Below are 72,089 nucleotides of genomic sequence, written 5' to 3'. Positions count from 1 at the left end.
TTCATGCTTCTTTGTAGCTCTATAGCTCTGTGGATTTGAAGCGCTGCTCTGGTTTCATGCTTCTCTGAGTACTCAGGCTCTCGAGCCTATCTCCACTCAACCTCTCCACGCAACCTTTTGGGCTCTCTGTTACACCGCTCTCGCCCTCTGTTATGCAATCTTTCGCTGCTCTCATCTCTTTGCATCCATGCTCTCGGAACGCTAGCACAGGCTTTCGGGCTCTCGGGCACTCTCTGGCATGCAGGCTCTCTCCCTTCTTCCCCCGGCTCTCTGTCACCCATCATGTTTTATAACACGTTTGGGACAAGGCTGCTTCAAAATCAGAGGTCTGTTGCTTAAGAATAGAAGCCATTTGTATAGCACAATCGGTGGGCACAACAACCTTTAAAAAAATAGCCTTTTTATCGTTTTACAGTGATAATACAAAAACCCGAAAAACACTGAAAAACATTGAAAAATCCAAAAGTTTGGATTTCAAATTTTATAAAATCGGACCTATAAATCGATCGAGTCTACGCTATATCGCAATTGCATCACCCCTTAGTATCGGGATCGTCGATTTAATCTTGGCCGTTGATCGGTTTTCTAATCCAGCGGCTGAGAACATGTCGCATATCGCTATCGCTTCTTCCAATAGCCCTACATATCAAGGGATCTGACGACGCCAATCATCGATATCGACGATCGCTAATCGCAATCTCAATCGGCCCAAGGTTCTAGTCCTCGTCCTTTGGGTTTCGCCGACGTCGATATTCCATCGTTGATTTACAAGTGCCGATATTGTTGATCACTGCCTGAATAGTACCGATATCAACCATCGCTTGCCTCCGATTGCGATTTGCTTTATAAAGGCTTAAAACCCATTTTTATGAGAAAATGCTCCTTCTCCAAAGGAACTAAGGCAAACACTTTTTGCGATAACTTTTTCATCCGGACTCGGATTGACGAACCGTTCATACCTCCACGATCAGGACGACGAGATATACGCTTTGGTCCTATGTCAACATTATTCCAAACACTTTGATTTTCAAGCGTTTCCATGCCATGGTGTCTGAAGATCCACCTGGATCACCACAAAAGTCCCATATTGGGAGAAGAGTGAGGGTAAAGCAAGGAAGCTGCTAAAGATGTCAGTGAAAGACTGCATCATACCACATATCAGAGAATGTAAATCAACAAGTGAAATTTGGGGAATTTTGAAGGATTTGTATGAGATCAGGAATACAAATCATCTTCTGTTTCTGAAGAGCAAGATCTTATCTCTGAAGATGGAGGAGAATGAAACAGTTGTTGCCTTCATAGGAAGGATCAAAGATCTGAAGAACAAATTGGTAGACATTGGTCATACAATTGATGATACAGATCTTGTAACAATTACCATGAATGGTGTGACCAATGACTACCAAATGTTCATCACTGGGATAAATACGAGAGAGAAAATATCGAAGTTTGAAGAGCTGACAGGAATACTAATGCAAGAAGAAGAAATAATATCGACTCTGAAGCACCAGAGTGCTGATCTTGCATTGATGGCGAAGAAGAACTTCTTCAAAGAGAAAGGAAATCCGCAATAACAAAATGGAGGACATTCACAGAAAAGACCAAATCAGACCCAAGGTATGCATCTGAATAGAAACAACTCTGAAATTAAATGTTTTTATTGCAGAAAACTTGGTCATATTTCCAGGGAGTGCAAGAAGAAGAAATATCATGAAGAACAGCAGAAGCATAAATGACATGTAGGTCATCTCGCAAATGAAAGTCGTGCAGAATTTCAGATTGTTTACGGCAGATTTTGATGAAAATGTTGATGCAGACATCTGGTATATAGATTCAGGAGCATCAACACATATGACAGGGAACAAGCATTGGTTCAAAGATTTTAAAGAAATCAACGAAGGAGCACAGATTTACCTAGGTGATCATAGAAGACATCATTTCAAAGGGTGTGAGAAAATTGTTGTCATTCTACCTAATGGTAATGTAAAAAAAAAATCATAATATCATGTATGTGCCCGGTGTAACAAAGAACTTGATTTTTGTATCCATGATCACAGATCAAGATCTTAAAGTTGAATTTTTAAAATATAACTGTTATATTAAAGATCTTCTAGATGGCATGAAGACAATTGCTACAGGAATCTGAACAATAGGTCTGTACAAGTTGGATGTAAGACCTACACCAGCTCAACCCTTGACAGTTACGAGTTTGACTACAGAAGAGCTATGGCATCAGATATTTTTTCATATCAACTACAATGATTTGTTGTTACTACAGAAGAAGGAAATGGTAAGAGATCTTCCTATGCTAAAACAAGTACATAGTGATTATGATGTGTGTACATTAGGAAAAATGCATAGAGAAGAATTCCCTGTTCGAGTAGAAAAGAAACAGAGGGATATACTTGAATTAGTGCATACAGACCCATGTGGACCCATGCAAACAAAATCACTAGGAGGTGCACTATATTTTTTCTGTTTATTGATCACTGCACAAAGTTTTCTTGGGTATATTTCTTAAGTAAGAAGAGTCACACATTTGAATACTTTAAGCAGTTCAAAAACATGATTGAAAGGCAAACAAGGCAACAGATAAAAATTCTCCGGTCCGATCAAGGGGGAGAATACATGAAAGATGAGCTTATCAGGTATTGTAAAGACCATGGAATATTGCAGCAATTCACAGTACCCCATACTCCACAACAGAATGGAGTAACTAAAAGAAAGAACATAACACTAGTGGAATGTGCTAGGAGCATGTTGAAATGTAAGAATCTTTGGAATGGTTTTTGCGTTGAAGCATTGAATACTGCAGTTTATTTGAAAAATAGGAGTCCTACAAAGAGTCTTGAGTTTAAAACTCCTTATGAAGCATTATATGGATTTAAGCCTGCGAGAAAACACTTAAGAGTATTTGGATCTAAAGAATTTGCCCATATTCCAAAGGAAGATAGAAGAAAAATAGATTCGAAAGCCATCAAATATACTTTTATAGGGTATTGTTCCCAACATAAAGCTTACATATTATTTAATCCCTCTACTCACAAGATTTTTGTTAGTAGAGATTTCATATTCCATGAGCAGGATCATGAAGAATCTGATAAGCCTAATGAGGAATGGGATATTCCGTACTTGGTGGAAGAAGAAGCAGAAAACAATTAGGATCAGTAGCAAACAAAGGCAGAAGATGAGCAACAGTAGCAGATACAACAGCAACGGGAAGAAAAAGAGAATGATGATCAGACAAGGTTTGAGGCTACCCCACCTCTCAAGAGTTCAGGTAGGAAAGCTCAATTGCCTGCAAGATATAGGGAAAATGCTTTTATAACTAGTATTATGAATGCGGTTGAACCTTCTAGTTATAAAGAAGCAAATGAATGTAGAAAATGTAAAACAGCCATGGAACAAGAATATGAATCAATAATCAAGAACAACACTTGGGAACTAGTTGAACTTCCTAAAGGAAAACAAACCATAGGTTGTAAATGGTTATACAAACCAAAGATCAATGCAGATGGAACCATAGAAAAATTAAAAGCTTGATTGGTAGCAAAGGGGTATTCACAAAAAGAAGGTATAGACTGTGAAGAAACCTTCTCCCCTGTAGCGAAACTAAACACTATCAGAATGTTAATTGCTTTAGCTACTAAGAAACATTGGATGATACACCAACTAGATGTAAAGTCTGCATTTTTAAATGGAGAACTAAAAGAGGAGGTTTATTTAGAGCAACCTGAACAGTTTGTCCAGAAATGGAAAGAACATTTAGTCTGGAGATTGAAGAAAGCACTTTGTGGACTAAAGCAAGCACCTAGGTCTTGGTATGAAAAGATTGACTCATTTTTTCTGCAAGCTGGCTAAAACAGAAGCAAAAATGACCCTAATCTTTACACCATGCAAGATGAACAGGGCACATAGTGATGATTTATCTGTATGTATATGATTTGATCATTACAGGTGATGCTACATATTTGATCAAATAAATCAAGCAACAGATGTCACAGGTATTCGAAATGAAACACCTTGGTGAATTAAGATACTGTTTGGGTCTTGAGATCTAGAGAGATTCAGGACAAACATTTATGTCCCAAGGAAAGTACGTCAAAGGCTTGTTAGAGAGATTTAGGATGGCTCCGTGTAAGCTTGCAGTAATACCATTACAACAGAACATCAAACTTCAGAGTGAAGATGGCTCAAAGGAGGCAGATGTGACACTTTACAGACAGCTGGTTGGGAGTCTAATCTACCTAACCACCACTAGACCAGATTTGGCTTATGCAGTTAGTGTGCTAAGCCAATATATGTCCAAGCCACTTGAAAGCCATTGGAATGCATCGAAAAGTGTTTTGAGGTATCTACAAGGTACTGTATATTACAGCATTATTTACACTGACTCTTCTAATGTTCCATTGGCAGGATTTGTAGATTTAGATTGGGCTGGAAATGTAGATGATCGCAAATCCATAATAGGTTATGCATTCAGCATTGGATATGGGGTGATCACATGGAGCAACAAGAAGCAGAACATAGTCTCCTTGTACTCAGCGGAAGCAGAGTATCAAGCCATTTATGCAGCAATGTGTGCGGCAGTTTGGTTGCGGAGACTTCTCCAGGATGTCGGGGAAGAACAGATAGACGCAAAACCAACCAGATGTGACAATCAGAGTTCAATCAAACTTGCTAATAAGCTGGTGCTCCACAAAAACACTAAACATATTGATACACAATTCCACTTCGTCAGGGAGAAAGTGCAATCCAAAGAAATCCATTTGGTATATTGTAATACATGTGATAATGTTGCAGACATTTTCACTAAGCCTCTTGGCAGGATTAAGTTTGAAATGTTTAGGGAGATGTTAGGCATATTTGTGAACCCCTTCTCCATTAAGGGGGAGTGTTGAAGATAATGGAGAATATCCTAGAATAGTGTGAGTTGGTTCACGTGACCTCAGGATAGGAATTAGTTTCTATTTCTTAGGTTATTGTTCTAACTTCCCTAAAACCATGATTACTATATAATGTGTGATGTACATGAACAATGTAGAGCATTCTACAGAGCCAGACTCTCCTGGTTCAGACTCTTTTTCGTAGAGCTAACCAGTGGGTTTTATTTCTTTTAATACAACATTTCCATTTTTATCAGAAGCTTTTATTCTTCATAGAAATATGATGTAATTGACAGACATGAGTGTTCAAATAAGATAATTACTTTTGCATGTGGAGTTGGTTAAACATCGAGAGTCATTAACTGAGTGATTGAGTGGTTGAGTCAAGTGATTTAAGTGATAGACAACTTTGAGTGTGTGATTGCATGTAGTTGAATGTCAAGATATTTTATGTGAGTGTCTAGTCTAAAAGGTTTCAATACCTGTCATAGGGTTTATTGTAAGAATCATATTTTGTGTGATCAATAGAAGAGCAACAGCTCGTGTTTTATATGTGAATTATTTATGCTCTGTCTCCTCCACCTTTCCAACAAATTAGTATCAAAGTGAAGACAAACAGATTTGCAGTGGTCCATGTGAAAAGAAAAATCTATTTTTTCCGCATGATTTATGCATCAACGCATATTAAAGTTATACACAGAGCAGAGCAGGTCCCTTCGGTTGTTGTAGCGTTAGTGGACTAAATCAGAAGACAGGCATCGATCGCACATCTAGCCATCATGATATGCATTAATAAACAAACAATCACGCACGTGGTTTATATGATAGGTTTTTAAAAGGTCAACTTTTAAAACATTCGAAGTCTTTGTTATAAGTTACCGTGACTTATTAAGTTTTTGAAAAAGATTTTACATGAAGGGTGTGTTATTCGAAGTCTTTGTTATACTGTGACTTATTAAGTTTTTGAAAAAGAGTTTACGTGAAGGTGTGTTATATAAAGGTTATTGTTTTTATATATAAAGATTTTTTTAAATTGCTTTTATATAAAAAAAATATATACATAATGAGGAGTTTTTGAAAAGGGTATTTTGCAAAAAGATTTTTTAAAGTTTTTTTTTTTTAAATAAAAAATTTAGGGTTTTATTGAAAGGGGTGTTTTTTTTTGAAAAATCCTTTTACAAAGGAGAAATTTAAGGTTTTTTCAAAAAGGTAATTTTGGAGAAAGATGGCTTTCTCAAATTTTCAGCCCCAGTTCCCAGTGTTTACAGGGAAAGATTATGATGTGTGGGCCATTAAGATAATGACCACGTTGCAGGCACATGATGTTTGGGATTATGTACAGTTTGAGTTTTCAGGACCTAAGGATGAAGCAGAAGAACAAGCTCTTAGTAATACAGAGAAGGAACAATGCAAGAAAGACAAGAAGAAGAATTAACTGGGTCATAACTGTCGTAAATCAGTTAAAGATTTATGGTGAAGAAATTAAAGATCAAACAATGGTTGAGAAGATCCTCAGATCTTTATCTACCAAATTTGATGTTGTGGTAGCAGCCATAGAAGAAGCCAAGGATTTGGCATCATTGATAGTTGATGAGCTGATGGGATCACTTCTATCGCATGAGGCAAGGATAGACAGAAATAAGGATTCCACTTTAGAGACCGCTTTCAAAAGTCAGGTTTCTATTTCAAGAGACAGAGGTTGAGGTAGAAGTAGATCGAGAGGCAGAGGATGAAGTGGAAGATATGGTGGTTAGAGAGATGGCCGAGAAGAGCATGAACATGAAAGTGGAAGCAACTACAAAAGCTTCAACAATAATCAAAGAATTGAAAAATCAAAGATGAGATGTTATTATTGCAATAAATTTGGTCACTATGCTCGTGATTGCAGGAAGAAGATAGTTGATCAAGGGAACCAGAGAGCTAATGTCACTATAGAGAATTCTAACTCCATTTTCTTAGCTTGCCATACCATGCATGAACCTTATGCTAGTGTGTGATTGTTAGGCAGTGGTTGCAATAACCACATGACAAGCAATGAGGATTTGGTAGCAAATTTCAATCAATCTGTGAAAACAGAAGTAATGTTGGGGACTAACAAAACTATGGAAGTAGATGGCAAAGGAGTGGTCAACATTCTGACCAAGCAGCGGGAGACGAAGACAATCTCAGAGGAATATTATGTTCCTAGTCTCAATATAATTTGTTAAGTGTTGGTCAATTGACACAGAAAGGATATAGAGTTATCTTTCAAGGTCAAGAACGTGTTATATATGATAAGCTCCCAAGAAAACAAATAATAGCAAAGGTGCAGATGACGAGGAACCGACTCTTTCCTCTAATTTTGAATTACAGTGGTTAAGTGAGTTCTTTTACAGCAGCACGTTCTGATGATTATTGGTTATGGCACTTTCGATTTGGACACTTGCACTTTTCTAGTTCAAGATTGTTGCAGCAGAAATAGATGGTCAGAGGATTACCTCCCATCAAAGAACCTGCTAGTACTTGTGAGTGTTGCATCTTGGGAAAGCAACACTGTGAAAGTTTTCCAAAGGGAGTTGCATACAGAGCAAAGCAACCTCTTGAGCTAGTGCATACAGACTTGTGTGGACCTATGAGGACACAGTCGATTGGTGGAAATTGCTACTTCCTCACTTTCATTGATGACTACAGTAGAAAGGCTTGGGTTTACTTCTTAAAGAATAAGTCTGAAACTTTTGCAAAGTTTAAGGAATTCAAAGCCTTAGAAGAGAAACAAAGTGATTGACAGATCAAGGTATTGAGGTCAGAACATGGTGGAGAATATGACTCAAAGGCATTCCATCAATAATGCAAAAAACATGGGATCAGAAGACAGTTTACAACCAGGCACACACTGCAGTATAATGGTGTAGCAGAGAGAAAGAACAAGAAAATTATGAACATGGTAAGAAGCATGTTGAAAGGAAGAAACTTGTCTAATGAGTATTGGGTAGAAGCAATTGCATGTGCTATTTATGTGATCAACAGATCTCCTACAATGAGTGTGATGAACAGAGTACCAGAACAAGAATGGTCAGATATGTCTTGCAGTGTATCTCATCTCAGAGTATTTGGATGTGTAGCTTATGCACATGTGCCTAAGGAGAAAAGAGGCAAATTGGATGATAAAAGTGAAAAATGCATATTCACTGGTTATAGTGAGCAATCAAAAGCTTACAAATTGTATAATCCTGTCACAAAGAAGAGCATAATTAGCAAAGATGTTGTGTTCAAGGAACAAGAGTCATGGAATAGAATTGTAGACAAAATAGTTGATGCACAAGTGCCACTAATGGAAGAAGATGATGTAGCAGAAAAGGAGCAACAAGAATCACAAGTGAAGACACCAAACAAAGATACACCAACAAGGACTCCAAGACTTTCAGAGCAGCATGGATCCTCAAGTAGATCAACAGATCAAGATTCTCCCAGCAATCAATCAGGTGATGAATCAAGCAATGGTAAGAGAAAGAGGAGAAGTTTGAAAGATAATTATGATGATTTGGATGTAAGCTCAAATTTTGCATTGTTGTCATTCCAACCTTCTTGCTTTGAAGAGGCAATCAAAGATGAAAATTGGGTGCAAGCCATGGATGAAGAAATTGAAGCTATTGAAAAGAATGATACATGGGATTTGGTTGATTTACCAAAGGAAAAAAATCTCATTGATGTGAAGTGGGTGTATAGGACAAAGTTGAATGAGAAAGGTGAAATTGATAGATTTAAAGCTAGACTTGTAGCAAAAGGATTCTCGTAGCAACTAGGAATAGATTTTGGAGAAACGTTTGCTCTAGTAGCCAGATTGGATACTGTAAAAGTAGTTCTAGCCACAGCAACTCAGAACAAGTGCAAAGTATATCAGATGGATGTGAAATCAACCTTCTTGAATGGAATTCTAGAAGAATAAATTTATGTGCAACTGTTAGGGTCCCACCCTAACCCCCTTATTTATGTAATGGGATCACGTCATAGTCAAGAGTCAATAAAGCCCATATTAATAATTGTAAGTGGTTAATCCACAATTAATGATGGAACCACAGTTAGTTGCAAATGGGCCGTAGTATTAGATAGATGGTATTAATAAAACCCACGGTATTGGTCTGTGGTATTGCATGTATGAGTCATATATAAAGGATAGAGACTCCCTGCTAGGAGCATCGTGTCTTATTTTGTAATCGAGCTCTGCTCTATTGGAGGTTTCCCCCTCGAAGAGGCAAGTGAACATTACTCTCTGAATAATAAAATCATTGCTATTCTGTGTTCTGGGTATCTTTTCTTCGCCTATTCTATATTTGGGTATCATTTTGCAGGTTAAGAGCATAACAGCAACAACCTCTAGGAAATGAAGTTGAAAGTAATGGTGACAAAGTGTATAGGTTGAAGAAAGCGCTCTATGGACTGAAGCAAGTGCCTAGAGCTTAGTGTAGTAGAATCGACAACTACATGATTAAGAATGGATTTTGCAGAAGCAACATTGAACCTACCTTATACACAAAGGTAAATGAGCATGGACATATTTTGATTGTTTGCTTATATGTTGATGACATGATTTTTACAGGTGATTTCAAGATAGATGAATTTAAAGCAGCCATGATGAAAGAATTTGAGATGACAGATCTTGGTCTCATGAAATACTTTCCTGGCATAGAAGTTGAGCAATCTGAAAAATGAATTTTTATTTGTCAAAATAGATATTCCAAAGATTTGTTGAAAATATTCAGGATGGAAAATTGCAAACATATCCCTACACCAGTTGCAACAGGTACAAAGTTAAGCAACAATGATGAAGGATCATATGTCAATCCCACTCTATTCAAAAGATAGGTTGGCAGCCTCATGTATCTCACAATTACAAGGGAGGATATCATGCAAGGAGTGAGTTTGATTTCCAGATTTATGGAGACTCCAAAAGACACACATCAGAGTGTAGAAAAAATAATTATGAGATACATAGCAGGAGCTAGAGATTGTGGCATAATGTATGCAAGCACAGAAAAGAAGGATTTGACTGGATATACATATAGTGATTTTGCAGACAGTTCGAATGATAGGAAGAGCACTTCTGGTTTTGTGTGACACCTTGGTTAAGGTGTGATTTCATGGGCATCTAAGAAGCAACCCATTGTGACACTTTCGTCAGCAGAAGCAGAATATGTAGCAATGACATCCACAACATGTCAAGCAGTGTGGTTAAGAAGAGTATTTGATGGACTCAAGAAGAAACAACAAGGATTAATAGTAATATATTGTGATAACACCTCAGCGATTGCACTATCCAAAAATAGTGTGTTTCATCAGAATAGAAAACATATTGATACTAGATATCACTTTATTAGAGAACTTGTGAGCAATGGAGAAGTTCACTTGAAGCCTTGTAAATCTAGCGATCAATTGACTGATATATTTACAAAGTCATTAGTACAAGATGTGTTTGAGTTTCATAAAAAATCTTAGGTGTTGTAAGCCTAGCTGAGACATAGACCAGCAGGCATGTTTGAGTTATCATGAGTCATGTTTTAGTTTAGCATTTGTAACTAAGGGGAAGTGTTAAAATAAGATAATTACTCCTTGTGGTGAAGTAAAATTATAAGTGCGGACACGAACGAATTCCTCTAGCCTAGTAATGGGTCTAGCCACAACAGATACATTTTATGGAAGATTTTCTTAGGTTAGAATCAATCAACAGAGCCTACCTCTTAGTCACTTATCCTACTTGATGATGTCCTCGCTTGCTCACTCCAACAGTCTCTCGCTTCCTTCTTCAAGCTCCTGAAACAAGTAAACAACAACAACACACAAACATAATAATAGACAAATTACAATTCAACCTACTTAAAAATTCAATAAACATTAAGACATGGATATGTAATATTATAAAACATGTAGGAAATCAATCGATAGTTGCATATATTAATATCAAAGAGAGATTACAACCATTCGTCTTGACATTGTAGTCTTTCTCTGACAACACCAGGCTCACACACACTTCTACTAGCATTCCACGATGACTTCAAACAACAATAGTTTAAAAGCTCTTCCCTTTAGGCTTCACTCCAAACCAAAACACACTTCTCCCTCACACAAATAGCTAGGTACAACTAGTAATAGCTTGCTTTTGTACTCCAAAATAGCATCAACACTTTGCAACTATAACACTCACACTCAGCCAAAACTATCAACTATGACTAGTTTTTGGGAAGAAGAGAGGTTTATATAGGAAATATGGATGGGAGATGAATCCTCTTCTCATGGGAGAATGACTTATCTCTTGAGGTAGTTCCATGATTATAGGGGAAAGGAGCCCAAACTGTCATCCTCGACCCAATCCGGCCAAACCATTTACCAGACTTTTGTTATGGAGCTTCTAGAGCTGGAAGCTTCGGCTCTATTTTAAAAAACTTTCCATAATAGGACTAGCACGACTGAGACATAGCCTAGTCGCTCTGGTCAGCGCGAGGAGTAGTACTAATCTCGGCACATCAGCGCGGGGGAGACAAAGGCCATTAGCATTGGTCTTGTAAACTAGGAAAAACAGAAGTTTCAAGGGAAATGGTGAAAAAGGGAATTGATTTGCTCATGAAGAGGGACATAATGGGAGTTTCTTCATGAAGGTAAAGCATGCGAGGTTCACTGCAAAGGTCCTCCGAGATCAAGGAACGGGGAGTATAGGGACAGTGACAAAATTCTATGTAACACTCCTACATGTCGAGTTGGCTAATCATAGAGAGTCAATTAACTCAGTAATTGAGTAGTTGAGTGTTTGAGTGTTTAGTCAAGTCAAGTTAATTGATAGATGACTTTGAGTGTGTGATTGCATGTAGTTTCATGTCAAGATATTTTAGGCAAGTGTCTAGTTTAAAAGGTTTAAATACCCTTCACCAGGTTCATTGTAAACATCATGTTTTATGTGATCAATAGAAGAGCAGCAACTCGTGTTTTATGTGTGAATTATTTATGCTTTGTCTCCTCCTCCTTTCCAATAGTGAGCACTTATTTGAAAACATTTTCTAGTGTTTTCCCAGTGTGTGCTGGTTTGGCAACTCTGCAACAGGGTATGAAGGTTCATGAGAATGTAATTAAGTTTGGGTCAATCTGAGTTCATTGTGGTGAATACTTTGATACACATGTATGCTAACTATGGAAGGATACAAAAATACTTTGAACTAATTAACCGAATGCATCAACTAGAAGTATCATGGATGACATTGATGGCATTGATTGTAGGGTATTTTTTTTCATGAAATGCGATTGGCAAGGTTCAAAGCTAGATTCAAAAACTCGTTTGAGTATTCTCTCTATATGTGTCGAGTTAGTAGATTTATAGAACATGGTTTTCTAAACATAGGAAATTCAAGAGAGATGGATTCAGTTCTGATATGGCTGTGATAAATGTCATGATAGACATGTATGCAAAATGCATGAGAATGGGCAAGGCACATGAATTTTAGGTATTAGGGTTTAGCGTTTAAGGTTTAAGGGTTTTATGGTTTTATGGTTTAGGGTTTTAGGGTGTCAGTTCTAGGGTTTAAGGTTCAATATTAAACGTTCAACGTTTAGGGTTTAGGATTTTAGGGTTTAGGGTTGATACACCATTCAAAATCTTGATTTGTACGTTCTTGGGAAAGAGTCGATGGTGGGAATCTAGATTATAGAACTATGTTGATGATCAACGATCACTATGAGATACATTACAGAGGATAAAGGGAAATTTGAGTGCCTGATTCAAATGCCCAAGAGATTGCAAGATGCATGGATTTAGGGATTCACACATTCCAGTTGAACATATAACTTTCAATTCAATATTGAGTTTTGGATTCTCCATCATTGCATTTACAAACAGACTTCAGAGGATGGTGGTTGATTTCAGTGGCTGATGTCAATCGGCTATGTTTATCTATTTCGCTATTATGCAACATTTAAAAAAATGGTTGGGACTTGAAAACAATTCAAATTCAAATCTAACAATAATGTACAAACTTGTTGCAACAATCACGCAGCAACATTAAATGCTCCATCATTTTCTAAATTTACCGCAAAGATGCCTCGATTCACGAATCTGTAAATTTGCATGGCCAAATTGATGCATTTCAATTTTAGTTTAACATTTAATTTATAATATCAATATAGATTTGAATTTTTGTAGTTGCATTTACACCATTGACTATAGAGTTGTATAGATTTACGAATGGATCAATGCATTAAATTAGGTATATAGCATTTAATGAATGGATTTACGGATGGGTTGATGCATTATAGTTGGTTGTATAACATTTACTCTATAACACCATATCAGTGTCAGACAAATTTCAGAGGATACTGGGGGCTTTGAATGTTTTGTGTCAAATGGTCATTGTGAAAATCTCTATGTTAAGTTATCAAAATGTGAATTTGGCAACACATCTTTAAATTATTTGGGTTCTATTGTAGGGGGTGGTGAATTGAAGATAGATCCCTCTAAGGTTGAAGTCATTGTGAACTGGCATAAACCCAAATCTGCTACAGAAGTTAGGAGTCCCCTAGGACCAGCACAATATTGGAGAAAGTTTATTGCTAACTTTTCCTTAATTGCAGCTCCCTTACATGCTTTAATAGGATTGAACAAGGTGTTTCAGTGGGGAGGCAAACAATAGAAAGCCTTCAACACCTTGAAAGAAAAAATTAGTACAGAACCAGTACTAACATTGCCAGATCTTCAAAGACCATTTGAGATTGAAACAGATGCCAGTGGCTATGCCATGGGAGAAGTGTTGATGTAACATGGTAAACCCATATGCCATCATTCTGATACATTTAATTCTGTAGTAGTTAATTATCCCACAGATGATAAATAATTGTATGCATTAGTACAGAGTGTGAAAAAGTGGAAACATTACCTAATGGGAAAAGAAACAGTTATACATACTGATCATCAACTACTTCAATATTTACACTCACAAACTAAATTGCAGCAATCAAGACACTATAGGTGGAAGGGTTTTCTACAGCAGTTTCATCTTGTCATCAGGTATAAGAAAGGCATACACAATAAGGTTGAAGATATGTTATCAAGACCAATCATAAATGCATCTACTATACTTAAGCGTAACTCAGTATTGCATGAAAGCTACATTGAACAATATGCCCAAGATGTAGATTTTAAAGATGTATATGCAACTTTAATTCATAGCAAACAAGTAGAAGAATTGGATTATCATGTTAAGGGCCAACACTTGTATCATTTGGGAAACTTATGCATTCCTCAAACTAAAAGAGTTAACATAATCCGAGAAGAACATACTTCTCTAATATCAGGTCATTTTGGTGTAAGTAAAACAGTTGCATAGCTGCAAAGGTTCTGTTATTGGCCAAGAATGCATGAAACAGTTTCTAGATATATTAAAGGGTGTACCATGTGTGCTAAAAGCAAGTCCAGCAATAGAAAAATAGGCTTGTACACTCCACTTCCAGTTCCTTCTCATCTTTGGGAAAGTGTTTCCATGGACTTTGTTGGGGGATTGCCAAAATATAGAAAAGTTCATGATTATTCATATGTTATTGTGGACAACGTCAGCAAAATGTGTATTTTAATACCTTGTAAAAAGTAGATTACAGCTGAACAAACAACAAAGTTGTTCTTTCAACATGTATGGGTTCATTTTGGGTTACCCACTTCTGTTGTATCTTATCAAGATTCTTGATTTGTTGGGAAGTTTTGGTCAAGCCTATGGGAGTTGATGGACAACAGATTGAAGAAGAGCACAACATTTCATCCACAAACAGATGGCCAAATAGAGGTGGTCAATAGGACAGTGATCCAGTTGCTCGGGGGATATTGCAGCAAGTATGCCAAGCTTTGGGATGAACATTTATGTTATGTGCAACGTGCTTACAACCGTGCTAAACACTCTTCTACACAGTGATCTCCTTTTGAGACTTGTTTTGGTATTACACCAAGGTCTCCTTTGGATTTTGTCTTTATTAAAGACATAGCAGTTGATGGACACAGTGATGTGGAAAAAGCAACCAAGTTCATTGAACAGATCCAAGAAATTCACCAGGCAGTGCAGGAACAGCTGGAAAAGAGCCAGGCCAAGTACAAGGCAAAGCATGAAAAGCATCGAATTGAGCATAGCTTCCAAGTTGGTGATCAAGTCTAGCTGTACATCAGCAAAGACAGAATGCAAGGTGATGGTAAGAAGCTAAAGCCAATAAGGTATGGGACTTTCAAGATACTTGAGAAAATTGGTGAAAACGCTTTTCGCCTTGATTTGCCAGCTTACATGCATATATATTCAGTAGTTAATGCAAAGAACTTGGGACTATTTGAACCTTCATTGTTTGAAGATCCTGAAGAGAAAAGACAGTTGCCTTCTATTGATTATCTGTTGCCTGAATATCTCAATGAGTTGCAAGAAGATAGAGTTCTGGACAGGAAGGTGAGAAGTACGTGCAGAGGGGATGTTGAGTACCTTAGAATCGGACTCAAAGGTTCAAAACCAAGCAGTGCAAGATGGATAGAAATTGGACAAGTGAGGAAGCTATATCCTCACTTGATTGATGCTTAAAAACCAACTTTTGGTGGTCCAAAAGCTTTTTCAATGGGAAGGTGTGATCCAAAATGGATCCTAGAAAACCCTCTAAGTCTTCAAAGTCTTTTAAACATTAAAAATTACCGCATGAGAAGAACCTTTAAAAAAGGTGGATTACACTATCGAGAAGAAAAAACATGAAGAAAATAGTGAAATAAGGCCTATTTGAGGTCAAAGGAATGATGCATAGGAGCCGTCGAATCTGGCCGATCAACGGTCTAGATCCGATCGACATATCGCAATCGGCAGTGGCAAGCGGAGGATATCGGAGCCTATCACATAACAATTGTGATCGCGACCAGCGCGGGTCAACGAGGACCATCGATCAAGCGTGCAGATCGACAGCCCAGGTTAACTCATGATATCGCAATCGGCGATTACAGAGGAGCGCTTACAAATGGCTCGGGGGTCTATGCGATATGTGATTGTGATCAATCGCATTGCAATATCACATCGGAGCTACACAAAGGAGCAGGTACAATGTAAATATGGCTTACGATAGCCATACCCGAGAGGGTTATGGGCGATATTTTATATATTTTGAAATCCAGAAAATGACATTTTCCTCTGTATTTCGCATTTCCGCCAAATAAATGAATTGCAAAGGAAATGTGCCTGATGCGATGAAACCGGACCCGAAAGGGTTTATACATGAAGACATATATATATTTTGAGTTTCGTAATGAGTGGATTTTGGGCGAGCCATAGGAGGTAAGTGGTTTTTGTCAGGCTCTGCCCAAGCCCATACACTGGCTGCCATGTGGCCAAGCGCCGGAGAGAGAAAAGCACCCTTTTCAGGTGGTTAACCCCCGCACACATGAGCCACCTGAAATAGATCTCAACCGTTGGATCAAGATCACTTAGATCAACAGTGGATATGTGATAGTGCCATATAAGAGGACCCGATAGGAGTATAGAGCAGATTTAAGGATATCTGAAATCCGATAAATGGCAGTTTGGGGAATTTTCCTGTGTTTTTAGTGTATTTCCTTGTGTAAACAAAGAACACTATTTTTTGGTATTTCAAAGGCTCGATGGTCCCTTTCATTGCAGAATAGGCGACCACCTTCCCTGAAGTCATTATGCCATGATTACTAATGCTCAGAACGGGATTCGAGCAGACAGAGGCTAGGAGCCAAAGAGCCGGAGAAGGGGAAATGAACAAACAACACCAATTGGCTTTAAAGCCACAGACTGACAGAAGATAGGGACAAGCAGTGTTGAGATAGAGAGAAACTAGATATAGAGAGTCGGTGAGGAGAGTTTGTGTACTCAGAAATACTTGGGGGATCCAAGTAAAGCCTTGTTGTTTTGTATCTGTTGTGTGAGACTCAAATTGAGCTCACTTTTGTAAAACTTTGTTTTCAAAGACATAATAGAGAGTTCACCATCGAAGGCTGGACCAGGAGACATAGCCCAAGAGTGTTGGGTGAACTCCTTGATTATCTTGTTGTGTTATGTGTGTGTGTGTCTATTATGTTTCTTTAACTGTTTCATTGTCTATGTTATTCACAATCTTATCGATCCATTGCACTAAGTAATATAGGCAAATCCATCCACATGAGTCTGTAATACCTTAATAATTGTCTAAGAACTCATATTCAGATCAATGAGAATGGGCAAGGCACATAAATTTGAGGTTTTAGGGTTTAGGGTTTTATGGTTTAGGGTTTTAAGGTGTCAGTTCTAGGGTTTAGGGTTCAATATTAACGTTCAATGTTTAGGGTTTAGGATTTTAAGGTTTAGGGTTGATATACCATTCAAAAGCTTGATTTGTACGCTCTTGGGAAAGAGTCGATGGTGGGAATCTAGATTATACAACTATGTTGATGATCAACTATCACTATGAGATGGATTTAGGGATTCACACATTCCAGTTGAACATATAACTTTCAATTCAATATTGAGTTTCGGATTCTCCATCATTGCATTTACAAACAGACTTCAGAGGATCGTGGTTGATTTCAGTGGCTGATGTCAATCAACTATGTTTATCCATTTCGCTATTATGCAACATTTAAAAAATGGTTGGGACTTGAAAACAATTCAAATTCAAATGTAACGATAATGTACAAACTTGTTGCAACAATCACGCAACAACATTAAATGATCCATCAATTTCTAAATTTACTGCAAAGATGCCTCGATTCACGAATTTGTAAAGTTGCATGGCCAAATTGATGCATTTCAATTTTCATTTAACATTTAATTTATAATATCAATATTGATTTGGATTTTTAGTAGTTTCACTTACACCATTGACTATAGAGTTGTATGGATTTAGCAATGGATCAATGCATTAAATTCGGTATATAACATTTAATGAATGGATTTATGAATGGGTTGATGCATTATAGTTGGCTGTATAACATTTACTCTATAACACCATATCAATGTCAGACAAATTTCAGAGGATACTAGGTGCTTTGAATGTTTTGTGTCAAATGGTCAATGTGTTTATTCAATCAAATTTTGCACAATACTTAATGTTAGATATCATTTTGGGATTCAACTGCGTTATGTAAGTCATTCACGTATGACCATTTCCATGAGAGATAGTCGTAACTGACTAATTTCTCATGATTTTTGAATAGTTCACTTAACACTCATTAGGGATTCACTTGTTCAAATGCCCATGAGACTATGGAGCTGCATGAGATTAGGGATTCACACTTTCTAATTGAGTGTTTAACATTTAATTCAATATTGAGTATTGCATTCTCCATCATTGCATTTATAGACAGATTTCAAAGGATGGTGGTCAGTTTCAGTGGTTGGTGTCAATCAACTATGTTTATCCATTTCGATGTCATGCAACTTTTAAAAAAAATGTTGGGACTTGAAAACAATTCATATTAAAATATAATGGTAATGTACAAACTTGTTGCAACATTTACGCAACAACATTGAATGCTCCATTGATTTTTGAATTTACTGTAGAGATGCGTCAATTCACGAATTTGTAAATTTCCATCGCTATATTGACGCATTTCAATTTTCACATAACATTTAATTTAGAATATAAATATTGTATTGGATTTTTTGTAGTTCCATTTACAACATTATCTGTAGCGCTGTATGGATTTACAGATGGATCAATGTTAATTTTAGGCAACAATGGTATGTTCTATGCTTTAGAGAAATTTTACTTCAATTTCTTTATTAGCCCATTATCAATATTCAGATTAGCAACATGATAGTAAAATGCAGATAGAACATAAACATAAATAGTAGAAGACAAACCAAGACAAGAGGACATAAGATGTGGCACCACCTAGGGACAAACCCTAATGTTTGGAAACCCTTGATCAAATCTTCTTTTATTCTTTAATAGTTTAGCAGAGAGACATAGTACAATTTACAAATCTGATAATTTATAACAACTTCAAAAAGAGCACTAACCAGAAAATTCAACGGTGGTTAACAGGGAAGATTTGACCCTCAGCAAATCGGTAAACTTCAGTCAACTTTGGCCTCCAAATAGAAAGATAAAACAACCCTCAAAAGAGTCAAATTCAACCCAGTCAAAGTCTGGTCAAATAGCCCACCTATGGTCAGCCCTAGCTGCAGTCAATGCTAGTCAACAGTTTGGTCAAACTGTCTAGAAATTCGGTCTCCTGAAATTTATCTTTCCTGAAATTTCGGCCTCCTGAAATTTCTCTGTCGTGAAATTTCAGATGTGTGGAGAGAGAGAGGCCTAGAAATATGTACCCAATCAATGAGGAGAGAGAGAGAGAAGTGTGAATATTAGTGTGTCCAAATGAGGCTAAGGCATCATGTATTTATAGCAAACGTTGAGGATGAATAGGCGTGACTGTTGGGCTTTTGAGCCTACATAAGTTTGTTGGTCGACCTTGACAATTTTTCCATAATCAAAATAAATTCATAACTTCATTTGTACATGTCGGAATCAGATGATCTTTAGATCAATCCTACACCTCTCGGATTCACTCACACATATTGCAACCAACAGTCAAATGAAGATGGTACTCTCGTGCAATTGAACGGGGGAGTACACCAGTGAAATACTCCTCCACCTACAGGGGGGAGTTCAGATATAATTTGGAGAAGATTGCTTCTCCTTTCAACTGACAAAGGGGGGAAAATATCAATGAAATTGACAAGTGGTTGTCAGACTAAAAGTCTCGACAACATCAGTGAAGCAACCAGTGGGCATCTTCATCAGCCAGTGGGCGATCATCATCAGCAAATACGCCAGTGGGCGTTCATCAAATTGTGTCAGTGGACACCAGATGTTGATTTCAAGCAAAGGACAGATGGATCCTTTTGCAGCTTGGCACATGATGGAGTTGTCAAGCGACATTCAAAGATGAATCAGACATGCAGTTGATTCATGTTCTCTTCAAATTTGAGTTTTTTCAGCATCCAGCTTTGGCGGTTTTTCAGGAAAATGTTTTTTGAGGATCAACTTGAGAACTTGGAAGATGGTTCCTTGTTCGTTTTGGATTTATCATTGAGGGGGGAATGTTAGCCTCACTCTCTTAAAAATCAATAATAAATCCAATTATTAAATTAAATAAATAAAATCATGAGAATTCCTCAAACTAAGGATTCTAGTTTGGATGAGAGATTCTCTCCAACTAGCTCTCCTAAATTAGTGTGTAAGTTGAGAAATTTCATATTTTAGGTTTTTGCGATCTTTATAATTGTGTAGATCATATTCCGGATTCATCTCGCATTAGGTTTGTTTTTATTGACGTTTCAAACTAGAAACGGTGGTTCATCTTATTTCATTTTAAATAATTAAAATAAGAAAATAAAAATGAATTATGACCATAATAAAATATAATTTAACAATAATTTAAATTTAACAATAGAAACTATAAACAAATGATAACTTATGAATTAATATAATTAAAATAATAAAACAAAAATTAAAACAATTAAAATGAAATACAATTTAAAATATTAAAATATAAAATAAAATTCAGCAATAATTTAATAAATTAACAATCCATAAGATCTTTCGGCAATGCATCTCGAACATCCATTTATAAGAAGACCAGTTTTCCACTAATCTTTCACATCCTGAAGATGAACCATCGTTGCTCGTTCGAAACATCGATCAAAATAAGCCTAATGCGAGATGAATCCGGAAGATGATCTACACAGTTGAGAAATTGTCTCAACCAAGTGAGTCTAAGATAGATGCACTATCTTAAGACCACTTACTCATGCATTTAAATGTATTATTAAATTATTTGAATAAGAGAGAATTACATGAGCATGAGAGACCACATGATGGCTCTCTGCCTTTTCTGCCAGTTTAATTTTTGTGTGTTAATTTGTTGTGCATATGGTTATATGGCTTTGTGATTCTTCTTCACTTCAAGAAGTAGATCCAAGTCTTGTGAGAATAATCATTCGTAAAGGTGAGATAATATAAGTATCCTCCCAAAGAGTTTACGGGCATCATACCAGATATGTTGGAGTGGATCAATTGAAATATATATGTGGTCTTGCTATTACTTGAGGGGAATGGTCCCCTTGTAATTTTTCCTTTGGCACATCCGGGGCATACACCTCCTTTCTCTACTTTGAACTCAGGCATACCTCTCACCATTCGTCTCACATCAGGTAGGTCCTTATAATGAAGATGGGCAAACCTCTGGTGCCATAGTTCAAATTGTAGAGATGTGTCACAAGACATGGCTCCTAATGGACTTCCTCCAACTTGATACAAAGTGTCAACCTTGAACCCAAGAGTAAAAGCATCTTTAAAATTTCTTTTCCAAACACATGCCTTTCCATCGATGAATGCCACCTTGAATCCTTTGTCCTCCATGGCTAAAATGGACACCAGGTTCTTCTTGATATCAGGTACATATGGTACTTCTTGCAAATGAATAGTGTTACCTTGATCCAATTGAAGGGTAACATTCCCTACTCCCTTCACAGGATACGTGGCATCATCTCCAAGTATGATCTCCATGTTTGTCTCATTTTCTATCAATTTAGTGAGGGCTTCCTTGTATCTGGTGAAGTGCCTTGAGGCACCACTATCAATCAACCAATTTCGCAAAGTGTCCGAGGGAGAGGCAGTGGAGAGGGCCGATATAAGATAGTACTCTTTTTGCTTATTGTTAACAACATTTGATTCTTCATACTTGGAGTTGAATTCTTGGAGGGTCCACCATTTCCTTGATGTTCCACATTCATTTTTCCTTTTCCATTGTATATGCCATTCCTTTGATCGTTGTTGTTGAAGTTTCCCCTGGAATGATTGTGATATTCATCATGCGATGTGTCCCTTCTATTTGGACACTCCCTTTCATAGTGGCCAAACTTATTGCAAACAAAGCACCTACCCTTCCTTCCTCCCTTAGAACCAAGCTTTCCATGGAAATGACCTTTAAACCCTACAGTATTTCTCCTTTTGGCATGAGCAGAGAATGCAGTGGGGCTGGTTATATTAGAAGGCATTTATTTCTCCACAATTCTTGTTTCTTCTTGAATGCATCTTGACATCAATTCTTCAAACCATGGAATTCGATCATTGTTGAGGACGGTGGTTATAAATACATACCACTCAGGTGGGAGTCCTCCAAGGGTGGTGAGAGTAAGTTCCCTGTAAAGAATGACTTCTCTAATTGAGAGTAGATCATTCTTGATCTCAGTAATCCTCAAGAAATAGGATTGAATGTCCTCGTCCTTGCCCTTCTTAATATCCTTCAACTTATTCTTAAGAAATAGAATTTGATTAGCATTACTAACCTTTAACATGTCAACCAACCTGTCGTAGATCACCTCAGAGGTGTTCAATTTGGAGATGTAGGCCACCAGATGCTTGTTAATGGAATCCCAGATAATCTTCTATTCTTTGACTTTAGCCCTATTATACTTGGTCTTCGCAGCAGCTGGTGCATTTGAAGGAGGTTCATGGATTTTACCCTGCACATATTCCATCACTTCTTTTTCTTCCAAGGTCAAATCAAAAGATATCTTCCATCCATGATAGTTAGATTTATCATGGAGCTTGTCGTCAGCCGGGAACTAAAATGAGGAACCCATTGAGGCTTTTGTCCTTGTCCAACTGCCTTTGGTGATTTCTCTTTCACTCTTGCTTGGGCTTCGTCTTCACCTTAGCTCTGATACCATATTAATTTTAGGCAACAATGGTATGTTCTATGCTTTAAAGCAATTTTACTTCAATTTATTTACTAGCCTAGTATCAATATTAAGATTAGTAATCACATCAACATGATAGTAAAATGCAAATAGAACATAAGCATAAATAGTAGAATATAAGCCAAGACAAGAGGACACAAGATATGGCACCAGCCAGGAACAAACCCCGATGTGGGGAAACCCTTGATCAAATCTTCTTTTAGTTTTCAATAGTTCAGCAGAGAGAGATAGCACAATTTAAAAATCTGATAATTTATAACAACGGCAAAAAGACCCCTAACCAGAAAAGTCAACGTTGGTCAACATGTAATACTTGACCCTCAGCAAATCATTCAACTTCGGCCTCAAAACAGCAAGATAAAACAACCCTCAAAATATTCAAATTCAACCCAGTCAAAGTCTATTCAAACAACCCACCTGCAGTTAGCCCTAGCTACAGTTAATGATTGTCAAACTGTCCAGAAATTCGGTCTCCTAAATTTTTGCTTTCATGAAATTTCAGCCTCCTGAAATTCCTGCCTCCTGAAATTTCGCTCTCCTGAAATTTCAGACGTGTGGAGAGAGAGAGGCCCAGAAATCTGTACCCAATCAATGAGGAGGGAGAGAGAGAAGTGTGAAAATTAGTGTGTCCAAATGAGGCTAAGGCATGATGTATATATAGCAAACGTTGAGGATGAATAGACGTGATTGTTGAGCTTCTGAGCCTACATAAGTTTGTTGGCCGACCTTGACAATTTTTCCATAATCAAAATAAATTCATAACATCATTTGTACATGTTGGAATCATATGATATTTAGATCATTCCTACACCTCTCGGAAAGAGGAATCCAAGAAAAATATCATATGTCATAAATAAGATGGCCAATGTGGAGTTTGGCCCTATTTGTCAATTTTAACAATCAATGCATTAAATTGGATATATAACATTTAATGTATGGATTTACAGATGGATTGGTGCATTATAATTGGATGTATAACATTTAATTTATAGTCCCATATCAATGTCAAACAAATTTCGAAAGATACTCGGTGCTTTGAATGTTGTGTCAAATGGTCACTGTGTTTATTCAATCGTATTTCGTACAATATTCAATGTTGCTATGAATGATATACACATAATTAAATCTTACGTGCATTTATGTATTTACTATACAGAAATAGTAACTGCAAAGCTGGATGGATTTACATATTTATCATGTGGCATTTAATGTATAATATCAATATTAATTTGGATTATGTAACTACAGTATTCTCTCTTCATGGATTTACGGGTTGATGCATTACATATGGCATAGTGTTTCATATCAAGTTCACTTTATTTAAAAACTTTGGATAAGTAGAAAACAATTACACTAATTTCTCCTCACAAGTTTTCTTTACTGCAATCTGAATCACTATTTCAATACATTCCATTCACATAGCCAAAACTTTTAGGGTTAAAGGTTAAGGGTTTAGGGGTTAGGGTTTAGGGTTTAGGGGTTTTTTGAGGGGTTTTTTAGGGTTTGTTTATGGTATAGGTTTTAATGGTTTAGTGTTTTAGGGTTTAGAGTTTAGTGTTTTAGGGTTTAAGGTTTATGATTTAGGGTTGAGGGTTTTAGGGTTTAAGATTTAGCGTTCTAAGGTTTAGGGTTCAAGGTTCATGGTTTAGGGTTTTTAGGGTTCAGTGTTTTAGGTTGGTTTAGGGTATATGGTTTAGGGTTTGGATTTTAGGGTTTAGTGTTTGGGGTTTGGGGTTTAGGTTTTGCGATTTGGGGTTTGGGATTTAGGGTTTAGGATTCCAGTTAAGCATGTAACATTCAATTCAATATTGAGCTTTGTATTCTCCATCATTGCGTTTACAAATGGATTTCAGAGGATGGTGGTTTGTTTGAGTGGCTGGCGTTAAAAATTGAAGACTTGGGTTTGGTAGATCAGGTCTTATAGACCTTGGGTCTACCATTAGAGGTTGAGCACACTTCTTCTTTGTGTTAGAAGGCTCCTCATTAAGTGAATATGTGTGCAAACCCTAGCCTTCTAAGTTAGGTGAGGGCTAGGATCCTCTAATTTCAAATTTGTCTTTGAAATTTTGATCCTTGACACCTACAAGTTATATAAAAAGAGCCATCCATGAGATCTAGAAAAAAAATGAAAATAAAACCCCCAATAATTATTTACAAAATGAAAATAAAATACGAGGATTAGAAAAATTATTTACAAATTATTCACATTATCTACAAGAAAATTTAAGCTCTAATTATCTGCGACGATCGTGTAAACAACAAAAAGGCTTCGTGGAGGCTGAGAGAAGGCTGCATCTTGGAGAAGGCTGCAAAGGCTGATAACAGGAGGTTGTCTGGAGGCTGTGAAGGAAGCCACAGTGATTTGCGGGTGTGCTGCGAGATCAAACAACATTGAAGATCAGTGATCTGTCTTTGTCACATATCTGGGGTAAATCCAACATTTCTTTTACCTGTCAAATTTGTTTTAATCGCCAAGATGAATAATCAGATGTTTGAAGCATGCTTGAATGAGCATAACAATCTCGATGGCTCCAATTATGCGAATTGGAAATTCAAGATGCAAACTCTGTGAGAAGTGCACAGTGCTTAGACGATTGCAAATGGGGATGAACAGAAGCCAGCAACTAGATCTGCATGATCCATGTCCCGATGTGAAGAAGGACCCTTCCAAGGCCTTTTACTTTCGTGATGTGTTAAAATTTCTTTTTAAAAGAACATTAACGAATACATCTGCATGCTGTAAAGAAGAGGAACATATCAATCATCAAAAAAATGAAATAACAAGACATTGATAACGCAGTTTGTCCAGGAGGGACTACGTCTCTGGGCCTCGGTGTCAAGATGGTGTAGGCCGCTGCATTAAGTGCTGTCAATAAAGTTGATGTACACAAGAGATGATGTCTCAATCATTCAAGGAAAAATTCCCTCACACAGGAGTGGCTCTAATAGATATCCCACAACTTGGAACTCTCAATCAAAAGACTCCTATCAGTATGATACAAAAACATGCATGATGCGCATCCCATCAACATGGCACAAAAGGGATGTCAAAGCAAAACACATGCATGATGACAACAAGAGTATCCCAACAACATACAACAAGGGATCTCAAAGCATAACATGATGAGTTATGACAACAAGTACATCATATAAAAGATTCCACATAACATGAAGCAAGGAATCATGACAACATGAAATAAACAAGATCCTACATCAATATCAATCAAGGATCCATGCAGCATAATGTAAAAGAAGAAGTACATGGACAATAACCATATACCTCACACCACGGGCCATCTGAAGAAGTGGATGCCTCACTGTTGAAGCTGCTTAGACCATCGATCTCAAGGTGACGATCATATGAAGATGGCTACTTCGCACAAGAATGTGGACATCTGAAACATAGTTGTCAATGTTTTGAAGCTTTCTGACTTCTTGATTCTCACAACACTGATCAAGAAGAATCTATCATAAGGAGAAGAATCGATCAAAGAAGAAGAATCGATCTCAAAGAGATTAAATACTCTGGACTCTTGGCTCTGTAGCTCGCTGGCTATCTAGCTCTGTAGCGCTCTAGCTTATGTCACTGCAGCTCTGCGATCTGCCAGAATTTCAAGTGCTCTCTGGCTTTCATGCTTCTCTGTAGCTCTATGGCTCTATTGATTTGAAGCGCTGCTCTAGCTTCATGCTTCTCTGCATACTCAGGCTCTCAGGCCTCTCTCCACACAGCCTCTCTATGCAACCTTTTAAGCTCTCTGTTACATTGCTCTCGCCCTTTGTTACGCAACCTTTCACCGCTCTCGTCTCTCTGCATCCATGCTCTTGGCACTCTAGCACAGGCTTTCGAGCTCTCAGGCACTCTCTGGCATGCAGGCTCTCTCCCTTCTCCCCCGGGTTCTCTGTCACCCATCGTATTTTATAACCGTTTGGGACAAGGCTACTTCAAAACTAGAGGTTTGTTGCTTAAGAATAGAAGTCGTTTGTATAAAACAATAAGCGATCACTACAACCTTTAAAAAAATAGCCTTTTTATTGTTTTACAGCGATAATACAAAAACTCGAAAAACTCTGAAAAACATTAAAAAATCCAAAAGTTCGGATTTCAAATTTTATAAAATCAGACCTATAAATCGATCGGGTCCGTGCTATATCGCAATCGCATCGCCCCTTGGTATTGGGATCACCGATCTCCCGATCGCTGATTTAATCTTGGTTGTTGATCGGTTTTCCGACGGATGAGATCGCATCGCATATCGCTATCGCTTCTGCCAATATCCCTGCATATTGAGGGATCCAACGATGCCAATCACCAATCATTCCAATCGCTGATATTCGCCATCGCTAATCGCAATCACAATCGGCCCAAGGTTCTGGTCCTCGGCCTTTGGGTTTTACCGACACCGATATTCCATCGCTGATTTACAAGCACTGATATCACCGATCGCTGCCTGAATAGCACCAATATCAGCCATCGCTTGCCTCCGAATGTGATTTTCCTTATAAAGGCTTAAAACCCATTTTTATGAGAAAATCCTCCTTCTCCAAAGGAACTAAGGAAAACACTTTTCATGATAACTTCGTCATCTGGACTCGGATTGATGAACCTGGTCCTGTGTCGAAATCATTCCAAACACTTTGATTTTCGAGCGTTTCCATGCCATGGTGTCTGAAGATCCACCTAGATCAATCCTCCCCACTGAGGAGCTTTTGGTCCTCCAAAAGCATAAAAAGTAATATCCAACTCTCTCTATACCCTGTCTGCATCACAAGCATTCTGAAAGGTTTCGCTTCCATCTCCTTTACCTTTGTTCTTCGGAACCTTAAGCGACGAACCAACACCTGCTACACCTGCAACCTGTAGTATATTGTTTTCGCAAATTACATGCTTTGAATGACATGACCAACTAAAGACCCAAATGTCCCACACTTGCCACGAGTTTATAATACATACTCGGTGGTCAAGTTTACATCAAGATGGACGTAATACTCCAGCTATGACAACAAGGCCAACCTATCATGGTTGCTTAAAAAAGTGATGGAAAACACATCATCACTGCAACACATGATTTACAATCATAAGGCCAAGCACTATTGTGTGGAAAAGTGATGGAACATAAAATCACTTTTAGAGTTTTAATATGTGACTCAAAACATGACCAAACATCATTGTTGTTGACCACGTGATGGAAACACATCATCATGTTTACATTTAAAATGCAACAAGTGATTTACAAAAGAATGACCATGAAACGACAACATGTCTAGAAACCATTTCTCACTTATCTTTGTGAATGGGTCACCTCCTTGAGGTGGTTTTTCTTGTCGAACAACTACTTTACCTAGTTCACGCGCCGACGCTTTGTCTTTAGGGCACTGCTCTAGATGGAGCTTCCAGCAAGTGGCCTTTTGATGGCCATTTCTGTCTAAATGACTACAGTGGGATTTCTTCCTCCATATCTACTTAACCTGTTTCTTTTCATGTTGTTGAGAGGGTCTTTCACGCCTCATGAGTGCTGCCATTCTTTTCCAACACTTGGAAAAGGTATGGTTAGGTAAACCACAAAAAGTACATGTTTTTCGATGCCTTGATCTTCGTTCATTATTAAAAACATGATCATAATCAAAATGAAAATTCGAAGATCGAGAATGGTTATACCTTCCTTTGATGTTTCTGATGTCCGTATGGCAATGAGAGCTTGCCTTCGCTCTCTTCCTGCAATGGAAACTGCCATGTGATGATGGGGATGTTTTCCCATCATTCTATTTCCTTGACGATGTCTCGGACAAATCTGACACCTTTGAGCACTCTCCTTTAGTGTATCTCGAGCCTAAAAATGGATGTTTGTGCATAATCTCCAAAGGTGGAGTTATGCCTTGGTTATTAACACCAAGTTCTTCTTTCTCCTCGTGCCTCATCCTTGTAAGGAGCCTCATGTTTGTCCCTGTAATTGGGATCTCCAAATCTCCAACAGACATCATACTATGAGAAGATGAAACCGAAAGGAAATCAACATCTTTTACCTTCTCTTTTGATTTGGAAAGAACTGATGAGGGCTGCTCATCATCCGTCGTTGGTGGTTCGCTAATTGTCTCCGTGCATTCCCCAACTTCTTTCCTGACATACCCAAGTCCTGCCTAACGGGGTAATTCCTCTACTTTGATGGGATTGACAATGCCTTGGCCATTAACGCCCAAGCCTTTCCCTTCATATCCCATTCTCTTCAAAAATTTGGAGCCAATTCATGTGGTATGATTTTCAAACACAGCGAAATCATCATCAGGAAACATACATGAGGATGGAGAACTACTTTTTACCTCACATGAGTCTTGTTGTAGCTTTTCCAAGGCCTCATCCTTTGCTTGCAGCTGTTGTAGCAAACTTTGTTTCTCCTCCTTCTCTTCATGTAGATGCATCGTCAATTCATCATTCTCTATTTGAATTTTATGTTTGTTTTGCTTCAGTTCTTCCATGGCCTCTTCTGTGGCTTTCAACTGAAGTTGTAATCGCTCCTTTTCCTCTGTTTCTTTCTATAGAGTTTCATACACAATTTCCGCTTTCTTGGAAATGTCGAGCATGGTCTCGTACATTGCTTTTTCATCCTCTATCATTACACTTTCCATTTTTCACACTGCAATTCACATCAACACAAAGACTGCTCTGATACCACTTGATCCAGGTCTAGGTGTGAAGAAGGACCCTTCCAAGACCTTTTACTTTCGTGATGTGTTAAAATTTCTTTTTAAAAGAACATTAACAAATACATCCGCATGCTGTAAAGAAGAGGAACATATCAATCATCAACACATGAAATAACAAGACATTGATAATGAAGTTCATCCAGGAGTGACTATGTCTCCGGGCCCCAGTGTCAAGATGGTGTAGGCCGCTGCATTAAGTGTTGTCAATAAAGGTGATGTACACAAGATATGATGTCTGATCATACAAGGAAAAATTCCCTCACACAGGAGTGGCTCTAAGAGATATCCCACAACTTGGAACTCTCAATCAAAATACTCCTATCAATATGATACAAAAACATGCATGGTGCGCATCTCGTCAACATGGCACAAAAGGGATGTCAAAGCAAAACACATGCATGACGACAACAAGAGTATCCCAGCAACATACAACAAGGAATCTCAAAGCATAACATGATGAGTTATGACAACAAGTACATCATATAAAAGATTCCGCATAACTTGAAGCAAGGAATCATGACAACATGAAATAAACAAGATCCCGCATCAATATCAATCAAGGATACATGTAGCATAATGTAAAAGAAGAAGTACATGGACAATAACCATATACCTCACACCACGGGTCATCTAAAGAAGTGGATGCCTCACTGCTGAAACCACTCAGACCATCGATCTCAAGGCGACGATCATATGAAGATGGCTACTTCACACAAGCATTTGGACATCTGAAACATAGTTGTCAACGTGCTAAAGCTTGCTGACATGTTGATTCTCACAGCACCGATCAAGAAGAATCGATCATAAGGAGAAGAATTGATCAAAGAATAAGAATCGATCTCAAAGAGAATAACTGCTCTGGACTCTTGGCTCTGTAGCTCGGTGGCTATCTGGCTCTGTAGTGCTCTGGCTTATGTCACTGCAGCTCTGCGATCTGCCAGAATTTCAAGCGCTCTCTGGCTTTCATGCTTCTTTGTAGCTCTGTAGCTCTGTGGATTTGAAGCGCTGCTCTGGCTTCATGCTTCTCTGCATACTTAGGCTCTCGGGCCTATCTCCACTCAACCTCTCCACGCAACCTTTTGGGCTCTCTGTTACACCGCTCTCGCCCTCTGTTACGCAACCTTTCGCCGCTCTCATCTCTTTGCATCCATGCTCTCGGCACTCTAGCACAGGCTTTTGGGCTCTCGGGCACTCTCTGGCATGCAGGCTCTCTCCCTTCTTCCCTCGGCTCTCTGTCACCCATCATGTTTTATAACACGTTTGGGACAAGGCTGCTTCAAAACCAGAGGTCTGTTGCTTAAGAATAGAAGCCATTTGTATAGAACAATCGGTGGGCACAACAACCTTTAAAAAAATAGCCTTTTTATCGTTTTACAGTGATAATACAAAAACCCGAAAAACACTGAAAAACATTGAAAAATCCAAATGTTTGGATTTAAAATTTTATAAGATCGGACCTATAAATCGATCGTGTCTACGCTATATCGCAATTGCATCACCCCTTAGTATCGGGATCGTCGATTTAATCTTGGCCGTTGATCGGTTTTCTGATCCGGCGGCTGAGAACATGTCGCATATCGCTATCGCTTCTTCCAATAGCCCTACATATCAAGGGATCTGACGACGCCGATCATCGATATCGACGATCGCTAATCGCAATCTCAATCGGCCCAAGGTTCTAGTCCTCGGCCTTTGGGTTTCGCCGACGCCGATATTCCATCATTGATTTACTAGTGCCGATATTGTTGATCACTACCTGAATAGTACCGATATCAGCCATCGCTTGCCTCCGATTGCGATTTTCTTTATAAAGGCTTAAAACCCATTTTTATGAGAAAATGCTCCTTCTCCAAAGGAACTAAGGCAAACACTTTTCGCGATAACTTTTTCATCCGGACTTGGATTGACGAACCGTTCATACCTCCACGATCAGGACGACGAGATATACGCTTTGGTCCTATGTCAACATTATTCCAAACACTTTGATTTTCGAGCGTTTCCATGCCATGGTGTCTGAAGATCCACCTGGATCACCACAAAAGTCCCATATTGGGAGAAGAGTGAGGGTAAAGCAAGGACGCTGCTGAAGATGTCAGTGAAAGACTGCATCATACCACATATCAGAGAATGTAAATCAACAAGTGAAATTTGGGGAATTTTGAAGGATTTGTATGAGATCAGGAATACAAATCGTCTTCTGTTTCTGAAGAGCAAGATCTTATCCCTGAAGATGGAGGAGAATGAAACAGTTGTTGCCTTCATAGCAAGGATCAAAGATCTGAAGAAAAAATTGGTAGACATTGGTCATACAATTGATGATACAGATCTTGTAACAATTACCATGAATGGTGTGACCGATGACTACCAAATGTTCATCACTGGGATAAATGCGAGAGAGAAAATCTCGAAGTTTGAAGAGCTGACAGGAATACTAATGCAAGAAGAAGAAATAATATCGACTCTGAAGCCCCAGAGTGCTGATCTTGCATTGATGGCGAAGAAGAACTTCTTCAAAGGGAAAGGAAATCCGCAATAACAAAATGGAGGACATTCACAGAAAAGACCAAATCAGACCCAAGGTATGCATCTGAATAGAAACAACTCTGAAATTAAATGTTTTTATTGCAGAAAACTTGGTCATATTTCCAGGGAGTGCAAGAAGAAGAAATATCATGAAGAACAGCAGAAGCATAAATGACATGTAGGTCATCTCGCAAATGAAAGTCGTGCAGAATTTCAGATTGTTTACGGCAGATTTTGATGAAAATGTTGATGCAGACATCTGGTATATAGATTCAGGAGCATCAACACATATGACAGGGAACAAGCATTGGTTCAAAGATTTTAAAGAAATCAACGAAGGAGCACAGATTTACCTAGGTGATGATAGAAGACATCATTTCAAAGGGTGTGAGAAAATTGTTGTCATTCTACCTAATGGTAATGTAAAAAAAAAATCATAATATCATGTATGTGCCCGGTGTAACAAAGAACTTGATTTTTGTATCCATGATCACAGATCAAGATCTTAAAGTTGAATTTTTAAAATATAACTGTTATATTAAAGATCTTCTAGATGGCATGAAGACAATTGCTACAGGAATCTGAACAATAGGTCTGTACAAGTTGGATGTAAGACCTACACCAGCTCAACCCTTGACAGTTACGAGTTTGACTACAGAAGAGCTATGGCATCAGATATTTTTTCATATCAACTACAATGATTTGTTGTTACTACAGAAGAAGGAAATGGTAAGAGATCTTCCTATGCTAAAACAAGTACATAGTGATTATGATGTGTGTACATTAGGAAAAATGCATAGAGAAGAATTCCCTGTTCGAGTAGAAAAGAAACAGAGGGATATACTTGAATTAGTGCATACAGACCCATGTGGACCCATGCAAACAAAATCATTAGGAGGTGCACTATATTTTTTCTGTTTATTGATGACTGCACAAAGTTTTCTTGGGTATATTTCTTAAGTAAGAAGAGTCACACATTTGAATACTTTAAGCAGTTCAAAAACATGATTGAAAGGCAAACAAGGAAACAGATAAAAATTCTCCGGTCCGATCAAGGGGGAGAATACATGAAAGATGAGCTTATCAGGTATTGTAAAGACCATGGAATATTGCAGCAATTCACAGTACCCCATACTCCACAACAAAATGGAGTAACTAAAAGAAAGAACATAACACTAGTGGAATGTGCTAGGAGCATGTTGAAATGTAAGAATCTTTGGAATGGTTTTTGCGTTGAAGCATTGAATACTGCAGTTTATTTGAAAAATAGGAGTCCTACAAAGAGTCTTGAGTTTAAAACTCCTTATGAAGCATTATATGGATTTAAGCCTGCGAGAAAACACTTAAGAGTATTTGGATCTAAAGCATTTGCCCATATTCCAAAGGAAGATAGAAGAAAAATAGATTCGAAAGCCATCAAATATACTTTTATAGGGTATTGTTCAAAACATAAAGCTTACATATTATTTAATCCCTCTACTCACAAGATTTTTGTTAGTAGAGATTTCATATTCCATGAGCAGGATCATGAAGAATCTGATAAGCACAATGAGGAATGGGATATTCCGTACTTGGTGGAAGAAGAAGCAGAAAACAATTAGGATCAGTAGCAAACAAAGGCAGAAGATGAGCAACAGTAGCAGATACAACAGCAACAGGAAGAAAAAGAGAATGATGATCAGACAAGGTTTGAGGCTACCCCACCTCTCAAGAGATCAGGTAGGAAAGCTCAATTGCCTGCAAGATATAGGGAAAATGCTTTTATAACTAGTATTATGAATGCGGTTGAACCTTCTAGTTATAAAGAAGCAAATGAATGTAGAAAATGTAAAACAGCCATGGAACAGGAATATGAATCAATAATCAAGAACAACACTTGGGAACTAGTTGAACTTCCTAAAGGAAAACAAACCATAGGTTGTAAATGGTTATACAAACTGAAGATCAATGCAGATGGAACCATAGAAAAATTAAAAGCTTGATTGGTAGCAAAGGGGTATTCACAAAAAGAAGGTATAGACTGTGAAGAAACCTTCTCCCCTGTAGCTAAACTAAACACTATCAGAATGTTAATTGCTTTAGCTACTAAGAAACATTGGATGATACACCAACTAGATGTAAAGTCTGCATTTTTAAATGGAGAACTAAAAGAGGAGGTTTATTTAGAGCAACCTAAACGGTTTGTCCAGAAATGGAAAGAACATTTAGTCTGGAGATTGAAGAAAGCACTTTATGGACTAAAGCAAGCACCTAGGTCTTGGTATGAAAAGATTGACTCATTTTTTCTGCAAGCTGGCTACAACAGAAGCAAAAATGACCCTAATCTTTACACCATGCAAGATGAACAAGGCACATAGTGATGATTTATCTGTATGTAGATGATTTGATCATTACAGGTGATGCTACATATCTGATCAAAGAAATCAAGCAACAGATGTCACAGGTATTCGAAATGAAACACCTTGGTGAATTAAGATACTGTTTGGGTCTTGAGATCTGGAGAGATTCAGGACAAACATTTCTGTCCCAAGGAAAGTATGTCAAAGGCCTGTTAGAGAGATTTAGGATGGATCAGTGTAAGCCTGCAGTAATACCATTACAACAGAACATCAAACTGCAGAGTGAAGATGGCTCAAAGGAGGCAGATGTGACACTTTACAGACAGCTGGTTGGGAGTCTAATCTACCTAACCACCACTAGACCAGATTTGTCTTATGCAGTTAGTGTGCTAAGCCAATATATGTCCAAGCCACTTGAAAGCCATTGGAATGCATCGAAAAGTGTTTTGAGGTATCTACAAGGTACTGTATATTACAGCATTATTTACACTGACTCTTCTAATGTTACATTGGCAGGATTTGTAGATTTAGATTGGGCTGGAAATGTAGATGATCGCAAATCCATAATAGGTTATGCATTCAGCACTGGATCTGGGGTGATCACATGGAGCAACAAGAAGCAGAACATAATCTCCTTGTACTCAGTGGAAGCAGAGTATCAAGCCATTTATGCAGCAATGTGTGCGGCAGTTTGGTTGCGGAGACTTCTCCAGGATGTCGGGGAAGAACAGATAGACGCAAAACCAACCAGATGTGACAATCAGAGTTCAATCAAACTTGCTAATAAGCTGGTGCTCCACAAAAACACTAAACATATTGATACACAATTCCACTTCGTCAGGAGAAAGTGCAATCCAAAGAAATCCATTTAGTATATTGTAATACATGTGATAATGTTGCAGACATTTTCACTAATCCTCTTGGCAGGATTAAGTTTGAAATGTTTAGGGAGATGTTAGGCATATTTGTGAACCCCTTCTCCATTAATGGGGAGTGTTGAAGATAATGGAGAATATCCTAGAATAGTGTGAGTTGGTTCACGTGACCTCAGGATAGGAATTAGTTTCTATTTCTTAGTTTATTGTTCTAACTTCCCTAAAACCATGATTACTATATAATGTATGATGTACATGAACAATTTAGAGCATTCTACAGAGCCAGACTCTCCTGGTTCAGACTCTTTTTCGTAGAGCTAACCAGTGGGTTTTATTTCTTTTAATACAACATTTCCATTTTTATCAGAAGCTTTTATTCTTCATAGAACTATGATGTAATTGACAGACATGAGTGTTCAAATAAGATAATTACTTTTGCATGTGGAGTTGGTTAAACATCGAGAGTCATTAACTGAGTGATTGAGTGGTTGAGTCAAGTGATTTAAGTGATAGACAACTTTGAGTGTGTGATTGCATGTAGTTGAATGTCAAGATATTTTATGTGAGTGTCTAGTCTAAAAGGTTTCAATACCTGTCATAGGGTTTATTGTAAGAATCATGTTTTGTGTGATCAATAGAAGAGCAACAGCTCGTGTTTTATATGTGAATTATTTATGCTCTGTCTCCCCCACCTTTCCAACAAATTAGTATCAAAGTGAGGAAAAACAGATTTGCAGTGGTCCATATGAGAAGAGAAAAACAGATTTGCAGTGGTCCATGTGAAAAGAAAAATCTATTTTTTTCGCATGATTTATGCATCAACGCATATTAAAGTTATACACAGAGCAGAGCAGGTCCCTTCGGTTGTTGTAGCCTTAGTGGACTAAATCAGAAGACAGGCATCGATCGCACATCTAGCCATCGTGATATGCATTAATAAACAAACAATCACGCACGTCGTTTATATGATAGGTTTTTAAAAGGTCAACTTTTAAAACATTCGAAGTCTTTGTTATAAGTTACCGTGACTTATTAAGTTTTTGAAAAAGATTTTACATAAAGGGTGTGTTATTCGAAGTCTTTGTTATACTGTGACTTATTAAGTTTTTGAAAAAGAGTTTACGTGAAGGTGTGTTATATAAAGGTTATTGTTTTTATATATAAAGATTTTTTTAAATTTCTTTTATATAAAAAAAATATATACATAATGAGGAGTTTTTGAAAAGGGTATTTTGCAAAAAGATTTTTTTAAGTTTTTTTTTTTTTAAATAAAAAATTTAGGGTTTTATTGAAAGGGGTATTTTTTTTTGAAAAATCCTTTTACAAAGGAGAAATTTAAGGTTTTTTCAAAAAGGTAATTTTGGAGAAAGATGGCTTTCTCAAATTTTCAGCCCCAGTTCCCAGTGTTTACAGGGAAAGATTATGATGTGTGGGCCATTAAGATAACGACCACGTTGCAGGCACATGATGTTTAGGATTATGTACAGTTTGAGTTTTCAGAACCTAAGGATGAAGCAAAGAACAAGCTCTTAGTAATACAGAGAAGGAACAATGGAAGAAAGACAAGAAGAAGAATTAACTGGGTCATAACTGTCGTAAATCAGTTAAAGATTTATGGTGAAGAAATTAAAGATCAAACAATGGTTGAGAAGATCCTCAGATCTTTATCTACCAAATTTGATGTTGTGGTAGCAGCCATAGAAGAAGCCAAGGATTTGGCATCATTGATAGTTGATGAGCTGATGGGATCACTTCTATCGCATGAGGCAAGGATAGACAGAAATAAGGATTCCACTTTAGAGACCGCTTTCAAAAGTCAGGTTTCTATTTCAAGAGACAGAGGTCGAGGTAGAAGTAGATCGAGAGGCAAAGGATGAAATGGAAGATATGGTGGTTAGAGAGATGGCCGAAAAGAGCATGAACATGAAAGTGGAAGCAACTACAAAAGCTTCAACAATAATCAAAGAATTGAAAAATCAAAGATGAGATGTTATTATTGCAATAAATTTGGTCACTATGCTCGTGATTGCAGGAAGAAGATAGTTGATCAAGGGAACCAGAGAGCTAATGTCACTATAGAGAATTCTAACTCCATTTTCTTAGCTTGCCATACCATGCATGAACCTTATGCTAGTGTGTGATTGTTAGGCAGTGGTTGCAATAACCACATGACAAGCAATGAGGATTTGGTAGCAAATTTCAATCAATCTGTGAAAACAGAAGTAATGTTGGGGACTGACAAAACTATGGAAGTAGATGGCAAAGGAGTGGTCAACATTCTGACCAAGCAGCGGGAGACGAAGACAATCTCAGAGGAATATTATGTTCCTAGTCTCAATATAATTTGTTAAGTGTTGGTCAATTGACACAGAAAGGATATAGAGTTATCTTTCAAGGTCAAGAACGTGTTATATATGATAAGCTCCCAAGAAAACAAATAATAGCAAAGGCGCAGATGACGAGGAACCGACTCTTTCCTCTAATTTTGAATTACAGTGGTTAAGTGAGTTCTTTTACAGCAGCACGTTCTGATGATTATTGGTTATGGCACTTTCGATTTGGAAACTTGCACTTTTCTAGTTCAAGATTGTTGCAGCAGAAATAGATGGTTAGAGGATTACCTCCCATCAAAGAACCTGCTAGTACTTGTGAGTGTTGCATCTTGGGAAAGCAACACTGTGAAAGTTTTCCAAAGGGAGTTGCATACAGAGTAAAGCAACCTCTTGAGCTAGTGCATACAGACTTGTGTGGACCTATGAGGACACAGTCGATTGGTGGAAATTGCTACTTCCTCACTTTCATTGATGACTACAATAGAAAGACTTGGGTTTACTTCTTAAAGAATAAGTCTGAAACTTTTGCAAAGTTTAAGGAATTCAAAGCCTTAGAAGAGAAACAAAGTGATTGACAGATCAAGGTATTGAGGTCAGATCATGGTGGAGAGTATGACTCAAAGGCATTCCATCAATAATGCAAAAAACATGGGATCAGAAGACAGTTTACAACCAGGTACACACTGCAGTATAATGGTGTAGCAGAGAGAAAGAACAAGAAAATTATGAACATGGTAAGAAGCATGTTGAAAGGAAGAAACTTTTCTAATGAGTATTGGGTAGAAGCAATTGCATGTGCTATTTATGTGATCAACAGATCTCCTACAATGAGTGTGATGAACAGAGTACCAGAACAAGAATGGTCAGATATGTTTTGCAGTGTATCTCATCTCAGAGTATTTGGATGTGTAGCTTATGCACATGTGCCTAAGGAGAAAAGAGGAAAATTGGATGATAAAAGTGAAAAATGCATATTCACTGGTTATAGTGAGCAATCAAAAGCTTACAAATTGTATAATCCTGTCACAAAGAAGAGCATAATTAGCAAAGATGTTGTGTTCAAGGAACAAGAGTCATGGAATAGAATTGTAGACAAAATAGTTGATGCACAAGTGCCACTAATGGAAGAAGATGATGTAGCAGAAAAGGAGCAACAAGAATCACAAGTGAAGACACCAAACAGAGATACACCAACAAGGACTCCAAGACTTTCAGAGCAGCATGGATCCTCAAGTAGATCATTAGATCAAGATTCTCCCAGCAATCAATCTTGTGATGAATCAAGCAATGGTAAGAGAAAGAGGAGAAGTTTGAAAGATAATTATGATGATTTGGATGTAAGGTCAAATTTTGCATTGTTGTCATTCCAACCTTCTTGCTTTGAAGAGGCAATCAAAGATGAAAATTGGGTGCAAGCCATGGATGAAGAAATTGAAGCTATTGAAAAGAATGATACATGGGATTTGGTTGATTTACCAAAGGAAAAAAATCTCATTGATGTGAAGTGGGTGTATAGGACAAAGTTGAATGAGAAAGGTGAAATTGATAGATTTAAAGCTAGACTTGTAGCAAAAGGATTCTCGTAGCAACTAGGAATAGATTTTGGAGAAACGTTTGCTCTAGTAGCCATATTGGATACTGTAAAAGTAGTTCTAGCCACAGCAACTCAGAACAAGTGCAAAGTATATCAGATGGATGTGAAATCAACCTTCTTGAATGGAATTCTAGAAGAATAAATTTATGTGCAACTGTTAGGGTCCCACCCTAACCCCCTTATTTATGTAATGGGATCACGTCATAGTCAAGAGTCAATAAAGCCCATATTAATAATTGTAAGTGGTTAATCCACAATTAATGATGGAACCACAGTTAGTTGCAAATGGGCCGTAGTATTAGATAGATGGTATTAATAAAACCCACGGTATTGGTCCGTGGTATTGCATGTATGAGTCATATATAAAGGATAGAGACTCCTTGCTAGGAGCATCGTGTCTTATTTTGTAATCGAGCTCTGCTCTATTGGAGGTTTCCCCCTCGAAGAGGCAAGTGAACATTACTCTCTGAATAATAAAATCATTGCTATTCTGTGTTCTGGGTATCTTTTCTTCGCATATTCTGTATTTGGGTATCATTTTGCAGGTTAAGAGCATTATAGCAACAACCTCTAGGAAATGAAGTTGAAAGTAATGGTGACAAAGTGTATAGGTTGAAGAAAGCGCTCTATGGACTGAAGCAAGTGCCTAGAGCTTAGTGTAGTAGAATCGACAACTACATGATTAAGAATGGATTTTGCAGAAGCAACATTGAACCTACCTTATACACAAAGGTAAATGAGCATGGACATATTTTGATTGTTTTCTTATATGTTGATGACATGATTTTTACAGGTGATTTTGAGATAGATGAATTTAAAGCAGCCATGATGAAAGAATTTGAGATGACAGATCTTGGTCTCATGAAATACTTTCCTGGCATAGAAGTTGAGCAATCTGAAAAATGAATTTTTATTTGTCAAAATAGATATTCCAAAGATTTATTGAAAATATTCAGGATGGAAAATTGCAAACATATCCCTACACCAGTTGCAACAGGTACAAAGTTAAGCAACAATGATGAAGGATCAAATGTCAATCCCACTCTATTCAAAAGATAGGTTGGCAGCCTCATGTATCTCACAATTACAAGGGAGGATATCATGCAAGGAGTGAGTTTGATTTCCAGATTTATGGAGACTCCAAAAGACACACATCAGAGTGTAGAAAAAATAATTATGAGATACATAGCAGGAACTAGAGATTGTGGCATAATGTATGCAAGCACAGAAAAGAAGGATTTGACTGGATATACATATAGTGATTTTGCAGACAGTTCGAATGATAGGAAGAGCACTTCTGGTTTTGTGTTACACCTTGGTTCAGGTGTGATTTCATGGGCATCTAAGAAGCAACCCATTGTGACACTTTCGTCAGCAGAAGCAGAATATGTAGCAATGACATCCACAACATGTCAAGCAGTGTGGTTAAGAAGAGTATTTGATGGACTCAAGAAGAAACAACAAGGATTAACAGTAATATATTGTGATAACACCTCAGCGATTGCACTATCCAAAAATAGTGTGTTTCATCAGAATAGAAAACATATTGATACTAGATATCACTTTATTAGAGAACTTGTGAGCAATGGAGAAGTTCACTTGAAGCCTTGTAAATCTAGCGATCAATTGACTGATATATTTACAAAGTCATTAGTACAAGATGTGTTTGAGTTTCATAAAAAAACTTAGGTGTTGTAAGCCTAGCTGAGACATAGACCAACAGGCATGTTTGAGTTATCATGAGTCATGTTTTAGTTTAGCATTTGTAACTAAGGGGAAGTGTTAAAATAAGATAATTACTCCTTGTGGTGAAGTAAAATTATAAGTGCGGACACGAACGAATTCCTCTAGCCCGATAATGGGTCTAGCCACAACAGATACATTTTATGGAAGATTTTCTTAGGTTAGAATCAATCAACAGAGCCTACCTCTTAGTCACTTATCCTACTTGATGATGTCCTCGCTTGCTCACTCCAACAATCTCTCGCTTCCTTCTTCAAGCTCCTGAAACAAGTAAACAACAACAACACACAAACATAATAATAGACAAATTACAATTCAACCTACTTAAAAATTCAATAAACATTAAGACATGGATATGTAATATTATAAAACATGTAGGAAATCAATCGATAGTTGCATATATTAATATCAAAGAGAGATTACAACCATTCGTCTTGACATTGTAGTCTTTCTCTGACAACACCAGGTTCACACACACTTCTACTAGCATTCCACGATGACCTCAAACAACAATAGTTTAAAAGCTCTTCCCTTTAGGCTTCACTCCAAACCAAAACACACTTCTCCCTCACACAAATAGATAGGTACAACTAGTAATAGCTTGCTTTTGTACTCCAAAATAGCATCAACACTTTGCAACTATAATACTCACACTCAGCCAAAACTATCAACTATGACTAGTTTTTGGGAAGAAGGGAGGTTTATATAGGAAATATGGATGGGAGATGAATCCTCTTCTCATGGGAGAATGACTTATCTCTTGAGGTAGTTCCATGATTATAGGGGAAAGGAGCCCACACTGTCATCCTCGACCCAATCCGGCCAAACCATTTACCAGACTTTTGTTACGGAGCTTCTAGAGCTAGAAGCTTCGGCTATAATTTAAAAACTTTCCATAATAGGACTGGCACGACTGAGACATAGCCTAGTCGCTCTGGTCAGCGCGAGGAGTAGTGCTAATCTCGGCACATTGGCGTGGGGGAGACAAAGGCCATTAGCATCGGTCTTGTAAACTAGGAAAAACAGAAGTTTCAAGGGAAATGGTGCAAAAGGGAATTGATTTTCTCATGAAGAGGGACATAATGGGAGTTTCTTCATGAAGGTAAAGCATGCGGGGTTCACTGCAAAGGTCCTCCGAGATCAAGGAATGGGGAGTATAGGGACAGTGACAAAATTCTATGTAACACTCCTACATGTCGAGTTGGCTAATCATAGAGAGTCAATTAACTCAGTAACTGAGTAGTTGAGTGTTTGAGTGTTTAGTCAAGTCGAGTTAATTGATAGATGAATTTGAGTGTGTGATTGCATGTAGTTTCATGTCAAGATATTTTAGGCAAGTGTCTAGTTGAAAAGGTTTAAATACCCTTCACCAGGTTCATTGTAAACATCATGTTTTATGTGATCAATAGAAGAGCAGCAACTCGTGTTTTATGTGTGAATTATTTATGCTTTGTCCCTCCTCCTTTCCAATAGTGAGCACTTATTTGAAAACATTTTCTAGTGTTTTCCAGTGTGCGCTGGTTTGGCAACTCTGCAACAGGGTATGAAGGTTCATGAGAATGTAATTAAGTTTGGGTCAATCTGAGTTCATTGTGGTGAATACTTTGATACACATGTATGCTAACTATGGAAGGCTACAAAAATACTTTGAACTAATTAACCGAATGCATCAACTAGAAGTATCATGGATGACATTGATGGCATTGATTGTAGGGTATTTTTTTTCATGAAATGCGATTGGCAAGGTTCAAAGCTAGATTCAAAAACTCGTTTGAGTATTCTCTCTATATGTGTTGAGTTAGTAGATTTATAGAACATGGTTTTCTAAACATAGGAAATTCAAGAGAGATGGATTCAGTTCTGATATGGCTGTGATAAATGTCATGATAGACATGTATGCAAAATGCATGAGAATGGGCAAGGCACATGAATTTGAGGTATTAGGGTTTAGCGTTTAGGGTTTAAGGGTTTTATGGTTTTATGGTTTAGGGTTTTAGGGTGTCAGTTCTAGGGTTTAGGGTTCAATATTAAACGTTCAACGTTTAGGGTTTAGGATTTTAGGGTTTAGGGTTGATACACCATTCAAAATCTTGATTTGTACGTTCTTGGGAAAGAGTCGATGGTGGGAATCTAGATTATGGAACTATGTTGATTATCAACGATCACTATGAGATACATTACAGAGGATAAAGGGAAATTTGAGTGCCTGATTCAAATGCCCAAGAGATTGCAAGATGCATGGATTTAGGGATTCACACATTCCAGTTGAACATATAACTTTCAATTCAATATTGAGTTTTGGATTCTCCATCATTGCATTTACAAACAGACTTCAGAGGATGGTGGTTGATTTCAGTGGCTGATGTCAATTGGCTATGTTTATCTATTTCGCTATTATGCAACATTTAAAAAAATGGTTGGGACTTGAAAACAATTCAAATTCAAATCTAACAATAATGTACAAACTTGTTGCAACAATCACGCAGCAACATTAAATGCTCCATCAATTTCTAAATTTACCGCAAAGATGCCTCGATTCACGAATCTGTAAATTTGCATGGCCAAATTGATGCATTTCAATTTTAGTTTAACATTTAATTTATAATATCAATATAGATTTGAATTTTTAGTAGTTGCATTTACACCATTGACTATAGAGTTGTATAGATTTACGAATGGATCAATGCATTAAATTAGGTATATAGCATTTAATGAATGGATTTACGAATGGGTTGATGCATTATAGTTGGTTGTATAACATTTACTTTATAACACCATATCAGTGTCAGACAAATTTCAGAGGATACTGGGGGCTTTGAATGTTTTGTGTCAAATGGTCATTGTGTTTATTCAATCAGATTTTTCACAATACTTAATGTTCTTATGAATAATTACACATAATTAAATTTGAAAGAAATTCAAATTCAAATCCAATGACATGAAACTTTATGTGCATTTATGTTTCTTCTATAGATAAATAGTAACCGCACTGCATGCATTTACAAACTTAACATGTGGCATTTAATGTATAATATCAATATTAATTTGGATTGTAACTGCAGTATTGTCTCTGCATGTAGTTACGGGTTGATGCATTACATATGGAATAGGGTTCCATATCAAGTTTACTATATTTTAAAAACTTTGGATAATTAAAAATCAATTACACATATTTATCCTCACAAGATTATTTCACTATAATCTGAATCACTATTTCAATGCATTCCATTCACATAGCCAAAACTTTTATGTTAATATAGTTCAATATTTACTTTTCAAGTTAATGTTGTCTAATGTGATGTTGAGTTCTATTTTATTCAAAATATAAAGGATTATTAGGTATTTCATAAGGGATTATAGAGTTTAGGGTTTAGGAATTGGGGTTGAGGGGTTTAGGGGTTGAGGTTTGGGGTTTGGGGGTTTAGGGGTTGGGCTTTAAGGTTTAGGTTTAGGTTTTAGGGTTTGAGTTTTGGGGTTTAAGATTTTAGTGTTTTGGGTCTAGGGTTATAGGTTTAGGGGGTTTGGAGTTTAGGGTATATTTTTTTTTAGGGTTTAGTTTTAGGGTTGCAAGGTTTTAGATTTTTAGGGTTTGGTGTTTAGGATTTTAGGGCTTAGGTTTTAGTGTTCTAGGTTCTAAGGCGTAGGTTCTAGGTTCTAGGTTCTAAGGTTTAGGGTTTGTGTTTTAACATTCAAGGTTTATGGTTGATGTGACATTCAAAAGCTTGATGTGTACATTTTGGGAATGTGTTAATGGTGGAAATATGGATTATCAACTATGTTGATGATCAACGATCACTATGAGATGCATTATAGAGGATACGTGGCAACTTGAGTTCCTCGTTCAAATGCCCATGAGACTATAGAGCTGCATGAGATTAGGGATTCACACATTCTAATTGAGTGTTTAACATTTAATTCAATATTGAGTATTGCATTCTCCATCATTGCATTTAAAGACAGATTTCAGAGGATGGTGGTCGGTTTCAGTGGTTGGTGTCAATCAACTATGTTTATCCATTTTGCTGTCGTGGAACATTTAAAAAAATGTTGGGACTTGAAAACAATTCATATTAAAATATAATGGTAATGTACAGACTTGTTGCAACATTTACACAACAACATTGAATGCTCCATTGATTTCTGAATTTACTGTAGAGATGCGTCGATTCACGAATTTGTAAAGTTGCATGGCTATATTGACACATTTTAATTTTCATCGAACATTTAATTTAGAATATAAATATTGTATTGTATTTTTTGTAGTTGCATTTACAACATTATCTGTAGCGTTGTATGGATTTATAGATGGATCAATGTTAATTTTAGGCAACAATGGTATGTTCTATGCTTTAGAGCAATTTTAATTCAATTTCTTTATTAGCCCAATATCAATATTCAAATTAGCAATCACATCAACATGATAGTAAAATGCAGATAGGACATAAACATAAACAGTAGAATACAAGCCAAGACAAGAGGGCATAAGATGTGGCACCACCCAGGGACCAACCCCAATGTGGGGAAACCCTTGATCAAATATTCTTTTATTCTTTAATAGTTCAGCAGAGAGAGATAGTGCAATTTATAGATCTGATAATTTATAACAAGATCAAAAAGAGCACTAACTAGAAAATTCAACACTGGTCAATAGGGAAGATTTGACCCTCAGCAAATTGGTAAACTTCAGTCAACTTTGGCCTCCAAACAACAAGATAAAACAACCCTCAAAAGAGTCAAATTCAACCCAGTAAAAGTCTAGTCAAACAGCCCACCTATGGTCAGCCCTAGCTACAGTCAAGGCTAGTCAACAGTTTGGTCAAACTATCCAGAAATTCGGTCTCTTGAAATTTCTCTCTCCTGAAATTTCAGCCTCTTGAAATTTCAGCCTCCTGAAATTTCACTCTCCTGAAATTTCATATGTGTGGAGAGAGAGAGGCCCAGAAATATGTACCCAATCAATGAGGAGAGAGAGAGAAGTGTGAAGATGAGTGTGTCCAAATGAGGCTAAGGCATCATGTATTTATAGCAAACGTTGAGGATGAATAGGGTGACTGTTGGGCTTCTGAGCCTACATAAGTTTGTTGGTCGACCTTGAGAATTTGTCCATAATCAAAATAAATTCATAACTTCATTTGCACATGTCGGAATCAGATGATCTTTAGATCAATCCTACACCTCTCGGAGAGAGGAATCCAAGAAAAATATCAGTTGTCATAAATAAGATGACCCATGCGGATTTTGGCCCTAGTTTCCAATTCTAACACTCCCTCTCAACTAGGGAGAACTCCATATGCTAATCGATCTGCCAATCTATACTATCTCTGCCATCAATGCACTGCTCTACATTGTTGAACTATGAAGAAGAAGAAGTGATCAAGAATGTATCATACCATTCTCTACTGACCCAAAGTCAGTCCCAAATAAAAGAGAGTGTCTCATACCACTCTTACTAACCCGAATTCAATTCCAATTGATCTTAGATCAATATCACTCATCCTAGCATAGGGAGTATGGTAGTACACGATGCATCCATCGATAGTACTATGGTCCCTATCCTCATTTCCCTACTCATTGGATAGATGAGATGTACTTCCCATGTGTCCTAGACTCATGGGTAGGATGTCTCAACAAGAGAAGGATAAACCACTCATCCTGCCTACATATTGCCAAGGGGTATCACAGGGGAAGGTTGAACCACTCACCCTGTACATAACAGACCACTAGGGGAAGGCTGAACCACTCACCCTATAGTTTCTCATCGCTCCAAGAAGTACCCCAAGCCCCCCGGAGCTCCCAAAGCTCAATGTTTGTCTCATACAGGACCCTCATAAGAGGGTCTCTCCATGACTCCATGTCGTTCTCAGAGGGCCAAGAACTTGAACTTCCCCAGGCCTTCGTCAGAATATTGACAACCTACTCATAAGTCCCAATGTGATGGAGCCTTATTTCTCCTCATTGTACCATGCCCCAGATAAAGTGGTACCTGATATCTATATGCTTGGAGTGATCATGAAACACGAGATTCTCTGATAATCTGATCCCACTCTGGTTTTCTAGAGGATCACGGTGGTATCCAACACATTTCCAAATAGCTCATTGAAGAGCTTCCTCAACCAGATAGCTTCACAGGAGGTCATACTAGAAACTATGTATTCAGCTCGGCGATGCTCAAGGCAACTGGTTTTTGCATCCTACTCATCCAGGATGTCAGAGCAAAAAAAAAAGTAAAACAAAATCCATAAGTGCTCTTGCGATCCACCACACTACCATCCCAACCAACATCAAAATAACCATGCAGCCTCACATCTCCAATAGTGTATCTCAGTCCATGAGTGATTGTGCCCCAAAGATATCTCAGAAGTTTATTGGCACCAATCCAATGTATATGATGAGGCTCAACGACATATTGGCTCAATGTGTTAACTGCAAAACATATGTTCGAACGAGAGTTCACCAAGAAAATTAGTGCTCCTATGAGTTGACGATACTCAAAAGCATTTCCCAATTTAGGTCCAGTACCACTACCACATAACTTCTTAAATTTAAGTTCCATCGAAGTAGTCATAGGTTTGCAGTCCACCATCCCAAATCTTTCCAATATCTTCACAACACATTTTCCATGAGAGAGGAAAATTTCACTTGCCTTTTGCTAGACCTCCAACCTTAGGAAATAGTGCATCGGTCCTAGGTCCTTCATCTCAAATTCAGAAGCCAGCTTCCTCTTACATTTGTGAATGAGAGGGTTTGTACTTGTCATAAAAAGGTCATCCACATAAAGTACCAGAATGAGAGGTTTATCATTTTCAACCTTAAAGTAAAGGTTCGGATTGGCTTCACTTCTAGTGAATCCCAACTTCATCAGATAGCTATCGATCCTCTCATACCAAGACCAAGTTGCTTGCTTCAATCCATAGAGAGCTTTCTTCAACCTGCATACATGAGATTCTTGATCATGAACCTCAAAACCCTCAGGTTGTTCCACATATACTTCCTCTTTGATTGAACCATGCAAGACAGCGGTCTTGACATCCATATGATGTAGGTTCCATCCTTGCGAGGCATCAAGGGCTATGATCGAGTAGATGGTGGTGTATCAGGCAACAGGCAAAAATATTTCATTGTAATCTGCACCTTCCTTTTCAGAGAAACCTCGAGCAACAAAGTAAGCCTTGAACTTTTCTGCACTTCCATCAACTCCATGCTTGATTTTGTAGAGCCACTAAAAGGTGACAACCGATTTGTCCCAGGGTCTAGGGACCAAATCCCAGACATCATTCTTCATAATTGACTCGTATTCTTCATTCATAGCATCCTTCCATACTTGATGCTTCATGGCTTCTTCAAATGATGAAGGCTCATTTTGAATGATAATGCTCATGGAGATCAAATATCCTTGATACATGTTCGACTTCTTGCTTTCACAGAAAATCCCCCTTGGTGCAATATGTCTCTCGACATCTTCGAGAGTCTTCCTAAGCCATGATGGTCTCCTCTTGGAGGAGGAGGATCTATAGGACCCATAGGTTCATCAACATCATGCATCGTTTCGTCCTCTTTTTCACCCTAATTTCTGGTGTTAGCTTCTTTGTCTTTCCTTAGGATAGGAAGGTTGTTGATCTTCCTGACAACCATATCTTCATCAAAGGTGACATCATGACTTATCTCAAATTCCTTTTTACTAGCCACATAAATTCTATATCCCTTAGAATTTTCACTATAGACCACAAACATTCCTTTCTTCCCAGATGCACCCTCTTTGCTTCTTTTCTCTTTCGGCACATGAAAATATACAGGACTTTCAAAAATTATAAAATGAGAGACATCGAGTTTCTTACTAGTGAACATTTCTTTGGGAGACTTGGAGTCCAATGCTTGATGAGGGCATCGGTTTTGAACATACACGGTGATATTTGCAGCTTCAACCCATAGGAACTTCAAAAAGCCTTGATCATGAAGCATGGCACAAACTGCTTCTACAAGAGAAACGATTCTTCCTTTCAGCCATACCATTCTTCTAGGAGTGTATGGAATTTAGTATCCCTCTTAATACTATCTTATCTGCAATAGTCTTGGAATTCATTCGATTTGTACTCAGTCCCATTATCAGTCCTCAATATCTTGATTTTCTTCTCGGATTGGTTTTTGATGAAGGCTTTGAAGTGTGGGAACCACGTGAACACTTCACCCTTCTTCTTCACGTTAGCCTCACTCTCTTAAAAATCAATAATAAATCCAATTATTAAATTAAATAAATAAAATCATGAGAACTCCTCAAACTAAGGATTCTAGTTTGGATGAGAGATTCTCTCCAACTAGCTCTCCTAAATTAATGTGTAAGTTGAGAAATTGTCTCAACCAAGTGAGTCTAAGATAGACGCACTATCTTAAGACCACTTACTCATGTATTTAAATGTATTATTAAATTATTTGAATGAGAGAGAATTACATGAGCATGAGAGACCACATGATGGCTCTCTGCCTTTTCCGCCAGTTTAATTTTTGTGTGTTAATTTGTTGTGCATATGGTTATATGGCTTTGTGATTCTTCTTCATGTGGTATTAGAGACAGGGTGAAAGATGAGTGCTATTGTGCAGTGGTTGAATTAGTTCTGTTTTTAATTCATCTAGGGGAAAGCACATAATTTGGTTGATGGCGGACTATGTCTTTGATCACTGATTGAAGATGTCGTTGCAAAAAGCGTTGTTGAAAAATTGTAGGAATCATTGGGTTTATTAGCATCTGGGGTGCGATGGTTTGGCTATTAATAAATCATTTGCGTTAGAAGATGAGTGTGTTTTCTCTAGTTTGCATACACTGCTGCTGTCTGTATGGAGAAGCCAAAATCAAAGGAGGGGAAATTTATTTGAACAACGGTTTCTGTTCATGTGGGTATTTCAATTAAATTACAGATGTTGAGTCGAAATGGCGTGAAGGCTATTCAGAAGGAGTTGAAAGCTATCCCTACATAATTTTGCATGGATTGGAAGCGTATTGCAGGTGATACTACATTAAAGATACTGCGAAGTACGTTTTCTATGTGTGAGAAGCCGTGATGAAAGTTTGTTGATTGAAGGTGTGAAACATTTAAAAGGAAATTTCTGCGTGGAAACTTGTGTGGACGCTGCAAATGGAGATTTGCGTGAATTACAATCCAACGCCTGATCCAACCCATACCGCATACAGAAAAGCCTTGTGTGGGTATAGCAGTTTGTAAATGTTTTTTTATTTAAACATCTAAAAGTGTGAACGATAGCTACATTGTAACCACTGACATATCTTTGGGCGGTAAGTTAAATAGAATTATGTCGACGGTGTGTGCTCTACTCTTTTGCGTGTGCTCTAGTCGTCTATGACTACGTTCTTTGGGAAGAAACGATGGTTTCTTCCTACCATTCCTTCCATGGTGTTAATGCTTGCATGAATCTTGAAATTGTTGTGTGTAGATTTCAGAGTTGGAATATATTATTACATTTCTTCTTGAGCTAACAGCATCAATGGAGATCCAGAAGCATTGCAAGACTTTTGCGTGGCAGACAAAAAAGATTCTCTAAAGTGCCCTTGCATGTGTGGACAATGTTTTCATAAATGGTGGTGGAAAATAGAGAAGCTTCCTGCTGCTCGAGTCCGACATGGCGCCATAGTGATTTGAGGATTTTTTTTTCCCGATTCAAAACCAATAAAGTAGACACAAAATTATTTTATATTCATTTCTCAGAAGTTTCTCATGCGATTCAGTTGAAGCAAGATCAGGTAGCTTTTGTTTTGGCTTGGCAGCCAATGAGATACGATGGATTTTGATGAGTACAATTATCTCGAAAAGACCGTCGAAAATCCAGAAGCAATAATTGCATACGAAGATAATGATAAGGTACAAAGATAATGGTAAGGCTGGAAATACGTTGGATGATAAAGATCAGAGAAGATGGAAAGAGAACGAGATCACAAAATCATGAATCATTTCTGTGAAAGCAATAAGGAGTTTATGTTGGGTCATCAACAAACATCCAATTAACGACTCATTTGTGTTTTGTTTTATGCATTGTCCTATGCTGCAGACAAGCAATGTGAAATGTCAAACTTCGGTAATTTTGTATACTTGCAGCTGTGAGCTTGATTTCATCGGTGACAAGATGTCAATACTCTATCATGACCCCTTGTGGCTATAGTATTGTAGCATTTCTCCCTATCAATTCACATTTTTAAAAGGGGTAGCATGGAAAATAATTGTTAAAAGGGTGATTAAGAGTATTTAAAATACCTTTTTGTGGAGAGATAAGCTGCTTTACTTTTTTGTAAATTTGGAGTCAAGTGAAAGTCGTTATGGTGATCCAAAGAAAGGTTGAGTCAATTTTTGAAGACAAATTGATGCTAGAGAGTTCTTAGTCTGTCATGATGATGTATCTTGAAGGTTAATACAAACATATCTTTTTGTGGTGATCGTGTCCTAGATCTGCCCGAAATTGAATAAGGGGATCTTAAGTACACTATGTGTCGTGAATGTTTTTGCTTGGTTTGTGTCGTGTTCATTAAATGCTTTCTTTGCCATCTATTTACACAAACTAAATGGGTATAATAAACGCTTAAGTATAAGCATGCTCGATCAAGCTCCTGAAATCAACACTCTTGTAATCACTTAAGTTCATAAACACAAAGCGTCACATCATCGACTTGATAAAATCAGTCTTCTGCAACAACATTTCACAATAGCTAATTCATTCCATCAAGTTAAGGATGCTACAAATCAAGCACTTCAAGCCTAACGACATCAACAACACTTTTGTTTCACTTGCAAATAAACTTGTTTTAAACTGAATTGTCAGGGTGCATTTTTGGTTGTAACTGACACCCTAATTTGACTTGTTAAGGTGAATACATTAAGTCAAGTAAGTCTTCAACTAAGTCATCAAGATTGAACTTGTCATTTGTATCTTGGGTGCATTTTTGACAGTGTTCGACACCCTTCCTTTTTTAACCTCGGCACATTCAATGAGTACATTCAAGAAAGAACAAAGTGTCAATAATCATTCAAGCAAGTTCAAGAAAGCCATCTAGCAAGCAATCATCATTCAAACAACCAAGCAAGCGAGCGTGTCATTCAAACAACCAAGCAAACGAGCGTGTCATTCAAACAACCAAGCAAGCGAGCGTGTCATTTAAATAACAAAGCAAGCAAGCGTGTCAAGTGCGAAAGTTCAAAGCACGACATCTACAACAAATGAGTCAATGTGAAGTTGATTGAAGCATTCACATAGTGTGAGTGAAGCATTCAAGCAAAGCGATCGTCATCAAGCGAGCGAGAAAGCACGCAAGTGTGAGTTCAAACAATCAATTGTTAAAACAAGTTCATGCGAGCGTGGAACAATCATTCAAACATCAAGCGAGTGAGTTCTACAATCCAGCAAGTATTAAAAGCAAGTGAGTGTGAGTTCCAACAAGTTTACATGGTGACATGCATTCAGTTGTTAAAGACTATTAACAATTTGATCCTCTCAACTGCTAAAGACATGGTACAAATAAGCAAAGCAACTATTGCTGACATTCAAGTGCATATTCAACATGCACATGCAACGATTGAGTTCCTTCAACTGGAGTCACAACTGCAGAGAAATGAGTTGCAAGAGAAGCTTGTTGCTTCCAAGTCTTTGACCAATCCAGAGACAGTCGATCATTCAACTTCATTCATCCAACCAGCTTCAAGTGTTGAAGTTGTTCCAGTTCAACTTTCTTCCAAACCCATCATCAAGCCATGGGAAGAACTCCAATGTAAAAAAAATCGACGAGGCTTAGGATATGTCAAAGATAACGACAACTTACATATCCATGATTATTCAAATCCCAATCAGTTTGTTAGTGCCGGATTACTTGAACAAATCACCTCAGCAAGTTCTCAGCCACTTTCAGACCAAATTCAATACACACAAACTGAAGTTACAGACAAACAAAAATGCACACAAACTCAAGTTGTAGACAAACCGAAATTTTCTCATTGTCAAACAATCGTTCATCTGGAAAATCATTGTTTTGATCTCTAGCCTTGTAGCCATTGCGGCAAGTAGAATCATTCATCAGAGAAATGCTGCAAACACAACCAACCTACCAGATTGAAGATCAATTATTCATGGATTGATCCCTTGGAATGGTCATCCACAGCCAGAAGATTGTACAAGTTTTACAATCGGATTCACTCACACATATTGCAGCCAACAGTCAAATGAATATGGTACTCTCGTGTAGTTGAATGGGGGAGTACACTAGTGAAATACTCCTCCACCTACAGGGGGGGAGTTCAGATATAATTTGGAGAAGATTGCCTCTCCTTTCAACTAACAAAGGGGGGAAAATGTCAATGAAATTGACAAGTGGTTGTTAGACTAAAAGTTTCGACAACATCAGTGAAGCAACCAGTGGGCATCTTCAACAGCCAGTGGGCAATCATCATCAGCAAATACGCCAGTGGGCGTTGATTAAATTGTGTCAGTGGACACTGGATGATGATTTCAAGCAAAGGACATATGGATCCTTTTGCGGCTTGGCACATGATGGAGTTGTCAAGTGACATTCAGAGATGAATCAGACATGCAACTAATTCATGCTCTCTTCAGATTTGAGATTTTCGAGCATCCAGTTTTGATAGTTTTTCAAGCAAATGTTTTTTGCGGATCAACTTGAGAACTTGGAAGATGGTTCCTTGTTTGTTTTGGATTTATCATTGAGGGGGGGAATGTTAGCCTCACTCTCTTACAAATAAATAATAAATCCAATTATTAAATTAAATAAATAAAATCATGAGAATTCCTCAAACTAAGGATTCTAGTTTCGATGAGAGATTCTCTCCAACTAGCTCTCCTAAATTAGTGTGTAATTTGAGAAATTGTCTCAACCAAGTGAATCTAAGATAGGTGCACTATCTTAAGACCACTTACTCATGTATTTAAATGTATTATTAAATTATTTGAATAAGAGAGAATTACATGAGCATGAGAGACCACATGATGGCTCTCTGTCTTTTCTGCCAGTTTAATTTTTGTGTGTTAATTTGTTGTGCATATGGTTATATGGCTTTGTGATTCTTCTTCACTTCAAGAAGTAGATCCAGGTCTTGCGAGAATAATCATTCTTAAAGGTGAGATAATATAAGTATCCTCCCAAAGAGTTTACGGGCATTATACCAGAAATGTTGGAGTGGATCAATTGAAATATATATGTGGTCTTGTTATTACTTGAGGGGAATGGTCCCCTTGTAATTTTTCCTTTGGCACATCCCATACATACACCTCCTTGCTCTACTTTGAACTCAGGCATACCCTGTCACCATTTGTCTCACATTGGGTAGGGCCTTATAATGAAGATGGGCAAACCTCCGGTGCCATAGTTCAAATTGTAGAGATGTGTCACAAGACATGGCTCCTAATGGACTTCCTCCAACTTGATACAAAGTGTCAACCTTGAACCCAAGAGTAAAAGAATATTTAAAATTTCTTTTCCAAACATGTGCCTTTCCTTCGATGAATGCCACCTTGAATCCTTTGTCCTCCATGGCTGAAATGGAACCAGGTTCTTCTTGAGATCAGGTACATATAGTACTTCTTGTAAATGAATAGTTTTACCTTGATTCAATTGAAGGGTAACATTCCCTACTCCCTTCACGGGATACATGGCATCGTCTCCAAGTATGATCTCCATGTTTGTCTCCTTTTCTATCAAATTAGTGAGGGCTTCCTTGTATCTGGTGAAGTGCCTTGAGGCACCACTATCAATCAGCCAATTTCCCCAAGTGTTCGAGGGAGAGGTAGTGGAGAGGGCCGATATAAGATAGTACTCCTTTTGCTTATTGTTAACAACATTTGATTCTTCATACCTGTAGTTGATTTCTTGGAGGGTCAACCATTTTCTTGATGTCCCACATTCCTTTTTCCTTTTCCATTGGACATGTCGTTCCTTTGATCGTTGTTGTTGAAGTTTCCCCTGGAATGATTTTCATCATGCGATGGGTCCCTTCTATTTGGACACTCCATTTCACAGTGGCCAAACTTATTGCAAACAAAGCACCTACCCTTCCTTCCTCCCTTAGAACAAGGGTTTCCATTGAATGACCTTTAGACCCTGCATTATTTCTCCTTTTGGCATGAGAAGAGAATGCAGTGGGGTTGGTTATATTAGAAGGCATTTATTTCTCCACAATTCTTGTTTCTTCTTGAATGGATCTTCACATCAATTCTTCAAACCCTGGAATTCGATCATTGTTGAGGACGGTGGTTCTAAATACATACCACTTAGGTGGGAGTCCTCCAAGGGTGGTGAGAGTAAGTTCCCTATCTTGAATGACTTCTCCAATCGAGAGTAGATCATTCTTGATCTCATTATTCCTCAAGAAATAGGATTGAATGTCCTTGTCCTTGCCCTTCTTAATATCCTTCAACTTATTCTTAAGAAATAGAATTTGATTAGCATTACTAACCTTGAACATGTCGACCAACCTGTCATAGATCTCTTTGGAGGTCTTCAATTTGGAGATGTAGGCCACCAGATGCTTGTTAATGGAATCCCTGATAATCTTCTTTGCTTTGACTTTAGCCCTATTATACTTGGTCTTCGCAGCAGCCAGTGCATTTGAAGCAGGTTCAGGGATTTTACCTTGCACATAGTCCATCACTTCTTTTTCTTCCAAGGTATAATCAAGAGACATCTTCCCTCCATGATAGTCAAATTTATCATGGAGCTTGTCTTTGGCCGGGAACTAGGATGAGGAACCCATTGAGCCTTTTGTCCTTGCCCAACCGTCTTTGGTGATTTCTCTTTCACTCCTGCTTGGGCTTTGTCTTCACCTCAGCTCTGATACCATGTTAATTTTAGACAACAAGGGTATGTTCTATACTTTAGAGAAATTTTACTTCAATTTATTTACTAGCCCAGTATCAATATTCAGATTAGAAATCACATCAACATGATAGTAAAATGCAGATAGAACATAAACATAAATAGTAGAATACAATCCAAGACAAGAGGACACAAGTTGTGGCACCAGCGAGGGACAAACCCCGATGTGGGGAAACCCTTGATCAAATCTTATTTTAGTTTTCAATAGTTCAGCGGAGAGAGATAGTACAATTTAAAAATCTGATAGTTTATAACAACATAAAAAAGATCACTAACCAAAAAAGTCAACATTGGTCAACATGAAATATTTGACCCTCAGCAAATCAGTCAACTTCGGCCTCCAAACAGCAAGATAAAACAACCCTCAAAACAGTCAAATTCAGCCCAGTCAAATTCTATTCAAACAACCCACCTACGATCAGCCCTAGCTGTATTTAATGATGGTAAAACTGTCCAGAAATTTGGTCTCCTAAATTTTTGCTTTCCTGAAATTTTGGCCTCCTGAAATTTCGGCCTCCTGAAATTTCGCTCTCCTGAAATTTCGGCCTCCTAAAATTTCGCTCTCCTGAAATTTCAGACGTGTGGAGAGAGAGAGGACCAGAAATATGTACCCAATCAATGAGGAGAGAGAGAGATAAGTGTGAAAATTAGTGTGTCCAAATGAGGCTAAGGCATCATGTATTTATAGCAAACGTTGAGGATGAATAGACATGATTGTTGAGCTTCTGAGCCTACATAAGTTTGTTGTCCGACCTTGACAATTTGTCCATAATCAAAATAAATTTATAATGTCATTTGTACATGTCGGAATCAGGGGATATTTAGATAAATCCTACACCTCCCGGAGAGAGGAATCCAAGAAAAATATCATATATCATATGTCATAAATAAGATGACCCATGTGGAGTTTGGCCCTATTTGCCAATTTTAATAATCAATGCATTAAATTGGATATATAACATTTAGTGTATGGATTTACAGATGGATTAATGCATTATAATTGGATGTATAACATTTACTTATAGTCCCATATCAATGTCAAACAAATTTCAGAAGATACTGGGTGCTTTGAATGTTTTGTGTCAAATGGTCATTGTGTTTATTCAATCATATTTCACACAGTATTCAATGTTGCTATGAATGATATACACATAATTAAATCTTACGTGCATTTATGTATTTACTATACAGAAATAGTAACTGCAGAGCTGCATGGATTTACAAATTTATCGTGTGGCATTTAATGTATAATATCAATATTACTTTGGATTATGTCACTGTAGTATTGTCTCTTCATGGATTTACGGGTTGATGCATTACATATGGCATAGTGTTTCATATCAAGTTCACTTTATTTAAAAACTTTGGATAAGTAGAAAACAATTATACTAATTTATCCTCACAATTTTACTTTACTGCAATCTAAATCACTATTTCAATACATTCCATTCACATAGCCAAAACGTTTAGGGTTAAAGGTTAAGGGTTTAGGGGTTAGGGTTTAGGGTTTAGGGGTTTTTTGAGGGTTTATGGGTTTTTTTAGGGTTTGTTTATGGTTTAGGTTTTATGGTTTAGTGTTTTAAGGTTTTTTAGGGTTTAGAGTTTAGTGTTTTAGGGTTTAAGGTTTATGATTGATGGTTAAGGGTTTTAGGGTTGAGGATTTTAGGGTTTAAGGTTTAGCGTTCTAAGGTTTAGGGTTCAAGATTCATGGTTTAAGGTTTATAGGTTTCATGGTTTTAGGTTGGTTTAGGGTATACGGTTTAGGGGTTGGATTTTAGGGTTTAGGGTTTGGGGTTTGGGGTTTAGGGTTTGCGATTTGGGGTTTGGGATTTAGGGTTTGCGATTTGGGGTTTGGGATTTAGGGTTTAGGATTCCAGTTAAGCATGTAACATTCAATTCAATATTGAGTTTTGGATTCTCCATCATGGCATTTACAGATGGATTTCAAAGGATGGTGGTTGGTTTGAGCGGCTGGCGTTGAAATTGAAGACTTAGGTTTGGTAGATCAGGTCTTCTAGACCTTGGATCTATGCTTATAGGTTGAGTACACTTCTTCTTTGTGTTAGAAGGCTCCTCCTTAAGTGAATATGTGTGCAAACCTGTTGGACACCTAATCCTCAATGGGTTAGTGTGGAAGCCGAATGGACAAAAGGAGTCCAAGAGACCTTGGGATGTGAAACCCAACGGTCACATAATGTACTATAAATATATATCTCTTGTTAATAAAAATTGTACTCTCATGTTTTATCCTTCATATTCTATTGTTGCCCATGTGTGTTTAACATGGTATCAGAGCAGGCGAATTCTGGCCCTGCTCATATTTGAGTCACTGTTTTCTTGTGGCCTTTTGTTGTGTTTCTTTCACCAGACCTATGCATTGACCGTTAATATTATGTGGATCGTGAACTCTCGGTGGAGTGATGTTGTTGGTTAATTAATTCATGCGCTGGTGTTGAAGCTTTACTCAGAATAGAGCATTGAAATAGTGGTACACATTTTGAAGTTTATATGCCTGCTCCTAATCAAAACTCTATATATGTGTTGGTCTAAATATTTATATAAGATTGAATTCATTGTATATATTTGCGCTGGCATATGTATAATTTTTTGGTGCGTTGAATGAATACCACAATGTGGTGTATGGAAAGCATTGACATAGTGTGAGGCGGATGCGTTGAGGCAGATTGACTGTGGAATGTGGTTATAAATATGACCTCTGCTATGTGTTGAAGGCCGTGCAAAAATGGTGAGAGTTAAAAGTCCTGGAGCGTTGGCTCATTTCTGTTCAAGCTACCTACTCTAATGTTATGTGCGTTGTGAAGTCTGGGTGCAATCATATTTCTCATTGATTCATGCGTTGGCGTTGAGCTTGAAGTTTAAGCGAAATTCACGGGAATACAAAACGTTTGAAGGCATCTATATCCACGTGTTGGAATGGAAAATCGATTTTCCCTACGTTGTGTCTCTATACGCCGGTTAAAGAAATTCTAAACGTTTTGAATGTCCCCGTGCCTGGTGATCTGAAGGTTCCAAGATTAGCTCAAAAATGTTTATTCCATTTTATGCCTGTCACTGTATCTCCGATTCCCATGGAGGCGGGACTGTCCCTCTGTATATGTGTCAGTGTGGCCTATCAACTATGTTGTTTTGTTACGAAGTTCTCTGCGGACAGATTTGAGTGATGATTCTTGGAATCAGTTTTTGCTAGAATTGCTCTCTCCCTGTGGCATACAGTATACTAGACTCTGCAGTGATGCGATATGGCCAGCTGGTAAAATAATCTGTGTGCGCCTTTCCTTTCCCCATGGCTCAGCTAGACACATGCATGCTGACAAACTGCGGCATTTTCATGACCCAATTTCACCATTCATTCCACAACGTATAGAATCATTGCACTCTCTCTCCTCTTGTGTGCATTCTCTTTGTCATTGTGCATCAATTTCAGGGTTTCTATCTGTTCGATTGTTGCAGTTGTATTCCGCGTTGAAGAAAGACCAATTTTAGCCATTATCCTGCCATCCTTACATTCCTGACCTCTGAAATCTGCAGGCCTCTAGTTTTGGTCTCTGACTCACTGTCCATACGTTGAACTGCCATACCAGAGTCCGCTTGCCTATCTGACATGCTGTGTGCTGAACGCTGCTCATAACATTATCACGCTGCTCAATGCTGGCCTGACATGCATTGAACTATCCTGATGTTTCTCCTGCTTTCCCGACGGGGGAAACTAAATTCGCGTTAGGGTTTGATTTTTCCTTTCGCAACTCATCTAAGAATACAAAGAAAGCACTGGGAGGCCCTTTTCGAGTTTCAAGTTTTGATACAGCAAATGGTTCCAACATCTCCACCATGTAAATGCCATTTTCATCGCCCGGGACAGAAAATTTATTTGAAGTGAACCGTGGAATAGGTTCCAGAACTTTTGTGAGAGGACAATATGAATAAGGAATAAGAGTCTGCTTGCCACAACCACCCTTTAACTGCTTCTTTTGCTAGTAGGCGTTGGATTTGCTGATTATCGTTGTCCTTGTTGTATTTTCCAAGCAATTTTCTCTTTAGCTGCGTGTTCCAGTAGTTTTTATGTCGTTTTCTGTTCGCCCTGGGAATTGGGCTACAATGATAGATTATCTGGGAAATCAGTAGTGAAGACGCCACTGATGTTGAAGTAGTGTGATTGAAGAAGAGCAATTACTAAATACCTTCCAGCTTTTTTGCCTGCATGGAGAAAAGCATTGGTGGTATGTCCTGGAGCAATTACTATAGCCTTTGTCTCGAAGGGTTTTGTGTACACTGCGTCGACCTCCACCACTGTCAGATGATGATTTGCCACGCCGAAGAAGACCTATAACATTGCTCATTGGTATAAAATTGCTCATATACATTGTTCCATATAAATTGATCCATATACGTTATTCATCGGGTGTCGACTCCTGGTTAATCGTTGACCGGACTCCTATCATACTCCCATATTTTTTAACTCAGTTGTCACCACTAATAGTCTTAACTCCAGAGGGAAGTGCGCAGTTGGGAGAAGGATCTGTGCAGGCGAGAAGCATTTAATGTAAAGGGCAAAGAGCATCTAATAAAACACTTCGAATACCCAGCTTGCGTATGCAAATTTTGAGCTACTGTTAATAAAAGTTGCAATTGATGTGGTGTAAAGAGATTGAGTTTTGGACTGGATGTGACCAAGTCTTCTCACAAAGGATTGGTTCCTTGTTCTTATTCTGCACATGAGCGTTGAAGAAGCATTAGATAGTGGGGTATAAGCGTTTATTGATTCATCAGAATTTCGAATCATCACCACATAGAGGAGTCAACAATCTGCCACAAAAACAATCTTGAGAACTGTGCATCAATAGACCTCATATTGCAGCCATTTTACTGTGCTTCCAACGACTTTAGTAGCTCATTGTCACATTATGTTTAAGGTTGTTGTTCAATATTTTTGTTGATTGTTGGATTTGAGAATAGGGGCCTGATTTCTGCATCGCGACTAAGGGCAGGGGGTTGTGCTTGACTTGCAAAGCAGAAGAAAAAAAAATAGCATGTGTAACCACGGTTTAAGATTTGTCTTGGTGGTCATGGATCCTTTTGTTTTAATCTCGTGGATGTCTGGTGGTTGCTCTATTTAATTTTATATGCTGGTCATGAGTGAATTGTTATGCATATGTAGTGGATTGTGAATACATTACAATCATTGTTGTCTGTTGGTTGGAGGATAAGTCTTTGAGTTGAAGTCCTGGTATGTACATTGAATAGAGTTATTGCACACTAGCTATTTGGTGCACATTTATGGAGGATATTGCAGTGACATTGAATTGTGAGTGATTGTTGCTTCTTCTTCACTGGTTAATAGTTGTGATCAGTTTCTTTAACGTATAAGATAATGAAGAAAATGACCAGACTTGATAATGCATTAGAGTTGTTAAATACTCTGATACATTCCACTGTTGATGAGATGGTTAAGATCAACAAAACCTCTCTATTCAATATTAAAATATGTCTACAAAATGCATAGGAGAATATTGAGTTTTTGCAGCTTGAGACAAAGCTACAACAGGAAGAATTACAGCAGTGGAGTCATCATTCTGAACCTGTTTCTGTTCAGAAGATTGAAACAAACTCCCATAAACAACAAGATAATAATGTTACAGTTCATAAAGCAGCAGTTGTACATGCAGATGCAGAAACTCAATCTGCAATTCCCAAGCCCATCATCAGACCTTGGGAATAGCTTGTCCACAACAAGCACAGAACCGGTCTTGGATATGACAAGGACTTGTCCTTTCATATTCTAGACTACTCAAAACCCATTCAGTTTCAGAGTGCTGGATTCATTCATGACAGTTCACCTCCAGCTATTCCAGATTCTGCCCCTCTTCCACAGCAACAACAACAACAACAAATTATGAAATGCCAACACTGTGACCGAGTTGGCCATTTGAAAGATCACTGTTTTGATCTTCATCCATGTAAGCATTGTCATAAAACCAGTCATTCTTCACACAGATGCTTTAGAAACAAACGTCCTACAAGAACAAAGATTCATCTTGGATGGATCGCTTCTTGGCAATGGGCATCAACAGCCAAGAAGATATTCCAAACACATGTCAGAACTTGTTCCAGAGTATTGAACAGTCTTGCAGTTGAGTTTTCTCCATCATCTCACCTTGTATCTAACAGGGGGGGAAATGATGGTCATCTACAAGCTTCAAAGCCACATCAAGCGAGTCTGAGCCACAACCTACCACACCAGTTTCAGAGTTGTAGCCAGAGACAAAGATGCTCGTGAACATGCCTTCAGTTGGTAATCTAGGACACTTCCTCTAGCAGAAGACTTCAGCTTCTTGCCAACTTCGGAAGGATTCCAGGGACAAAATTGAGAACACTTCCTCTAGCAGAAGACTCCAGCTTCTTGCCAGTTTTGGAAGAGTTTCGGGAACTGCACTAAGCGTTCCAGTGTTGGTGGTCATCCTTAAACCACCGCCCTTTATTCCAACATTTCAGAGAGCACATTCAGCCTAGTGTTGCCATGCATTTTTGTACATTTTTATTACAACTCTCTTCTTGGACTCATACATAAGCCTTCGAATTAAGGGGGGGAATGTTGGACACCTAATCTTCAATGGGTTAGTGTGGAAGCTGAATGGACAAAAGGAGTCCAAGAGGCCTTGGGATGTGAAACCCAACGGTCACATAATGTACTATAAATATATATCTCTTGTTAATAAAATTGTACTCTCATGTTTTATCCTTCATATTCTATTGCTGCCCATGTGTGTTTAACAAAACCCTAGACTTCTAAGTTAGGTGAGGACTAGGATCCTCTAACTCCAAATTTGTCTTTGAAATTTTGATCCTTGACACCTACAAGTTATATTAAAAGAGTCGTCCACAAGATCTAGAAAAAAATTGAAAATAAAACCCCCAATAATTATTTACAAAATGAAAATAAAATACGAGGATTAGAAAAATTATTTACAAATTATTCAAATTATCTACAAGAAAATTTAAGCTCTAATTATCTGTGACGATCATTTAAACAACAAAAAGGCTCCGTGGAGGCCGAGAGAAGGATGCATCCTGGAGAAGGCTGCAAAGGCTAACAACAGGAAGTTGTCTGGAGGCTGTGAAGGCGGCCACGGTGATCTGCGGGTGTGCTGCGAGATCAAACAACATTGAAGATCAGTGATTTGTATTTGTCATAGATCTAGGGTAAATCCATCATTTCTTTTTTACCTATCAAATTTGTTTTAATCACCAAGATGAATAATCAGATGTTTGAAGTATGTTTGAATGAGCATAACAAGCTCGATGGCTCCAATTATGCGAATTGGAAATTCAAGATGCAGACTCTGCCAGAAGTGCAGAGTGCTTGGATGATTGCAAATGGGGATGAACAGAAGCTAGCGACTGGATCCAGTGAAAGACTGCATCATACCACATATTAGAGAATGTAAATCAGCAAGAGAAATTTGGGGAATTTTGAAGGATCTGTATGAGATCAGGAATACAAATCGTCTTCTATTTCTGAAGAGCAAGATCTTATCCCTGAAGATGGAGGAGAATGAAACAGTTGCTAACTTCATAGCAAGGATCAAAGATTTGAAGAACAAATTGGCAGACATTAGTCATACAATTGACAATACAGATCTTGTAACAATTACCATGAATTGTGTGACCGATGACTACCAAATGTTCATCACTAGGATAAATGCGAGAGAGAAAATCCTGAAGTTTGAAGAGCTGACAGGAATACTGATGCAAGAAGAAGAAAGAAGATCGACTCTGAAGCCCCAGAGTGCCAATCTTGAATTGATTGCGAAGAAGAATTCTTCAAAGGGAAAGGAAATCCGCAACAATAAAACGGAGGACATTCACATAAAAAACCAAATCATACCTAAGGTATGCATCCGAATAGAAACAACTCTAAAATTAAATGTTTTTATTGCGGAAAACTTGGTCATTTTGCCAGGGAGTGCAAGAAGAAGAAATATCATGAAGAACAGCAAAAGCATAAACAACATGCAAGTAACCTCGCGAGTGAAAATCACGTGTAGAATTTCAAATTGTTTATGGAAAATGTTGATGCAAACATCTGGTATGTAGATTTGCGAGCATCAACACATATGACAGGGAACAAGCATTGGTTCAAAGATTTTAAAGAAATCAACGAAGGAGCACAGATTTACCTAGGTGATGATAGAAGTCATCATATCAAAGGGTGTGGGAAAATTTTTGTCATTCTACCTAATGGTAATGTAAAACAAATTCATAATGTCATGTATGTGCCTCGTGTAACAAAGAACTTGATTTTTGTATCCATGATCACAGATCAAGATCTTAAAGTTGAATTTTTTAAATCTAACTATTATATTAAAGATCTGCTAGATGGCATGAATACAATTGCTACAGGGATCCGAACAGGAGGTCTGTACAAGTTGGATGTAAGGCCTGCACCAGTTTGAGCCTTGACAGCTACGAGTTTGACTATAGAAGAGCTATGGCATCAAAGATTTGGTTATATCAACTACAATGATTTTCTGTTACTACAAAAGAAGGAAATAGTAAGAGATCTTCCTATGCTAAAACAAGTACATAATGATTGTGATGCGTGTACATTAGGAAAAATGCATAGAGAAGAATTCCCTGTTCGAGTAGAAAAGAAACAGAGGGATATACTTGAATTAGTGCATACAAACCTGTGTGGACCCATGCAAACAAAATCATTAGGAGGTACACTATATTTTTTACTATTTATTGATGACTACACAAAGTTTTCTTGGGTATATTTCTTGAGTAAGAAGAGTCACACATTTGAATACTTTAAGTAGTTCAAAAACATGATTGAAAGGCAAACAGGAAACAGATAAAAATTCTCCGGTCCGATCAAGGGGGAGAATATAGGAAAGATGAGCTTATCAGGTATTGTAAAGACCATGGAATATTGCAGCAGTTCACAGTACCCCATACTCCATAGCAAAATGGAGTAACTGAAAGAAAGAACAGAACACTGGTGGAATGTGCTAGGAGCATGTTGAAAGGTAAGAATCTTTTGAATGGTTTTTGGGCTGAAGCATTGAATACTGCAATGTATTTGAAAAATAGGAGTCCTACAAAGAGTCTTGAGTTTAAAACTCCTTATGAAGCATTATATGGATTTAAGCATGCAGTAAAACACTTAAGAGTATTTGGATCTAAACTATTTGCCCATATTCCAAAGGAAGATAGAAGAAAATTAGATTCGAAAGCCATCAAATGTATTTTTATAAGGTATTGTTCAAAACATAAAGCTTACAAATTATTTAATCCCACTACTCACAAGATTTTTGTTAGTAGAGATGTCATATTCCATGAGCAAGATCATGAAGCATCTGATAAGCACAATGAGGAATGGGATATTCCGTACTTGGCAGAAGAAGAAGCAGAAAACAATCAGGATCAGCAACAAACAAAGGCAGAAGATGAAGAACAGTAGCGGGAAGAAAAAGAGAATGAATGTAGAGAATGGAAAATAACCATGGAACAGGAATATGGATCAATAATCAGGAACAACACTTGGGAACTAGTTGAACTTCCTAAAGGAAAACAAACCATAGGTTGTAAATGGTTATACAAACTGAAGATCAATGCAGATGGAACCATAGAAAAATTAAAAGTTAGATTGATTGCAAAGGGTTATTCACAAAAAGAAGGTATAGACTATGAAGAAACCTTCTCCCCTGTAGCTAAACTAAACACTATTAGAATTTTAATTGCTTTAGCTACTAAGAAACATTGGATGATACACCAACTAGATGTAAAGTCTGCATTTTTAAATGGAGAACTAAAAGAGGAGCTTTATTTAGAGCAACCTGAAGGGTTTTTCCAGAAAAGGAAAGAACATTTAGTCTGTAGATTGAAGAAAGCACTTTATGGACTAAAGCAAGCACCCAGGGCTTGGTATGAAAAGATTGACTCATTTTTTCTGCACGTTGGCTACAACAGAAGAAAAAATGACCCTAATCTTTAAACCATGCAAGATGAACAAGGGCGCATAGTGATGATTTCTCTGTATGTAGACGATTTGATCATTACAGGTGATGGTACATATCTAATCAAAGAAATCAACCAACAGATGTCACAAGTATTCGAAATGAAACACCTTGGTGAATTAAGATATTGTTTGGGTCTTGAGATCTGGAGAGATTAGGACAAACATTTATGTCCTAAGGAAAGTATGTCAAAGGCCTGTTAGAGAGATTTAGAATGGATCATTGTAAGCCTGCAGTAGTACCATTACAACAGAACATCAAACTACAGAGTGAAGATGGCCCAAAGGAGGCAAATGTGACAATTTACAGACAGCTGGTTGGGAGTCTAATCTACCTAACCACCACTAGACTAGATTTGTCTTATGCATTCAGTATGCTAAGCCAATATATGTCCAAGCCACTTGAAAGCCATTGGAATGCAGCGAAAAGTGTTTTGAGGTATCTACAAGGTACTGTAGATTATGGTATTATTTACACTGACTCTTCTGATGTTAGATTGACAAGATTTGCATATTCAGATTGGGCTGGAAATGTAGATGATCGCAGATCCATAACAGGTTATGCATTCAGCATTGGATCCGGGGTGATCACATGGAGCAGCAAGAAGCAGAACACAGCCTCCTTGTCCTCAGCGGAAGCAGAACACAATCTCCTTGTCCTCAACGGAAGCAGAGTATCAAGCCATGTGTGCAGCAACGTGTGAGGCAGTTTGGTTGCGAAGACTTCTCCAGGATGTCGGGGAAGAACAGATAGACACAACAACAATCAGATGCGACAATCGGAGTTCAATTAAACTTGGTACTAATCTGATGTTCCACAAAAACACTAAACATATTGATACACAATTCCACTTCGTCAGGGAGAAAGTGCAATCCAAAGAAATCCATTTGGTATATTGTAATACATGTGATAATGTTGTAGACATTTTCACTAAGCCTCTTGGCAGGATTAAGTTTGAAATGTTTAGGGAGATGTTAGGCATATTTGTGAACCCCTTCTCCATTAAGGGGGAGTGTCGAAGATAATGGAGAATATCCTAGAATAGTGTGAGTTGGTTCACGTGACCTCAAGATAGGAATTCGTTTCTATTTCTTAGGTTATTGTTCTAACTTTTCTAAAACCATGATTATTATATAATATGTGATATACATGAAAAATGTAGAGCGTTATGTAGAGCCAGACTCTCCTGGTTCAGACTCTCTTTCGTAGAGCTGACCACTGGGTTTCATTTATTTTAATACAACATTGTCATTTTTATCAGAAGCTTTCATTCTTCATAGAAATATGATGTGATTGACAGACATGAGTGTTAAAATAAGATAATTACTTTTGCATGTGGAGTTGGTTAAACATAGAGAGTCATTAACTGGGTGATTGAGTGGTTGAGTGTTTGAGTGTTGAGTCAAGTGAGTTAAGTGATGGACGACTTTGAGTGTGTGATTGCATGTAGTTGAATGTCAAGATATTTTAGGCGAGTGTCTAGTCAAAAAGGTTTAAATACCCTTCACGAGGTTTATTGTAAGCATCATGTTTTGTGTGATCAATAGAAGAGCAGCAGCTCATGTTTTATATGTGAATTATTTCTTCTTTGTCTCCTCCGCCTTTCCAATAAATTAGTATCAAAGTGAAGAAAAACAGATTTACAATGGTCCATATGAGAAGAGAAAAAAATATTTGCGGTGGTCCATGTGAGAAGAAAAATCTATTTTTTTCGCATGATTTATGCATTAACGCATCTTAAAGTTATACTCAGAGCAGAGCGGGTCCCTTCGGTTGTTGTAGCGTTAGCGGACTAAATCAGAAGACAGGCATTGGTTGCACATCTAGCCATTGTGATATGCGTTAGTTGAATTGCGTTAATAAACCAACAATCACGCACGTGGTTTATATGATAGCTTTTTAAAAGGTCAACTTTTAAAACATTCAAAGTCTTTGTTATAAGTTACCGTGACTTGTTAAGTTTTTGAAAAAGAGTTTACGTGAAGGGTGTGTTATTCGAAGTCTTTGTTATACCGTGAATTATTAAGTTTTTGAAAAAGAGTTTACGTGAAGGTGTGTTATATAAAGGTTATTATTTTTAGATATAAAGATTTTTTTAAATTTCTTTTCTATAAAAAAAATTATAATGAAGAGTTTTTGAAAAGGGTATTTTATAATGAAGAGTTTTTGAAAAGGGCATTTTGCAAAAGGAATTTTTTAATTTTTTTTTTTTTTTTCTTTAAATTTAGGGTTTTATTGAAAGGGTATTTTTTTTTGAAAAAAAAAATTACAAAGGAGAAATTTAAGGTTTTTTTAAAAAGGTAATTTTGGAGAATGATAGCTTTCTCAAATTTTCAGCCCCAATTCCCACCTTTTACAGGGAGAGATTATGATGTGTGGGCCATTAAGATGTCCACCACGTTGCAGGCACATGATGTTTGGGATTATGTCTAGCTTGGGTTTTCAGAACTTAAGGATGAAGCAGAAGAACAAGCTCTTAGTAATACAGAGAAGGAACAATGGAAGAAAGACAAGAAGAATAATGCACAGGGATTGCAGCTTATTCAGCGCGGAGTGGACCAAGTAGTGTTCTAGAAGATTATGATCACATCTTTAGCAAAAGTAGCATGGGATACTTTGGCAACAAACTATACAGGTATGGCCAATGTAAATATTGTTAAGTTGTAGAATACTAGGAGAGAATTTGAAAGTTTGCAGATGAAGGAGACAGTGGACATCGATGCTTTCATGAATCAGGTCATAACTGTCGTAAATCAGTTAAAGATTTATGGTGAAGAAATTAAAGATCAAACAATGGTTGAGAAGATCCTCAGATCTTTATCTACCAAATTTGATGTTGTGATAGCAAACATAGAAGAAACCAAGGATTTGGCATCACTGACAATTGATTGGCTAATGGGATCACTTCCATTGCATGAGGCAAGGATAGACTAAAATAAAGATTCCACTTTAGAGACCGCTTTCAAAAGTCAGGTTTCTATTTCAAGAGACAGAGGTCGAGGCAGAAGCAGATCGAGAGGTAGAGGATGAAGTGGAAGATATGGTGGTTAGAGAGATGGCTGAGAATAGCATGAACATGAAAGTGGAAGCAACTACAGAAGCTTCAACAATAATCAAAGAATTGACAAATCAGAGGTGAGATGTCATTATTGTAATAAATTTGGTCACTATGCTCGTGATTGCAGGAAGAAGATAGTTGATCAAGGGAACCAAAGAGCTAATGTCACTATAGAGAGTTCTAACTCCATGTTCTTAGCTTGCCATACCATGCATGAACCTTTTGCTAGTGTGTGATTGTTAGACAGTGGTTGCAGTAACCACATGACAAGCAACAAGGATTTGGTTGCAAATTCCAATCAATCTGTGAAAACAGAAGTAAAGTTGGGGACTGACAAGATTGTGGAAGTAGATGGCAAAGGAGTGGTCAACATTTTGACCAAGAAAGGGGAGCCGAAGACAATCTCAGAGGTATATTATGTTCCTAGTCTCAACATAATTTGTTAAGTGTTGGTCAATTGACATAAAAAGGATACAAAGTTATCTTTCAAGGTCAAGAATGTGTTATATATGATAAGCCCCCAAGAAAACAGTGAATAGCAAAGGTGCAGATGATGAGGAACTAACTCTTTCCTCTAATTTTGAATTACAGTGGTCAGGTGAGTTCTTTTACAGTTGCATGTTCTGATGATTATTGGTTATGGCACTTTTGATTTGGACACTTGAACTTTTCTAGTTTAATATTGTTGCAGTAGAAACAGATGGTCAGAGGATTACCTCCCATAAAAGAACCTACTAGTACTTGTGAGTGTTGCATCTTGGGAAAGCAACACCATGAAAGTTTTCCAAAGGAAGTTGCATACAGAGCAAAGCAACCTCTTGAGCTAGTGCATACAGACTTGTGTGGACCTATGAGGACACAGTTGATTGGTGGAAGTTGCTACTTCCTCACTTTCATTGATGACTATAGACACAGAAAGTTGACTACAACGCAGAAAGCGTTTACAAACAGAAGTATGAAACTTTTGCAAAGTTCAAGGAATTCAAAGCCTTAGCAGAGAAACAAAGTGATCGACGGATCAAGGTATTGAGGTCAGATCGTGGTGGAGAATATGACTCAAAGGCATTCCATCATTACTGCAAAAAACATGGGATCAGAAGATAGTTTACAACTAGGTATACACTGCATCAGAATGGTGTAGCAGAGAGAAAGAACAAGACAATTATGAACATGGTAAGAAGCATGTTGAAAGGAAGAAACTTGTCTAATGAGTATTGGGCAGAAGCAATTTCATGTGCTATTTATGTGATCAACAGATCTCCTACAAAGAGTGTGATGAACAGAGTACCAGAACAAGCATGGTCAGGTATGTCTTGCAGTGTATCTCATCTCAGAGTATTTGGATGTGTAGCTTATGCACATGTGCCTAAGGAGCAAAGAGGAAAATTGGATGATAAAAGTGAAAAATGCATATTCATTGGTTATAGTGAGCAATCAAAAGCTTACAAATTGTATAAACCTGTCACAAAGAAGACCATAATTAGCAGAGATGTTATGTTCAAGGAACAAGAGTCATGGAATGGAACTATAGACAAAATAGTTGATGCACAAGTGCCACTAATGGAAGAAGATGATGTAGCAGAAAAGGAGCAGCAAGAATCACAGGTGAAGACACAAAGCAGAGACACACCAACAAAGACTCCAAGTCTTTCAGAGCAGCATGGATCCTCAAGAATATCAATAGATCAAGATTCTCCCAGCGATCAATCAGGTGATGAATCAAGCAATGGTAAGAGAAAGATGAGAAGTTTGAAAGATATTTATGATGATTTGGATGTAAGTTCAAATTTTGCACTACTTTCATTCCAACCTTCTTCATTTGAAGAGGCAATCAAAGATGAAAATTGGGTGCAAGCCATGGATGAAGAAATTGAAGCTATTGAAAAGAATGATACATCGGATTTGGTTGATTTACCAAAGGACAAAAATCTCATTGATGTGAAGTGGGTGTACAAGACAAAGTTGAATGAGAAAGGTGAAATTGACAAATTTAAAGCTAGACTTGTAGCAAAAGGATTCTCGCAGCAACTGGGAATAGATTTTGGAGAAACGTTTGCTCCAGTAGCCAGATTCGATGCTGTAAGAGCAGTTCTAGACACAACAGCTCAGAACAAGTTGAAAGTATATCATATGGATGTGAAATCAACCTTATTGAATGGAATTCTAGAAGAATAAATTTATGTGCAGCAGCCTCCAAGAAATGAAGTTGGAAAAAACGATGACAAAGTTTATAGGTTGAAGAAAGCACTCTATGGACTGAAGCAAGCGCCTAGATCTTAGTATCACAGAATCGACAACTACATGATTAAGAATGGATTTTGCAGAAGTAACAATGAGCCTACCTTATACACAAAGGTAAATGAGCATGGACATATTTTGATTGTTTACTTATATGTTGATGACATGATTTTGCAGGTGATTTTGAGATAGATGAATTTAAAGCAGCCATGATGAAAGAATTTGAGATGACAGATCTTGGTCTCATGAAATATTTTCCTGGCATCGAAGTTGAGCAATCTGAAAAAGAAATTTTTATTTATCAAATTAAATATTCCAAAGATTTGTTGAAAAGATTGAGGATGGAAAATTGCAAACCTGTCCCTACACTAGTTGCAACAGGTACAAAGTTAAGCAACGATGATGAATGATCATATGTCAATCCAACTCTATTCAAAAGATTGGTTGGCAGCCTCATGTATATCACAATTACAAGGCTGGATATCATGCAAGGAGTGAGTTTGATTTACAGATTTATGGACACTCCAAAAGACACACATCAGAGTGCAAAAAAAAGAATTATGAGAAACATAACAGGAACTAGAGACTGTGGCATAATGTATCCAAGCACAGAAAAGAAGGATTTGATTGGATATACATATAGTGATTTTGCAGGAAGTTTGGATGATAGGAAGAGCACTTCTGATTTTGTGTTCCACCTTGGTTCAGGTTTGATTTCATGGGCATCTAAGAAGAAACCCATTGTGCCACTTTCGTCAGCAGAAGCAGAATATGTAGCAGCAACATTCATAGCATGTCAAGAAGTGTGGTTAAGAAGAGTATATGATAGACTCAAGCATAAACAATAAGGATTAACAATAATATATTGTGACAACACCTCAGCGATTGCACTATCCAAAAATAGTGTGTTTCATCAGAAGAGCAAGCATATTGATACTAGATATCACTTTATTAGATAACTTGTGAGCAATGGAGAAGTTCACTTGAAGCCTTGTAAATCTAGTGATCAATTGGCTGATATATTTACTCAATAATTAGCACAAGATGTGTTTGAGTTTCATAGAAGAAACTTAGGTGTTGTAAGCCAGCTAAGACATAGACCAGAAGGCATGTTTGAGTTGTCATTAGTCATGTTTTAGTTTAGCAGTCGT

This window comes from Pinus tabuliformis, chromosome 6 (assembly GCF_031772625.1).
Source record: "Pinus tabuliformis cultivar Carrire ecotype Pingquan chromosome 6, CPIR1, whole genome shotgun sequence".
In the NCBI taxonomy this organism is placed as follows: Eukaryota; Viridiplantae; Streptophyta; class Pinopsida; order Pinales; family Pinaceae; genus Pinus; species Pinus tabuliformis.
This window is presented reverse-complemented; position numbering follows the sequence as displayed.